The sequence below is a fragment of the Pseudonaja textilis genome, chromosome 2 (assembly GCF_049901715.1).
Source record: "Pseudonaja textilis isolate UNSWEBS1 chromosome 2, rPseTex1.2, whole genome shotgun sequence".
NCBI lineage: Eukaryota > Metazoa > Chordata > Lepidosauria > Squamata > Elapidae > Pseudonaja > Pseudonaja textilis.
The window spans coordinates 169,120,133-169,192,221 of NC_141991.1; the positions used below are offsets into that span (position 1 = coordinate 169,120,133).

The 72,089-nt window shown below is 40.2% G+C and overlaps 2 protein-coding genes across 7 annotated transcripts; one reads left to right on the forward strand and one right to left on the reverse strand.

Moving 5' to 3' along the window:
• Positions 1-9,496: 9,496 nt before the first annotated feature.
• CHRNA6 (cholinergic receptor nicotinic alpha 6 subunit) lies at positions 9,497-23,167 on the forward strand. Its single transcript, XM_026712707.2, has 7 exons — positions 9,497-9,600; positions 9,945-10,414; positions 14,294-14,433; positions 16,803-16,847; positions 18,174-18,283; positions 18,378-19,365; positions 22,120-23,167. Exons 2-7 carry the CDS (start codon positions 10,336-10,338, stop codon positions 22,240-22,242), a joined length of 1,485 nt encoding a protein of 494 aa, XP_026568492.2. The 5' UTR covers positions 9,497-9,600; positions 9,945-10,335; the 3' UTR covers positions 22,243-23,167.
• An 8,216-nt stretch (positions 23,168-31,383) lies between these two features.
• On the reverse strand, positions 31,384-58,818 carry CHRNB3 (cholinergic receptor nicotinic beta 3 subunit). Of its 6 annotated transcripts, XR_015742116.1 has the most exons (7): positions 58,604-58,818; positions 53,336-53,487; positions 49,268-49,312; positions 38,277-38,386; positions 36,208-37,078; positions 34,002-34,204; positions 31,384-32,271 (listed from the first exon to the last, which is right to left on the reverse strand). XR_015742116.1 is itself a non-coding variant. In XM_026712667.2 (6 exons), exons 1-6 carry the CDS (start codon positions 58,656-58,658, stop codon positions 34,070-34,072), a joined length of 1,368 nt encoding a protein of 455 aa, XP_026568452.2. In that variant the 5' UTR covers positions 58,659-58,818; the 3' UTR covers positions 31,384-34,069. The 6 variants fall into 6 exon arrangements, 5 of the variants coding, with proteins under 5 accessions (XP_026568452.2, XP_087782530.1, XP_087782531.1 ...); XM_026712667.2 differs by having other exon boundaries at positions 31,384-34,204; XM_087926404.1 differs by lacking the exon at positions 49,268-49,312 and having other exon boundaries at positions 31,384-34,204.
• Positions 58,819-72,089: the final 13,271 nt, after the last annotated feature.

Below are 72,089 nucleotides of genomic sequence, written 5' to 3' on the forward strand. Positions count from 1 at the left end.
TCTTTGAAAAAAAATCCCATTTGGCATATTTGTTTTGATCTTAATGATAATTTTAACTTATTAATTACTTCAAATTATTACCCAAAGTATTTTGGTTCAAAACTCTATGGCCAATAATTTACTTTAAAAAATACTCAAAACTAAAGTTGTTAAAAGCTAAAGCTGTGTCAAGGATAGCTGCACAACATGAAAAAAAAAAAACCAAATGGATCAAAAGTGTCTTCAAAGAAAATGAAAACCAAAACCCACCTACTTGAAGCCCACAAGACTGCAGAAGGTATATGACAATAAAAACAGGAATATCCTGGTGCCCATTTTGGACACCAACATCTTTTTGACAGCATTTCAGACATCTTAACACAACCTAGTGATGTTAACGAACCGAATTGAAGACGACTTGTTTCTCTACAGCTCTACCAATTCCTCCACTTCAAATTCAAAAAGGATTTTCAGGGTGTTCAGGAATGCAAGTGTAGCATTCTCTGGAACTCTTCAGGATCAGCCATGGTTTCCCCTCCCCCCTTCAGGGGCATATATCAGCTGAGAATCACATGTGCTCTTAATTTTTGGAATTAAATCCAAAATATTGCATGCTATAGTCTGCCAGACCAATTTAAAGTCTCTCTAGATCTTCGATAGCCCAACACTCTGAGCTAAAATGAAGATAGATTTTTCAGATAAATATTTGTTTTTTAGAGGGGGGGGGCTAACTACCACATCTCTAGTGCCTAACAGACTATTCAGCAAAGGTTTATTCCTATGAATTTAAGCTGATGTCCTTAATACAGGTAGCCCTCAATTTATGACCACAATTGAGCCCAAACATTATGTTGCTCAGTGAGAAATTTCTTAAGTGAGTTTTGCCTCATTTTACGACTTTTCTTGCCACATTTGTTTTTTTTTTAATAAAGTTTTATTGAGTTTTAACAAAACAAATAAAACATCTTATTTGAGTACAGCATCGTTCCAGGTTATCACCTTTCCGTACAGACACAATTTCCTATGCATATTCATCTTATGTATTCAACTTCATATCTTATTACTCTTTTTCCAACTTCTCACTATTTCTCCCTTTACTTCTCTTAATTTTCTTTTTACAGTTATCTCATTTCCTTCTTATTCAATTGTATTTCTTTTACCTAAATTTCTATATCTTTTTATTCACTGTACTTATACTTTCGTCTGTCTTGTTTACAATTTCATATGTTCTCTTCCAACATTCTTAAGAAGCAAAATTCCCTCTATGACTGCCAATCGGAGTGCAACACCTTTAAATCTTATTGTTATTATCATATGAAATCTCATTAAACATTGAATTTGTGCATTCTAAAATTATAACATTCAAATTTCTAATATCTATTTTATATCATGTAAATCTTATCATTCAGACTCTGCTTGGTACTTCCCCTTGAAAATGTAAAAAGAAAAATTCTAAAAACACAGCAATATATATATATATATAAACATTAGTAAACAAAATAGTTATTCAAGTTCATTCTAGTACTGGTATGAACCTTGTAAATCTTTCAGATTTCTTTTCAATATCTATCAATCTTTGAGAACAATTGAAGTGTTTCCCTCCCTCCTTCATTATTACTTAACTGTGAATAAGCATACCATTGGATAGTCACACAGTTTTATCTTATAAATTATTTACTATTAATAAGCAAAATAATTATTCAAATTCATTCTAATAACTGATATAAATTTCCTTATAAATCTTTCACATTTCTTTTCAACATTTTATCAATCTTTAGAAACAATTGCAATGTTTCCCTCTTTCTTTATTATTGCATTAATTATAAAGAAACATACCATTACATAACAATACAATTTTATCTCATAGATTATTTACTTATTTCATTTCTACCCCATTACAGTATTCTACTGTCACAACACTATCTTTTGTTCCTTTGCAGAATCCTCACTTTTAACTAAATTTAACCATTGTCTCTGTGTTTTCTAGCTGAGCAAATACCTTTAATCCTAGTACGTTTCCCCTTTTTCTTTATCTCCTGCTTTTGTCCCTCATAAGTTCTTTCCCTTTCTACCTACCCCCCTTTTTCTCATCCCTTTTTTAATATCCTTCTCTCTCTAATTTTCCCTTCTGTAGTTTTCTGCTTCTCCTTGCTGTTATACTTCTTTTTCGGACTATTTTTCTTTTTGGCTGTTCTCTTTGATCTCAAACTTTTAACTCCTTTCCCCCTTTTCCCCCTTATTACCACACTTTGCATTATTTGATCATTGAAAATGGCTTCTTTTTTGTCCCGCCCTTCTTCTTGATCTTCAAGCTTTTCCTTTTGCTTTTCATAGTTCAGGATCTCCATTTCAAAAAATTCAAATACGAAGCCAAAGGATCTTCCTCCCCTTTCTGCATCTTCTTTCTGTTTTTTAAGACTCATCTACAATTCCTCCAGGAGTGATGGCATTTTAAACACTTTTGAACAACCACCCAATTGACTTTAAGTAAAAACAGGAAAAAAAAAACAAAGCCAAAAACTTTTTTTTATAATCACCAAAAGATCCCAGACTGTTCCTTCTTGTTTCTTTCCTTTACTTTTCCTTTCCATGGGTTACTGTATCTTTTAATAAGATTTCAGTTACAATGTATCCTTGGGAGTCTTTTCAAAGTTTCACTATTAATCCTCTTTATTTTTCCAGGTGGCACTCCATTTTTTCATTATTCCAAGTTCCACCCTTTTGCCTCCACTCTTCTCCTTTTTAGGGCTTTAAAATGACCAAAAAGAAATCTTTATTCACCCTTTGACACTCAGATTTCAGCTTAAAGTTGCCTATTAGTGTCAAAATAGATTAATATAAATTTCTTTCCATACCATTTGTAATTGTCAATATAAACGTTTAAAAAAGGGAGTTTTAACCCCCTTTCCTCTCTCCTTCGCCGCTTAGAAATCTTCTTTCAGAAGTATCCCTCTAAGTACTTTTAGATTCAGGGTACCTTGCTTAGATGTTCTCTGTTGTTTAGCCCAGTCTGTCCTTCTTTCCTCTTTGTCTTCCTCTTGCACAATCTTATCCAATCCGGTTCTTCTTTGAGGTGGCCATTTCTGACCACCACTGCAACCGCCTTCAGGGAAGGGAGTTTAGACCAGCCAAGTAGGAAAGATGCGGCTCCCCTCCACTCGGCTAGCAATCTCCCCCCTCTTCACCACCTCTACGGAGTGGCTTCAGCCCCGAATGGAAAGGATCAGGGCACTCCAGGGGCAAGCACAGATCGAAACCGCGCATGATCGCAGATTTCAGTCTGTTGCTGAAGAAACCCACATTTGTTAAGTGAGTCACTGCAATTCCTATGTTAGTAACCCGGTTGTTAAGCGAATTTGGCTTCCCCATTGATTTTTCTTGTCAGAAGGTTGCAAAAGCTGATCATACGACCCAAAGACACTGTAACTGTTATAAATGTGAGTCAGTTGTCAAACTACATGACCATAGGGATGCTGCAATGGTCATAAGTGTGAAAAATGTTCATAAGTCACTTTATTCAGTGCTGTTGTAACTTTCAATGGTCACTAAGTGAACTGTTATAAGTCAAGGACTACCTGTAGAGAGGAAGGACTGTATGGCAGAATGTGGCATTTTACACATGAAAACCATCAGTGAGCTTCTGCACTTGGAAAGCCATCGGGAAGCCCGTGAATTCGCATGTTGTCTGATCTCATGTATATTTATTCAGAAGTAGATTCCTTGGGGTAACAAGTTAAATTTCTGGGTGACGTATTTTAACTCCTAAATTTTTATTAGCAGTATCTTGTATTTATTCAAGTTAACAACTTGAATCTGCCGCTATTTTCTAGTTCAAAATTTTAAAAGGTGGTATATCTTGAATGCTGCTGACAATCCATGTTTTTATTGCAAAGTGTCTTCAATTTGCTACCGGACTCTATGTTCTGAAATGATGATCAGATTATCTGCTACCTTCTGTTGCTCAGCAGCGGTTGGCCAAAACTGCATGGCTTTCTCAGCTTCTTTCTTCCTTCATCACCAGACTTTGGCAAATAATGTGACCTTAATTAACTCAGGATCAATTCTTCTGACTTCCCCCAATTTGGGGTCCATTTAGCCTCTTTCGCTCATCCTGAGCTAAACCACTGTAAAGTAACAGAAAAACTTACAAACAGCATTTTCTGTAGATGTAGTCAAGCATGTTATTATTGCTAATGGATAGAAAAATAAAAGGACAGCAAATGGTTCTTAAAATTACCTCTGCCTCGAACTGTTCCTGTAGTGCCTAGTAAATAATGGTATAAGTAACAGCAGAATTTGTTTCTGTCAGAAAGGTCTCTGACCTGCATTTTAGCAGATTTCTCTTATTACAGAAGATTGTTCTGCTCTCTAAAATTGTTTGGCTTCCATCCATCTACTTCTCTATCAATATTATCCCTTGCATTGTTGCTTGGCTTTCTCTCCAGATATTGTTTTAGACAGCAAACCTCTTGTCTCAAATATACTAGACATTTTCAGAGTACCATTAAAATATTTATTTACCTAGTACTGTCAAAAACATGTCAAAGGACTAAATTATACTAAAATATTCATCTGTTTTTTCTTTCTTCTTTTGCATTGCATGCCAAAGATTCACTGAGCCACGTGCATTACCCAAGTACAAAATCACTTAGAGAAATGGTAGAGACCATCTACTACTCTCAAGAATGCCTGGACTTCATTGAGACCTTAGTAGGAATGGTACAAATAAACAATTAACGGGACTCTCCTGGATATTGATTTGGGAGCAGGGCATCAAATGGTGACCCAAGCACAGCACTTCCCTGCTGTTCATTAAAGCATCCTGACTTTTAAAGCTTGAAAAAAGTCGCTACTCCTTCAAGAAATTAACTTATTAATATTTAGGTGGCATTCAAAGCACCGCTGTCTATATTCAGACAGGTGAAGATGCCTAAAAAATTAGCAGCTTTCATGAAGAACAGGTAAATGCTATTAAAAGCCAAAAGAGTCCCCTATGAAAACTTCCTACATACCTGTCATGCCCATGGTGGAGATTGATTCTGAGGGAGAGAAAGAACAGCTGACAGGGAGTGGAGATCTAGCTCTGGAAGATTGTGGAGGAGGCTGGGGAAGGGCAGAGGCCAGCTGGGTAATCAGAGGAGGACCTAGGCCCATCCCCTCTCCATCCTAGGGCACGCAGGGAGGAGAGGATAAGGGAAAGACATGAATGGCGTGCTCTGCGGGGAGTAAAGGGCCTAGATCAGGGCTCTCCAACCTTGGTAACTTTAAGCCTGGAGGACTTCAACTCCAAGAATTCCCCAGCCAGCTGGGGAATTCTGGGAGTTGAAGTCCTCCAGGCTTAATGTTACCAAGGTTGGAGAGTCCTGGCCTAGATCCTCTTCATGGGCTGCAGCTGTGACAACTGGATAAGAGGACAGACACACGTACGGGCGAGTGCTGGAAACAAAGCATGGAAATATCTCTAGTTTACTGTTCCTCTCTGGGTTTGGCATCCTTCCCAGTGTATGTTCTGATATCTGTGGGTATTTTCAAGCCCTTATCTTGCCTGGTTTGTGTTATTTTTTACTCTTTATAATTTAAATGGCATTTCCTCCTTCTTGTAACTGCTTGTGTGGGATTTTTTTGTCTCCAGTCAAGGATATTTAGAGCTTGGAAGCAAAGGGAAGGAATAAAAGGGACTTCACCTGTTTTTTGTGACTATGCTTATTTTGTATCCCACCCGGGGTCATCACTATACCCATCATGCTAGTAGGAATATTCGTTTTGCTCCTTGATCATCATGAAATAACACTAGATGATTAAAAATTGACAGCTTTCCCAGTATGAACAGTCTAACTTGCAAAGTCTGGAAAAATAACTCACATTTTAAATGGCTAACAAACTATAGGATCACAATGCCACTAAAATATAAAGATTAAGACTGTAGAAACAATGGTGTAATGTACCACAGCATAAAACTGTGTCACATTTATAACACTTTGGAAAAAGTAGCTAAAGATCAGAATCAGTAACACAAAGATAGGAAATTTACTCTATAGCCACTTGTCTGGAATGACTTATCTAAAAAGACAGCCACATCTGAAATGATATAGGCTGGGTGGGCTCACTGTGTGAGCAGTGGGTTGGACTAGAAGACCTTCAAGATCCCTTCCAGCTGTGTTATTCTGTTCTATCCACATTTAAAATAATCCACATGCACAGGACCCCCATTAACTGTGTGGCAGCCTACATGTGGCTTCCCCACTTCTTATGAAGACTAACTCCATGGGACAGTTCCAAGGCTGAGAAGTCAGGCAATGATTTTATAATACAGCCTCCTGAAAGTTTCTTCATTATCAGTAAAAGGACCTATTACCATCAGCTTTAGTCAAATACTGAGAATGGGACAGTCTGCAGAATGAGACACTTCTTGGAGAAAACGCATGAAGCAAATAAAATTGGGGTTGCACCCTTTTCTTCCCTGTCTTTTAAACTCAGTCCTTTCAGACCCAAAGTTGACCTTCCCTGACCCCAGATAAAAACCTCTTCAATCCCATCTTAACCAAGGATGAGAAACCTTGCTTACCTGCCCACAGTATAACTCAGGGGCAGCCTTAACCAGGGAACTGTGCAACAGAGAAAAATCTAACATTCCATCCTGAATGTGGGAGACACTTAACATTCTATCTTAACATGGACTTCTCCAGCCCCAGTGCCACTCCTGAAAGGGCAGTTTTGCCTAGCAATAGATATGACTTCAGATACACGAAGAAGGGATATATTTAGGATATATTACATCATTTCCCTTGGTGTTGCAGTTGAGTTTGAAGCATGAGCCCCTGATGGACATTAGATCATCCGTGTAGAAATTCCGATATACTCTTGTGCGGGCTCCATCTTCAGTTATTAAATTCATTTATTGATTTATCCATCCATCTGTATGTCACCTCAATCACTGAGTTAACCCTTACAATACATGCTAAGATCACAAAACCATCATAACATTAATTAAAATGACAAAAATCAGATAACAAAACATAACCATGCATTGAGGAAGATAACCTGAAACATTTCTGCCCAATTTCTATCAGTACAGGTAATTTCTATTAGTACACTCTTCTCAGTCTTCTCAAACCATAAGCAAAACTCTCCTTTTGGATACAGATTGGCCTTTAGGTCATCTCATTATACAGTGTTTTGATTTATTTACTTTTTGACTAACTTAACGGGCTTGAACTCTCTAGTTCAAGAAGACTCTGAGCGGTTTGCATTCCCTTCTTGCAACCAAAGGGATGAAATGCAAGAGCAATGTCATAAAATAACAGAACTGCAGTAAGATACAAAAAGAACAAGTTACTAAAAATGGGAATAAAGGCACAGGAAGAAGAAACATCTCAGCCCAGCCCAGTGTGTGGAATATTCACTTTGGATTAGTTTCTGGATTCTGGGCTGAATAGCCTTGAGCCTCTCTGCATGTCTTTATACAGGATAAGGTAACCTATATGATTTTATTCACTTGCAAAATGGATAAGGCCATGGAGGGCTTTTTATCCTCACCAGAGCTGCTATTCTTGAACTTATATTTTAGGCTGTGAAGATGGGAGAAACAAGCTTTCATTATGAAGCATTATATTCCTTAGGGCCAGTTGTGGGATTCAATGTTTTTTTACTAACGGTTCTGTGGGCGTGGCTTGGTGGGTGTGGCAGGGGAAAGATACTGTAAAATCTCCAGTCACAGGTGGTATTTGCCGGTTGTCCGAACTACTCAAAATTTCCGCTCTCGGTTCTCCAGAACTGGTCAGAACCTGCTGAAGACCACCTCTGCTTGGGACCAACCTTGTTTACATATGCTGGTGTTGGGAGGGCTGATTCTAAGGAAAGGCTGGCAGATGCCAGGAGCCACAGAAGCTAGAGGGTGTTGGAGAAAAGAGGTAGGTGTTTGGGTGTTACCCAGCTGATTCAGTGTGGCTCCTGGACATTGGTTGTTATTTGTTTCCCCCTAAGGTCTAAGGAGAAGAGAACAATGACTGGTTATCTTTCATGGTTTTGAGGAGGAACCTGCTTTCAGTCTGCCTGCAAAGGAAAATGTCCTTCTTGGCTCAGTCAAGATGTGGAGGACAATGCTTATAGAAGAGTGATAGGCTAGTTGTGCATTCCAGAAGTGCTGGGAACTGAGGTAGGGTGCTACCCCCACCACCGGGAGAGCCCAACAGGAGAAGGGTAAACTCTGCTCCCAAGGGAAGCCTTTTTTGAGCATGTGGGTCCAAATAACCCACCCTCCTGTTACTTGTTTATCCCAACTCTTACTTGCTCTGGGGCTGGTTATTATCTCCGTAGATACTATCTCGTTAGATAATTAGGGGGGGGGGCTGTCTTATGCCCTGCTTTGCATCCTCTAGTGTTGTCTATTTCTTCAGATAAAATGAAGAGTGGCTGAAGGGTTGTAGAGACCATGATCTAAAACTTGGGGGAAGACCCAAGCAGCCAAATATCTTGATGTGTTCCTGGGTCAGATTTAAACATTATGTTGGTTTCTGTGTTTCTACTTCAACTTAGAATAAGAGATTATTTTACTATATATTCGTATCTGAACTAAAGAATGTTGGGATTTTTTTTCCCCTTGTTACTTTGTGACTTTTTTTTCCTTTCTCCCGATTTTTCCTTTTCTGTTACTTTATATTTTATCTCTCTTTGAAGTGTAATAGAGCTGATCAATGGGAATAGTCAAGGATTATGGTAGATGTAAGTTGGATAGCCCTCATCCTGGCATTTTCTCCCTGGCACTGAGGAGAGGATGTTAGTTGAGCCCAGTATGTATTTTTTAATTATGTGTCAATGCAAATATTATTTTAGGGCTTGGTTGCACCGTATTGTATTGCATTTATTTTGATGTTGCTCTTTTTGTGTGTGTCTTTATGTACTGTTAGGCACCCAGAGTCACCAGGCTGAGATCGGCAATAAAATGATTGACAGCTATGAAAAACAACTGATGGTGAAAGTGGGAGTGGGTGTTGTTATTTTTCTTTTTCCACCCTTTTTTTCTTTCCTTACCCAAGGGGAGGGAGCAGATCATTCTTGTTAAAAATCTGCATCAGTCGTTTGCAGGAGAATATTCTGAAATTAAGTAAGAGAGTTCCTTGCAGCTCAAAGAACCATAGTTTGTTTGAGTCCATTGCGAATGAAGGTAAACATACATGTCCCAGGATAATGTTGCAGGATCCAATCTGAATCAGTTACTGAGACCAAAGGTTTATTCTTCCACACTTTTGGACCCCACCATCAGGGAACTTGTCTCTCTCCAGAATATGTGCACTGGGCTGGTCTACACTTTGTATTAATGTGGTTCCTGCTTGTGTGTAGCTTTAAGTTGTTCAGTGTGTAGCTTGAAGTTTGTCCATTACTGGGTATCAGCCAAGCAGCCTGGGAGGCTGAATTTGACTCTTCCCCTTGGCATGAAAGCCAGTTGAGTGACTTGGAGCCATTTTATCTCAGCCTGACTCATTTTGGAGAGTTGCTGTGGATAAAATAGGAGCCGGGAGCATATGGTATGCTGCCTTGAATTTTACAAATCAAAGGTGGGATATAAATCTAATACTTTTTAAAAAAAAAAAAGTGAAGTGGATATTCCATGGTGAAGATAAGGTGAGGACATCAGTGTAACATGTTGTGTACATAGTTGTTACTTTTCTTAATAGGAAGTGAGACTTCTTAAGGAAGTGAGACTTACCAACACACCTTGAAGTTCTTGCTCAGGTAAGTTTCACTCTTGCTTTGATTCCAGCCTGTCATGCATCTGAGCCAAGACAAGCAGGAACATAAACAAGAGAGTTGGAAGGGACCTTGGAGATCATCTAGTCCAACCCCCTGCTTGAGCAGGAGAGTCTATCCAAATATTAGAGACAACCTGCTTACAGTTCCAAAGATTTCTGTACACAGCATGGGGGAAAAAAAAAAGAAAGATCTTCAAAGCTACGTTTCTCTTTCAGATCCACACTGCAGCACAGCCTGAGAGACAGGACAGTACCTGGGAGATGCACCTTACACTACACTGCACAGTGTCTCTCCACTGCACAGATCTTTCTCCAGTGCGTAGCCCTTCAAACATACCACATAGATTTGAGGAGTCATCAGTCAATTTTGCCTTCAAGTCAGTGAAACTCTCCCATCACTGGAAGATTTTCTCTCTCCTCTGAAGGATGTTGCATTATTGAAAGCCACTGTTCTGGGTTGGGCTGCAGCACCAGATGCAAAATTGAAATAGTCACTGCAGTGCTGAAGATCTGAGGGTCTTATTCCCTTCCTGGCCCCTTTGCTTCTATCCTCAAAGCCCATTTCTTTTGTTCTCTCAAGAGAAACCATCCACTTACTCTTTCGACAATGTTTCTGCAGAAATGGTCGGCACTTCTTTATTTCACTTTCTATTTAAGGGGACCTGTGAGCTTTTTCCTTCTCCAAGGTAAGTTCTTTTTATTTTATTTTTCTCCGTCTTTCCGGCAGTCTTCCCTCCCCACCCATCCACTCACCCTTTTCTGGTGACACTTTTGTAATTTAGTTTCAGCCCTTTTAACCCCATTGCATCTTGGAAAGAAACCATTTCTATGTGTTTTTCTATCTGAAACCTTGTTAAGTAGGACGACCCACATATTGTTAAGGCTCTTTTGTTACCAAGGGGGTTAAAAATACTTGAATTTCATCCTGGAAAAAGCGTACGTGGGCTTTCCTAGCTCTGCTGAAATTCAAATGAAGAAAGCATTATGTTTACTGTAATAAAGTATAAATTATGAACTATTTCAGGATAAGTCGTATTATACTGGGAGGCAGTGTTAGTCTGCTGGCTTCTATTTCTACCCTGCATGTCGACTTGAAGAATGATCTGTTTGGACAGTGGCTGACTCGGGAATAAATCCAATGGAATTCAGTGCAATTTACTTCTGAGTCAGCTAGTGAAACATCTGGCTGAAAATGCCACTTTGTGAATGATTACAATGAGTGGAGAAAGTTAAGCATGAGGATTAAGCGACATGCACACCAAAATGTTTCAGTTTGATCCCGAAGCCTTGGCAGTCTTGATAAGCAAAACACGACAGCTGTCCATTTCTTTTTCTTTTCTTTAGATCTAAAGAAAAATTCACAGCCCCTTCTCTCAACTACGGTAGCCAACATTTTACTTGCCCGTGTCTTTAAAAAGTCAGTCCACAATATTCTAAGCAGGAAAGGTTTCTGTTTTGGGGGTGGTAATTGATGGAGAGGTTGTGGGGGGATGCCTGTCAAATTAGGCAACTTTTTAAAATGTGTGTGCAAGCTGGATGTAAGCAATATGGCAACACTGCTTATGCTCATGCTTCAGTCAGTCACTTGTCCAGCTGTTGGTCCAGAACTTTTGGTTTTAGTACTTCTTGTCAAGAATGGTCGGTGGAGAGATAGAGGAAAATTCTTCCCTGTCTTTGTATTTTTAACAAGAAAGTAAAATACAGAAGTGATCAGATGAAGTGCTTAATGGGACAACTGTTGCTTGTTGTACCCTGTGGATCAAGAGTACAACAAGTATCACTGTCATGAGAGTGCTAAGCAAGTTCCTTGCCTCCCTTTAATGCAGAAGTCTCCAAACTTGGCAACTTTAAGACTTGTGGACTTCAACTCGAGTTGAAGTCCACAAAGCTTAAAGTTGTCAAGCTTGGGAACCCCTGCTTTAATGCAAACATGGAACTGAGAGCAATCTCCCTAAACTGGGGAGAGTTTGCGCAGCTATACCTGATGCTGCTGTGTCTCAGCAGGTAGGCCAGAGTTCCTTTCCCTTGGGAACTTTAAGACTTCCACTCCCAGAATTCCTTCGCCAGCTAACTTTTCCAAACGTAACCCAGGGAATTCCCTTGTGTGACATGGCCAAAGTAAGCGAGATGCAGTTTTGTGATTTTTGTCTTCTAGTGACATGATTGATGTTAACGCTCCGCTCCAGTACTTGTTTGTTGGTCCAAGGCAGGGCTGTCAAACTCACGCCCCACTGGCTGGATGCATCCTGCTCTGGCCACGCCCATGCCCTGTTTAGTGAAGGGGGGAAAGTCACGATACGTCATGTGACCACACAAGTTTGACACCCCTGATCCAAGGAATGTGCAGGTGTCTATTCTAACACCAAAGCTCAAATGAGTTGATTTTCTTCCTGTCTTACTTTTTTAAGGTCCAACTTTCACAACCATAGGCTACACTAATAGACTCTTACAAATCTGGTAGTATGTTTCTCCCCAGATTGCCTTCTTTCTCGAAACCTAAGAAACAAAGGAAGGTCCCTTCTGAGTTGTTTCCATACCTATATTCCTTTTGTGGGCTACACTGCCTCCTATCCCTGATTGTGACTCTCCCATTATCTCCCAAGGTCATTCCCAGATACCAAGACATCTTGTTAAATCAATACCTATCTGCCTTCATATTCTACTTATAAGATAGGCAGCACCCAGCTACCAATCAAGGTTCTGTAAGATGCCCAGAAACAAACCAGGTCAGTCATTTCAAGAGCCTGTCAGACCAGAAGTGAAACTGTAAGTGCTGAAGTATTCCAGGATTCAGCAGTGCCCTCCTAGCCTCACACCAAAAACGGCATACAAATAGATCCTGATTTCTCTGCGTAGGCATGACCTCAGTGAATATATCTGATGATTTTCTTAGCTACCATTTTTAGATTGGAAAGGAGTAAGTCAATTTGGCTAAAGCAGAAGATAATGACATGCTGGGATTTCCAGCTTATGTTGTCCTACTTTTTCAAGCACTGCCTTAGCGCATGTATTTCTAAGAAAGCCAATTTAGTGGGGAAGGAAAATGAGCAGCGAACATGCCATCTATCTAAAGCAATATGCAATGAGTAACTAGTGTAGTTACAGTGTATAGTTATAATGTAATAGTTATAGTTCTTACAAGATCGTTCCCCTGCAATATCCCCATTTGGAATCATCCATACTTTCTTCTAGCATGCTTCATTCCGTTCCCCTTGGCTGATGCTTTCTCCCAAAAGTCACTCAAAGCCGTCTCCTCCCCAGTAGACCACATCTCTCCCTGATCCTCTCCTCCCTGCATGCCTTACGGTGGATAGGGGATGGGCCTGGGTCCTCCTCTGTCTGCTCAGCCAGCCTCTGCCCTTCCCCAGCCTCCTCCACGACCTCTGGAGCCACACTTCCACTCTCTGTCAGCTGTTCCTCCTCTTCCTCATAGTCAGTCTCCACCAGGGGCATGACAAGATGCTCTCCAGAGACTTTTTACTCCCCTCAGCAGTCACTAATGGCAATGGATTTGGGGAGTATAGATGGGTGCAACATGCCAAATGGATTGGACACTAACTCTCTGAATAGACAGTCACTTATTTGCAGATGCTTGTCATTGGTGTATGTTTGTGTTTTTCATTTAGCCAACATGTAAGTCTTTGTCATGCTGTTTTTTTCAATCTGCAATCCATATTTGTGATATGAATCCATGATGAATTTTATTCCCATTTCTTTAGCATGGGAATTGCCTGATGTATACTGTATTGTTGTTGTAGTAGTAGTTGTAGTAGTACCCTGTTTCTCCAACAATACGGCCTCCCCCAATAGGAAGTCCCAGCATGTTTTATAGGCATGAAATGAAATTAAGCCCCTCCCCCCCAAATTAAGGCCTATATTAAAACATGCGAAATGGGGGGGGGGGAATGGTGAGGGGGGGCTTGCCATTAGGAAGTACTTTTGTTGCACACCCAGATATGGTGCTGCCTGCGTTGACCCTGATACAAAGTGCCCCACCAATGCCGAGGTCAACATCCAAGCCGTCGTTGCCTGCCCGCCTAGAGATGCAATGGGGTGGGAATTAAGTCACCCCTGAAAAGACAGCCTAGCCATTTTTTCGGGGCTCAAAAAAAATAAGACCCGGCCTTATTATATGAGAAACATGGTAGTTCATCGTATAGTAAACTGGATGTTTAGATTGGTCTTGGCATTTTTATCTACCTATGGAGTCCTTTCCAAGGATCTGAGATAGGCAGATGTTCTTGTTTGATGATGTAAAGAAGTTGTCTCAGGATATACTCAACTTCCAAGTAAATTGATGGGGACTTTGTCAATGCCAGTTATTATTTGCTTCAAATTAAGTTGTTGATCCAACGGGCATTAATTTAGTAAACCGCATGCAATAGTATCGTACACTCACAAACAGCTGAACAATGGGGATTTCTGTAATCTAAATCAACTTTCTCCATTCTATGTCCTTCAGGTATTTTGGACCAAATTCCATTATCCCAGCCAGCGTATCCACAGCTAGCGTCCTTACCTCACTTTGAAGGACCTTATTATTCTTATTTCCTTTTCCTACACAGGATGCTTGGCAAGTAAATCAGAAGAAAGGCTTTTTCGCAAACTGTTCTCCCGTTACAACCAGTACATCAGACCTGTAGAAAATGTGTCCAGTCCCGTGAAGGTGCATTTCGAAGTGGCAATTACCCAGCTTGCAAATGTGGTATGTTTGCAGGGTTTGCACAATCTTGCATTTCAGTCATTGACAAAGAGACCTTTCATCTGGTGGCCCTGATGTAGGCATGGGCCCTTCAGGGGGTAATGATAGTATTTGTAGATTTCTGCCATGAGGCTGGAGGTGCTGTTTCATGTGTGTCATTGAGAGATTCCTATGAAAATAGAGAAAATAGGAATGCTGTGTGAGTATGGAACTCTGCATTTGGACATTTAAAGCACCTTTGCTGAGAAAGGTTGTGTCAGGCTTGTCCCGACTTGAGCATTTAGGAGAGAAAGACCCTCGACTCCATGATTGAAGTGAAAGTTCAGTTTTACTAAGTTCAAGTGGTTACATCATAAGCAAAACTGGATCTGAATATTCCCGCGCAAAGTCTGCATTTTTCCCTCTCCCCCGACCCTCCCTCCTTAACCAATGACATTTGAAGTAGATGTTTTGGGAACGCCTTTAAGGTTTGGCATCTCTTTGGTGGAGTTTCGCATTCCGTTCTCACAGCTCCATCCTTGATCAACGAGTCTGTTCCGGATTGACACCTCTGGATTCCATCACCCTATCATGCCCCCTCCTACCTCCCCAATCTCTCCCTCCTCACTGTATGGCAGGATGGCAGTGAAGATGGCAGACCTGACAGGCTGCCTTCCCTCCCTGAAATAAAGAGGCTTTGTCATTTTATATAAAGCCCATGATAGGCTGTTGCTATAAATAATGTGTATCAGGAAAAGTAAGAAATATTCCTTGCAAATGATTAAAGATCATTCATCACCAGGGACTAAAGGAGAGAAAGCATCTCTAATGTGTCTCCAAGGTACTTTTCCCAAAAGCAAATGGACTTTGGTGTGTTATTTTTTCAGTTCATTTGTCTTTTGTAAAAGAACCTTTAGATCTCTTGTTGGAAAGCTTACTAAGGATTCCTTTATGCAGGTTCTTCTCCCTCTCAGCAGATCAGTCAGGATGTCCTCTGCAGTAAGACTTCCCCCTAGCAGCTCCCAGGTTATTATTTCCACCACAATTTGTTATAGGTAAAGTTCTTTCAGCAAAACACTCTGCAAATAATATGTTTTCTTGGCATTTCTCTGACTAGCAAGCCAGCCGCTAACCAGGGGCTTAAAGTACTGTGTATCAAGACAGCAGGACGGAACTGAGTTCAACTTCCTTCTCTGGTTATTGCTAAATCACAGTACTCAGAGGCGCAATATATTTATCAAGTCAGGTTCTTAATATTTTAATTTCTCTGGAGGCTTTTCATTCATCAGAAGCTGCTCTCGTTAACAAAATAATTAGAAAAGCCGCTATATTCTGAGCTCCTGTGGAGAGCTGGAGATTATGATGAGCTTGGAATTCTGCTTGAATGAGCAGCATTGATATTAGAGCTTCATTGTATGTGGGTATTAGAGGGCATTTAAAACTGCCCCTTTTGTACCCGCTAACATTGGTTCCCCCCATCAAGCTTCTTTGAAAATCAACCTCCTGGCCAAAATCCTGGATTTATTTGTTCAGACCGTCCATCATTTGCATGACATCTATTCTCAAAGTTCTAGATCTCTTACAATTGTAAAAACAGAAGGTAATAATTAGTTGAAGCCACACTTCAAATCCCATCGCTACTCTCTGCTGCTTTGGGATGCTCCTGAAGAAGACTACTATTTGTCCAGTGTTCCTAAGTGTTAACAAGAAGGTACTCATCTTAATTTTCTACAAATTCCCCATGGACAACTTCAGATGAATTCATTTGGGAGGTAAAGAGTAGAAAAGTGCACGATTGGGGTACAAGCAGAATTATGCTGAATACAAATATTTTGTGACTGATTGCCAGGAAAGCAGTGGAACAGCAGGAAAAAGATGGGAAGAGGACATGCGACTCAGGGGCTGCACCCATTCAACCAAAGCTCTACCCCTTATTTACATGTGTTATACTGATTACCAATTTTTGGGGACAGACCTTCACAGATGCTCCTACTGGGATCCCATGGAGTTCTCCTGGATCCTGCTTAATCCTCTCTTCTAGAGATCTCATGTATAGAACATGCAACCGGTCTTCTTTATGTGACTGTGTTTTTCAATAAACATTAATAAGTCTGTAATTTTTGAATATGTATTGCCAATAACTATCTGGGTCTACCTTAACAAATACTTTTTCAGCATCTTGTTTTCAATAATTGTAAGTAAAGTATTCACAAGCCTCCACAGACGTGACCTGAAGGCAACAGGTTTTTCTACCAAGATTTCTGTTCGCTGTTCCATAAAATGTCCCCAGGATCCTTTCAAAGTTATTTAGGCTAACTGGAATGAGGTTTTACCCTTTGTTAACCAGATAGCCTGCCTGTAGAAATAAAGTGTTTGCTTTCTTCTGCCTGTAGGATGAAGTCAATCAGATCATGGAGACAAATCTCTGGCTACGACATGTAAGCAAATTTGTGTGCATCAGTCTGTCAGTGTATGTGCGTGTTTATTGCCATGCTGGTTTTAGAGATGAGATCACAGTGGGTACTGGGATTCAGAAGAGATTTGGATAGGAAAAAAATCAGGTAGCTGTTTAGAGATATTCCAGGGCTCCGTGTATTTATAGCAAAAGCACATATATAGTACTTGAAAAATTCATACATTTCTCCTTCAATATATTAAAACCCTTGATTTAATGGACGAAAAAGAGAAATGGGTATTCCTTAAAGCAAAAGGCTTGATGAATAAGATGAGAACAGAAAAAAAAGGGAGGGCAGGAACTAAAGTCACAGCCAGGGAAAAAGAGGCAACACAAGCAATGGATGTTTGAGGGCCAGCACCATGATTAAAAGTATTCCAGTAACCATAAATGCAACCATAAATGAATTGTAGGCAAGAAACTCCCCAGAGATTGGTTATCAGATCTTGAGAGAATTTAGGTCAGAACCATCACCTTAACTTACAAACCCAATTCAGCAAACAGCAAGAATAGTTTTCAGAGGCAGCAAAGACATTCGTGAAGGAAACAAACCTTCTTATCCAAGAGACTTGATCTATCAACTCCTAAGTCTGCTAAACCAAAGTAAACCAAATGGTGTCTTCACTATATTTTTAGTGGACTATTACAAAAGAAGAAGAGGGGGAAAAAAAGAGAAGGGGAGTTATTAACTTGAAAATCATTCCCAATCTTATGAGTCCAAAAGAATGACTGAGGAAACTTAGGTATGCTTAATCGAACGAAGAGAAGGACTAGGGTTGATACGATAGCAGTCCTACTGTACTTGAGGATCTGTAACAGGGAAGAGGAAGTCCATTTATTTTCCAAAGCACCTGAAATCAGGACAAGAAGCGTGGAAGATCATTAAAGAGAAATCCAAGCTAGAACTAAGGAGCAATTTCTAGGCAGTGAGAACAAATTAATCGGTGGAATGGGTTGCTTTCAGAGGTGGTGGGTCCAAACACTGGAGGTTTTTCAAGAAAAAATTGGACAGCCATTTGTCTAGAATGGTATTGGATCTCCTGCCATGAGCAGGAGGTTGGACTAAAAGACCTCCAAATCTCTTCCAACCCTATTGTTCTATGTCCTATTGTTCTTATAATCCAGGGGTAGAGAAATTGTAGCAATCCTGAGGGTGTTAAAACTTGTCTCTCAATATCCATTACCAAAGGTCATGATGACTGCGCCGTTGCAATACCTTGAGGGCAACTTCAGTAATATTCTTCATGTGAGAATCACTTTACGGGTGCAGTATATCATAGGACTGAATGCTTATTATTTTTCTCTTTAGATTTGGAATGATTATAAATTGAAATGGAATCCAGTGGAATTCGGTGGAATTGAATTTATCCACGTGCCATCGGACAAAATTTGGAAACCTGATATTGTGCTATACAATAAGTATGAACATTCATCACCATATTTAGCCCTATTAACATGTTCATTTTGAGCTAGAAGTGTACAACTTAAGATTCTCTTGTGCTTGCATTTGCAGTGCTGTCGGAGATTTCCAGGTTGAAGGACGGACCAAGGCTCTGCTCAGATACGATGGCACCATCACCTGGATGCCACCTGCCATTTTTAAAAGCTCCTGCCCCATGGATATTACCTTCTTCCCCTTTGATCACCAGAACTGCTCCTTAAAATTTGGATCATGGACATATGACAAAGCCAAGATAGATCTTTTGATTATTGGTTCCAAAGTAGACATGAAAGACCTTTGGGAGAACAATGAATGGGAAATAGTTGATGCTTCTGGCTATAAACATGACATAAAGTACAACTGCTGTGAGGAAATCTATACGGATATAACCTATTCTTTTTATATCCGAAGGCTCCCCATGTTTTACACCATCAATCTGATTTTACCTTGCCTGTTCATTTCATTCCTGACTGTATTAGTATTTTACCTTCCATCTGACTGTGGAGAGAAAGTAACTCTTTGCATCTCTGTCCTCCTTTCATTGACTGTTTTCTTGCTGGTAATCACAGAGACAATTCCCTCAACTTCTTTGGTCATCCCACTAGTGGGAGAATACTTGCTGTTCACCATGATATTTGTGACACTCTCTATTGTGGTGACAGTGTTTGTGCTGAATATCCATTACCGGACTCCAACTATGCATACAATGCCCAACTGGGTCAAAACTGTCTTCCTTGGTCTTCTGCCCAAGCTTCTGATGATGAAGAGACCCATACAGAAACATGTTGACTCCCAACCTCCCCAACCTCTGAAAGGAAGTGCCACTAAACCCGACAAGCCCAAGGCTGGGGAGCTTGCAGAAGTGAAAGTCCTCAGTGAGCACTGCTCCTGCCACTGTGACAACTCCAAGGACACAGCAGTGAGGAAGCAAAGGAGACAGAGTTGCCAATCTGCCAAATGGGAAGCTGAATCAGTCAAGTATTCCCCAGAGGTTAAAGAAGTCATTAACAGTGTTCAGTTCATCGCAGAAAACATGAGGTGTCAGAATGAAACGAAAGAGGTAAGAGCTCTGAAGAACAAGGTGGAATGGTTTCTATCTCCAAAGGCTTCAGTCATTTGGGGGCATTTCTCTAATTGCAGTAGAAAACTAAAACCATGTTGGTTGAAAATAACTGCACCTAAGAGCTAGAGAGTTGCAACGATGGAAGGCTATTTAAGCAGCATCAGAATTGTTAAGTCCTGCTAGAAATTGGGTGTCAAACTTGTTTGTGTCACATGATGTATCATGACGTATCATGACATTTTTTGCCTTTGCGGAGTCAGGGTTGGGCATGACCTACACAAAATGCATCCGGTCCAAAGGGCCACCAGTTTGATAACCCTGTGCTAGAAGAAATTGGTTAGAACATTCTGCTCTGGTTTTCAGTTTCCTCTAGCAACAGAAAGAACTACAGACAGGACAACAGGGACCTCATGCTAGCTGTGCCTCAATTACCAGAGGCACAATTTCAGGGATTGCCAACATGTTTTATAGGCATGAAATGAAATTAAGCCCCTCCCCCCAAATTAAGGCCTATATTAAAACATGTGAAATGCGGGGGAATGGTGGGGGGGCTTGCTGTTACGAAGTACTTTTGTTGCACACCCGGATATTGTGCTGCCTGCGTTGACCCCAATACGAAGTGCCTCACCAACACCAAGGTCAACATCCAAGCCGTCACCGCCCGCTCGAAGATGCAAGGGGGGGGGGGAATTAAGTCACCCCCGAAAAGACAGCCTAGCCATTTTTTCGGGGCTCAAAAAAAAATAAGACCCAGCCTTATTATATGAGAAACACGGTATCTCTTGCATTGCTTAGCACTGATCATCTAACCATTGGTGGCAGAGTAAATTCAACTGTAGAAAAGGGAGACCGACTGATTCTACATTCCAGTTGTATGAAGGGGGTTTAAAACCATAGCTGTGATCTAACTATGCAGACTGACATAGGATAGTGCTAGCCTAATACAATTAACACAAGGAAAAGGAAAACTAACTGCATATAGAGCAGGGGTCTCTAACCTTGGCAACTTTAAGACTTGTGGACTTCAACTCCCAGAGTTGAACAGAGAGGTTGGAGAGCCCTGATATAGAGCACCCAGGGAAGAATTTGAGAGCCCCTTTGCAAAATATTGAGTGCTTGTATCGCCTTGCCAGGCTATTCACTGCCTACTTACTCCATACTTGTCTTTCTGGGATGCCAAAGCATAATAAAGGCTCTGTGAAGGTTTTTGCTCCTTCTTCCTTTCATTGTTCATTCCCTTCAAGGAGACAGATAAACAGGCAATAATGCAAGAAGGAGAAAGAAGGAGTAGTTGGTTCCAGAGTTGGCATTAGCCTCTACTGAGTTGTAAGAAAAGAGTCAGACAGGAAGTCCTTCCTGGCCCAAAACCAAGGGTCACCTGGTAGAACAGTGGTTTGTTTGGCACTCATCATGTTTGGTACTCATCACACCTCCTGGAACCAATTAACTCTGAGAGTTGAGGTACTACTGTATATCCTTTGCTGGGCCTTTTACTATACTTTTGACACTATGTTCACATTAGCTGCAAAAGGGTACGATGGCTTTTAAAATGAACTTCAGTGGTTGTGCTAATGGCTTTGGTTACTTAAACGTATAAATATTTCATGTTGGGAGGCTCTCTGACTTTGGCAATAAGGCTCTAAATAGACATGTAGAAGCTCTAAGGCAGGCCCTGATCCCAAGATGGCATTTGATCAATGAAGTTCTATTGAATTCTACGGGCTGTGCTGATATGCAGAAACATAGAAGATATTTTGAAAAATAGCCAAGCACGTATACAGAATCCAAGCTGCAGTGTTATAGCTAAGCCTGGGTTAACTGTGGCAATCGGAGGTTCAGAGAATAGGCTCCAGCAAATATAAATCTTGGTGGAAAACTTCTTTGTGCAGAAAGGAAAGCATCTGTCCTCAGCTCTCTAAAAGAAGAGATGTTTGACTGTACTATATTTTTATTGAATAAAAGGTCAGAGGCATGATAGGAACTAAGAAGGATTTTCTCCATTTTAGTTTTGGAAAGGAATACGATTTGGACTTGCTAGTTGAATTTGGACATCAAAATATATCTCACTTTTATGGTTCTCCAATATTTTTGTCAAGATCTATCACCAACAAAAATAACTGGTGTGTGTGTGTGTGTGTGTGTAATGATTTATGTACCAGAGAGACAATTGTAATAGGAGTTATATACTATAACACCTAAAGGATGTACAGTCTTGTTTAGAACTCTTAACTATACTCACATGCAGAGAAGCAGGAACTGTTGATCTTTTTGTTGTTGTTGAATTACAGTACCAAACAGATCTTGTCACAACATGATCCAAAATGAGAGATAGTGGGACTGGTAGCTAGCAATTAGGGAAGACACTGTACTTCTTATCAAGAAAACATTTGTAGGTAGAAATAACATAATACTTATATAAAAGAAATTAAATGTTCTGTAATTTATTGAGAAATTGGAACAACGTGGATTGCATCCAATATGACAGCAGAAAGTGTGCCAAGTTCTTCTTTACAAATAATACTAAAATATTATAATAATTATATAACAAATATATATGATGATTCTATCTTGTGACCTGTGGTTACACCAACAAATGTTCTATATATGAATCTATATGGAGATTCTAAATGTATCTTGTTTGGAGGTGGGGAAGGAATTGAGAAATCTCAGAAAGCACAGAGTCATTTTAATAGTGTCAATTAAATATTATGAATTCAATTGAATATATATGTATTTTCTTATGTGTTGCAGGTAGAAGATGACTGGAAATATGTCGCCATGGTAATCGATAGAGTATTTCTGTGGGTGTTCATAATTCTCTGTGTATTTGGAACAGCGGGATTATTTCTACAACCATTGATAGCAGATGTATAATATATGGGTGGTGATTCACGTTTTGCATGATCTTTTTTAATAGGATAGTCAAACCACACATTAGCAACAGTTTAGAGAATATCAGTTTTCATCCCAAGCCATAAGAAAAGTATTCTCATCACTTTACAATGTATTAAGCCAGCCTTTCAGATGGGTAGACTAACTCCCATTATCCACAGCCAGCAAAACCTATGGAGTTCCACCTCAACCTTTTTGGAAGATAGTAGATTGGGGAAATCTATGTTACTATAGTGGCTTTCAAATGTCCCTCGGATAATCCTTTCCATAATCATTTTTCTGCTAAGAATTTCTTGGTTACAGTGTCTGCTATTATGCGTATCTCTAAGATCAACAGAAGATTAATAGTCATACTGGCTCAGATTCCTAGTCCATTGTGTAGAATAGGTTTTTTTTTGCTTCATTTATAGAAGGAATAAAATAGGCCAAAATGAATCAGAAGAGAATCATCAGTTCAAACTCTCACAACCATTTGTCAACATTCCTAAACCTTTTGTAAAGAAAAATCCTTTATACATAAGCCATTAGTTTTGCAAGTAATAAATGAATAGATTGCTGAGTGGTGAGGTAGCTGAGAGGCGAAGATGCTCGGCTCCCACTCAGAAGGTCGAGAGTTAATCCTAGGCAATGACAGATGTTTCTCTATCAGAGCGCAAAGAGAAAATAGCTGCTGTGAATTTTGCATAGGCATCAGGAAGGGCATCCGGCCTGTAAATGCTCAGCTCTACTCAGTCTCCCTGACCCTACCCAAAACAAGGGATTACAGGGTAATAAAAAGAGGAAAAAATGAATAGATTGCTGATCAGACTACTGAAGTAATCCATATTAACTGTTTACTTCTGTAAGGTTATCTATCAACTAAAATCACCCTATCTTCTTCAACGAGATAAACTCCAAATATGCTTGATTGTTAACCCATCATCTCTAATTGTAATACTGATAGGGGGAAATGAAATTTAAACACTGCTGGAAGGCATCAAGTTGATGATTGCACTCTGAAAGGCAACAGAGAAGGAGAGTAACCAGAGGTTTCTCTGATAGTGTATGATGACCACTCATAGAATAACTCCTAACCAGCAACAGAAAGTTCACTAAACATTATTTGCTATATTTCACATGAATTAAATATTTCTGTTGGAAGCATAGCTGTGCTGCTATTTTGTTTTTGGTAAACCATGTGTAAAAGACAATTAAATATATTTCTTTGGATACCTATTTGAGACTGTCCAAGCTATTGTAACAAAAAAATTGGATGGCTTATCCCTTTTCTGAAAGAAACAGGAAATCATAGTACTGTAGGGTGTTTTTTCCTAATTGTCATCCTTTCTTTGAATCCTGCCATACCATAAATCTGTTTGATTTACAAATGATTCCAAATACATTGTAAACCCAGCTGATTTTTCTCTTGTTCTTCCTCACCATTTAGAATAGGGCACCACACGGAATGAGTACCCAGGTAGAATAGAATAGAATAGAATAGAATAGAATAGAATAGAATTCTTTTATTGGCCAAGCGTGATTGGACACACAAGGAATTTGTCTTGGTGCACATGCTCTCATTGTACATAAAAGAAAAAAAACATTCATCAAGATTCAAGAATCATAAGGTGCAACACTGATAGTCATAGGGTACAAAGGTAGTCCTGTATACTCACCACAAGTGAGACAGTTCTTAAGTGAGTTTTGCTCATTATACAACTTTTCTTGCCACGGCTTTTAAGTGAATTACTGCCAGTGTTGTTAGCAATGCATTTGTTATGCAAATCTGCTTTCTTCATTGACTTTGTTGGTCAGAAGGTTACAAAAGGAGATCCCATGACCCCAGGACACTGCAATTGTCATAACAATAAGGCCAAGTTTCCGAATTTTGATCAGGTGAGCACAGAGATGTTGCAATGGTCCTAAGTGTGAAAAAAATGGCCATGTCATTCTTTCCAGTGCTGTTGTAACTTTGAATGGTCACTAAATGAATAGTTGTAAGTTGAGGACCACGTCTATTTGTTTTTCCTGAACATCAGTGTTTTCCCAACCTAGTGTCCTCAAGACATGCTAAGCCTAGAATTCTCCCTGTGGCTTTTGATAGTTGCACAGTGTTGAGTGTTGTAGCCCCAAAATATCTGGAGCAATATTTCTCGACCTGAACAATTTTAAGATATGTTGACTTCAACTCCCAGAAAAGTTACCCAGGTTGATCTGAAGACACTGTGATGGGAAAAATGGATTTCAAAATCTGGTGGCCTCCAGATTCTAAATGATTCCATCATTTCACAGGCTGTTTCAGAGGTGGAATTCAGCAGGTTCTGACCAGTTCTGGACAACAGATAGTGGAAATTTTGAGTAGTTCAGAGAACCGGCAAATACCACCTCTGACTGGAGATTTTATAGTATCCTTTCCTTGCCATGCCCACCAAGCCACGCCCATAGAACCGGTAGTAAAAAAAATTGAATCCCACAACTGGGCTGTTTGGTTAAGTTAAATTTACTACAGTATAGTGGGATGAAATAAATTTCAAAAATACGTAGTACCATTACCATTCTTGCATCCCAACAGCCACCATCATGTTCCTTCAATTTTATTCAATTTTATTCATCATCTTAAGCCATTATGTTACACTCTATTCTAGCTGGAGGATGTTAAGGGATTAGTAAACTCATGGTAGGTAGATCCAATAAAAATAGCTGGTCCTGTGGCTCTTTTAGGTGATTAATGTGGAGTGTAGGTAACGGGTATAAATAAGAACAAATATTTTGGATGGCATTCTCTCCTGTTTATTTTAGGATTTTAGATGTATTTTGGAAATGCCCCTATGAAATATGCAAAGAATGCCCTGAGTGTTTAATTTTACTTATATACAAAATTCTCAGCCCTACCCTGAGATGTCCAAAATCCCCTAAAATGTTATGGACACAAGAGTACTTAGCAATAGGGCTGATTATTTGGCTCCATGTATTTTTAAAAAGCATTTATATAATTTATATGGCCTCCCATTTCACAATGACTGACTCTCAGCAGGTCACCTAGATTAAAAACCCAATAGTTAAAAATATCTGTCCACAAAGCCCAAGGCAAATGATACATTTCAATCATAAAATCACATCAACAGAACTTGACTGACTTCCTGGCCTGAAAACTAGCCTGAAAAGGATGTTTTGGTTTTACTTTTGATTGAAAACGACATTGATCAGAAAGTTTGGATGGTACTGAAATAAGAAGTCTACTCTATAGCCAGGATTCCAAAACCTTATGGAGGCTAAAAGGACCAGAACCTTCTGCATTTCCACAGGGATGCTGTTCTACAAAGCAAACACTGCCAGAGAAGGCATGATTCCTGCATCCAACAAGTTAACACCGTTTAATGGAAGGGACCCAGAGCACGTCAACCTTGATAAATCTGGTGAGGAAAGCCGAAACAGTGGGAGAACAGGGGATTTCATCATCACTTTACACTCTTTTATTGGATTGTTTGGAATGTGTTTGTATATTTTACAATGTAATACACTTTTAGAAATGTGAAGTTCATAAAAAAAAAATTTTTTAACGATAGCGTGACTAGTATTCCTTGTTTATTTATTACATTTATTTGCTGCCCATCTCTTTTTGAAGCAACTCTGGGTGGATATTTACAGTACAACAGTCGTGTCCAGTGGTGGAATTCAAAATTTTGTACTACCGGCTCTGTGGGCATGGCTTGGTAGGTGTGGTGTGGCGTGGCTTGGTGGGCATGGCAGGGAAGGATACTATAAAATCTCCATTCCCTCCCCACTCCTGGAGGAAAGTTACTGCAAAATCCCCATTCCCTCCCCACCCCACTAACCTGCTTTCCAGCTCCATTTTCCTGTGCAGGGCAACAAAAGAAGACCGATCCAATCCGCTGGGATTCAGTAGGCAGAGAATAGATGGGGGCAGAGCCAGTCACAGATGGTATTTGCAGTTCTCCGAACTACTCAGAATTTCCACTACCAGTTCTCCAGAACTGGTCAGAACCTGCTGAATACCACCTCCAGTTGTGTCTGTTTTACACAACAAAGTGGATGCCCAATGAGCAGAAGCACTGATGTACACAAATGCTATTGTCTATTGCAGGGGAAACACAATCCTTGAGCGTGTCTGCTACTAGGTTCCATTTTTGGAGGAGGATATTGAAGACTTCAAGGAAAAGCTTGAATGTCATTTAAGTCTGTCTTTTTCAACCTTAGCTATTTTAAGATGCATAGATTTGAAGTTCAGAATTCCCCAACTAGTACAACAAAATCACACTCTCGTATTGACCATATATTGGATAACAAGCCAATATTTTACAGATCCAACAAGTACAGCCATGTAACATTGGAGTATATAGTTAGAATGGGTGACAGTTTTCCAGTCACTTTTCTTCTTTTTTTCTTTTTTCTTTTTAAAAGTCCTCCAATAGTTAAGAACTTGGTGTATCATTTGGCATTTTCTGTGAAAACTCTAGACAACTTATTACTAAATTTTAAAAATGATATCAGGCTGTTAAGAGTCAATTTATAGTCACATTATTTCTTCCTCAACTCCTAGGAATAATACAGTGGTTTGATGTATGGACAAGAATTGTCTTACTTGCAGAAATGTGATAACTGACTCTTTTGTCCAGAAGCATTCTATTTTTGGGAAACATTGAAGAACAAATTTAATGGTGAAAATGTACTGATAATTTCCACTTCCCTAAAGTAAGACTATATACTATGAACAGTAGTTACTTTGACTGCTTCACTGAAGACAGTGTGATGGCTAACTTATTTACTGCCATTGGGGAAGTATGGAAATATGGCCCTCCAAATCTTGCTGAGCTGCACCTTTCCATCTACTGTGACTGATGTTGAGGGACACTGGCATAATTCAGAAACATCTGGAAGGCTACAGGTCCCACCCCATCACCTACAAATTGTCATCCTATCACTAGTCATAATGCAGATTCACTATATTATCTTGAAAGAAGCATTAGATAATAACAATATATAAGATATATGAATGAATAAAAAAATATAAAACCGTAGGAAGAGGAAAAACATCAAAAGATTCAACATTAAGAATGAAAACATTAATATTAACCAAGAAATTGATAAGAATGACCACTATGCAACACGATTAATAAATAGTGGAATAGTAGAATATAAATAGTGGAATCTTCCATTAAAGACCGTATCACTGTCCTGGGACTCTGGGTGACTTTCAACTTCCCCAAAACACAAAATAAAACAACAAGAACAGTAAAAACATCAAAAGAGTCAACATAAAGAATTATAACATTAAAATTAACCAAGAACTGGATAAAAGGGACCAATATGCAAAGGGGGTTTACAGGGCTGCTGATCTGAGGCCCTTCCTTCCTACATTGGTTCCTCAGTGTGCACACAATGGCAAAAGACAGGAGGGCGACCATCCTTTCCCTTCCTCTCTTATTCTCACAATGGCATCAGCCCTTTTACCTCAGAGGTAAGGAAAGTTTTGCAACATTGCTGCTCAGGAGGTCATGCCTAAAGTCTGAATGGGGATGGGAGAAAATCTCTCCTGAAGAGCCTGACTAGCCTGGCCACCTCAAAAAGAAGACTCTGTTAGATACCCGGAAAGACCTTTATGGCTTGCAGAAGAAGGTGACCACATTTGCTGAGCCTTTCCAAGTAATTCTCGCTTCCATTGGTGTAAGTGTCCCTGGGGTTGCAATTAAGGGGTTGCACTTCTCAACCTCCTCTTCATGCTTCAGACTTCTCCTGGGTTGAGTGGGCATTCTGTGTAAAGAGTTTGGGACCCCTTAAACACAAATCTTTAGATAATTCTATATACCCTCTTAACTTTGAGGCTTCAAATGCACTCTTCCTGTTGGTAGTAGGGCTGAATGCACCCCAGACTTTAGCCATCCCGTTGGCATGTACAGATCTTTGGATATTTGCCTTGGAAAGAATGGCTCTCATTGGCAGGGACCTCCATAACCCACAGTCTGATTGGTGTAGGATCTATTGCTGACTAGACAGATGTGAACTCCGTTCAACAATTGTGGAATCCATTACTGATCAATCTGGTAGACATGGAGTCCAATCATCATTTAGTAAGGGAAATTCTTTTAAGGGAGGGATTCTGAAGCCCCACTTTACACATTTTATTTACACTTTTTATACATGAATAAATTACTCATTTATTCAGAAAGCCTAAAAATTAATGGCATTAAAATGTAGTGTGAGGCTGTAGCATAAAATTAAATTATTAGCTTATTGATCTAACCTTTTAATTAAATTACTGTTGACAGCTGATATTTTTTTAAAAAAAATCATACAAAACATTTGACATGCTAGGCAAGAATTTCATTGTTGCTTACTGTTTTGTTGTTGTTCTAAGACTCTAAGTTAACTCTTCCTTGCTGGAGTATCTACTTGTGACTAGCTCCTTTTTCATTGGAATTCTCTGAATCTGTCTACATTAGGAAAGCTTTATTATAGGAATTCAGACTTCTCCTTGACTATGGCTTCATACAGCTTCCTTCCAGCTGTTCTGATTGGTAAGTATTAATGAAGTAAATAAATCAACAGCAAACTTCTACCAACCAAGGAAACTGATCAAGGAGAGATTTAACCCAGAAATAAGGAGAAATTTTCTGACAGTGAGAACAATCAACTAATGGAATTGCTTGCCTTCAGAAGTTGTGGGAGCTTCATCGCTGGAAGCTTTCAAGGAGAGACTGGACTACCATCTATTAGAAATGGTATAGATCTCCTGCTTGAGCCGTGGGTTGGACTATATGACCTACAATGTCCCTTCCAACTCTGTTATTCTCTTCTATTCTACATATCTTTGTCTCAAGAAGCATGCTGTAAAATCTTGAAAGTTTCATGACATAAAATAAATTTCAGCTGGCTATATTTCAATAATGTCAGACACACACACACACATCAGGTAGTAGTTAAACACATTTCTGTATTGCCTTTCAAAACTGTGATAAACTTTTAGAAAAGCATATTAAAATATTGTTGCTCTAAGCAGAATCAGTGGACAAGGGGCCATTCAAAACATGCAAAAGATTGGCCTCTCACTGTCCCAATTCTCTGTCTTTCATAGGGTCTCACTCTACCACCTCTGAAAACTGGCCTTGGATTATACAATTGAAAGGCTGCATAGCTTGATCTTGTCTACGAAATAAAGAATCATTGGGAAATTATTTCCCTCCTTCCTGAAATAACATAATGAAACTGACTAATATGGCCACTTAGATCACCCGGAAAAAGAATAGTGATAGGAATCTTGCTTTGCCCTCAATCACCAGCCGGAATATAAAATTGTTCTGGGACTGGAGACTGGAGAGTATCATTCTGACAGCATCCATTGGTCTTGACACTTCTAGCTTTTTCTTTTAGCCAGGAAGAAATAAGAGCCACAAACTTGCTATTCAAGTTTAGAGTTTCAAGAAGGGAAGATCAGACCAACCAAAACAGCAGATATGTACCATTGTCCAATGTTTTTAGTTGAACAATTGGTCTCTTCTTTCCCTGCTCTTCTCATGTGTACCTTATTAAAGTATGAGCTTGAAAATATAACTTAAGCTTGAAAAATGATTTAATAATTCCCAGAAAATCAGGGGGGAAATGCAATCAAGGTTAGGGGAAAAAAATCAGCCCCATTTATCAAACCTTTGTATGATTTGCTCACTTAGCCTATTGCCCACACGCATTCTGCATTGCAGACACATTTTTTCTATCGGCCTATATACCCATTTATTAAATAATTTTTAGCTATGTGTGTAATTATTCTAATGAGCAATAAATATGAAAGCTATTTTATACTATCAAACCAATCTATTCCATAATGCCTGCAGAGCCTACCCCATTTTTGGTTTAATCGTGATTTGTCAAGTAAATTGGCTGGTTCCTACAGCCACAATGTTGTAAAAATCATACTTGCTGAGTTCCTACAATACATTAAGCTAAGCTAAACATAAAATAAACTCATAATTATAGCACACAAGATGTGCAAACCTTTTCATTGAATTGCAACAACCTTTTCAGATTAGTCTTTTTGTACATGGGTCTTTTCTAGTCCTACCAAAAATTAAAGTTGAATGAAAATGCTGCGCTTTTATTTTCACTGTAATGTGCAAAAACTATGCAATTTTGTTTAATTGACCTTACCAAAATGATCTTCCTATATTACAGGATCATTGGAATTGAATACTGAGCAATCCACCAACATCTCAAAAATCTTTCCTGGTATTGGTCAGCTAAGCTCTTTCCGAAACTCATCCATTTATATTATAAGAATGTTGTAATTTTTAGCTGACATATCACATGCTCCTAGAGACCCTAGTTTAACGATTATTTCCTTCTTGGCAAGTCAGCGTCTCCCTACTAGTTCTGAATTTCAAATTTACAGCTGACTGTCTCTCTACATATAATTCCTTTATGACCTTTCTCTGACCCATTTTTCTGCCTCCTGCAGATTTTCCACTTATTTTTCCATCCATGCGCCCAAAATGCTTACATTGCAATGTTCTAATCAATGGATATAAATATTACAATAATGATAAATGACGATTTAGGATTATAGAAAGTAAACCAAACCTCCAACAGAAATTTGAGTTAATGTTGGAGGGATGATTCCCCCCACACTTAACTCCTGAGTTATGTGTACTTCTGATTGACGGTAATTTTTGACCCAGACTAATTGCCAGGTTTTATTCTACTGCTATTCTTTTCTAAATTTTCAAGCAGATCATAATTAATTAAAGCTAATAATTACTTTTAAAGAGGGTTTATATGCTGTATATTTGTAGCTTCAAAACAGAGGGGCTAGAAAATATTCCTTTAATTTCCTAATAGGTTGCTTGGCTGTCTTCCTGGTCTGTAAAATTTGAAGTGTTGTGTGAAACTGCTTGTTATCGAAAAGAGAAGACAAACATGGCATGGAAGCTAATACAGAGAGGCTGGGGGAAACCATTCCTACTTACACTGCTACTTTACAATAGAGAGCAAAAATATTGATATCATTGGTAGCATATATCTGTTTAAACCACCTCTGCCTTTATTTATGCTCTGCAGTATTTCCTCCTATAGTGGAAGGCTATTCCATTTTTCCCATTTGTTTTTGTTTTGTTTTTGTTTAATACACAAACAACATTCTCAGTCTTCAGATTATTTATTTGTTATTGCTTTCTTTAATAACATATACAATCATGAGTAGCTCTTGTGAGTGATGACATGCCACTACTGGCTGACAACATTCAAAGCAGTGTTATGCTCACATATAAGACATAGATGCATTGTAGTCATTGCACTAAATATTTTTACTTCCCATGCTAGGAGAGATGGAATGAATGGAGAACACAATTATTTTCCATAGTACCACTTACTGATTGCACATAGGTGGACTTTATGAGCTGAACCGAAGGAGAGAGAGCTTCAGGCTTGTAAGCACATCGCATCACTTATGAACTAATCCATAGGAATAGCTTACCATCCTGAAACCTAAGTGGTATAAGTAAAAATGTGAACATTGTCTTGCAACCCAGCAAGCAAAGAACTGCAATTGTGGTTAATGTATGGTAGAAGCCTAGAACTGAAGTTTGTAGGTGTAACATCAACACTCCAGGGAGAATATAATACAATAAGGCAAAGCTGAGTTTAACTAAAGTTGGTTGTGTCCCAACCCTGCTAGTATTTGAATTATGACAATACATGATTTGGGCCCTTGCTTTTGGACAAAATCAGCTCTTACTTAAAGAAGAACAGTGGAATAAACTTCTTATGTGAACCTCTTCAAGACTGGTATAAAGTTTTGGAGGAGACATTATTAGTATCCAACGGGGATCTTTTCGTATACATGAGCAAATGAAAACATACAACCCCCTGACAGGAAGGAAAGTTGGTCTGCAAAAAATATGCTACAAGACCTTTGAAAATCTACAGGTAGATAGAAGCTGTTTTGACTTGGATAAATTGTCTCATTTTGAAGACATCACAATAATGTTCCTGATTTTCTTTCCACTGGCTTTCAATATAGATTATCTGGACAATAATTATTTTACAATTAAAAAGCATCCATCTTAGGTCTTCTCACGAACCATTATGAGGATTCAAATCATAGTTCATGTGCAAGTATATATTTTTAGAGACTGAAAAAAGGCTAAATCCCTCTGAAACATTGTAGATCTTCAACAAATATTCAGCTTTTTTTGAAAATAAAAATCTCCAACCTTAACTCTAGCAAGATATAAGTACCTTTAAGAATAAAGTAGTAGAGGTAACCCTTTTCTCATTCTGGAGCCCATCTTCAGGGAACTTATCTCTCACCCAAATGAGAGAGAGAGAGAAAGAGAGATTCTGAAGAGAGGTGAGTGCCCTAAGGATGGGCTGCAGAACAAGTCCGAAAGCTTGGAAGACTAAACTTCTTGTCTTGGTGACTGACTCAGATTGGATCCTGCAGTACCAATAATCTGTAACAGTGCTTCTCAATTTCAACACCTTTAAGAAGTGTAGACTTCAACATCCAGAAATCCCTGGCCAGTCATACTGGCTGGGAAATTTTGGGAGTTCAATCCACACAGCTTAAAATGGTTGATACAGAGGAACACCAGTCTGTAAGCTTCACCAAATGTATTAGCAGGGTGATCAAAAGCAAAGCCTGCTAATTTAAATAGTATATGTTTTCCCTCCCTGCTTCCCACAGCAAGGAGGTACACAAACGATGCTTTTGAGAAGACGAGAATTGAAGTGATGGAAAAAGATTATGTCCTCAAAGTTCATTTCAAAAACAAATGAATTAGGACATTGCTGCTCATCACATTTATATGCATACATTCAATTTTTATTAATGCTTTATATATCTCTAATGTGTGAAAATATAAAATCTGTGTTTATAACATTTACTTTTTATAAAGCTTATACATAAATATCTTTTCTTAAAAAAATAGTGCAATAAATTGTCATCTTTCCAATGACAGTTGGTGTCAGTATAGTATTGGAAAGTAAATTCAGTGTAATAGTGGAAAGTAAATTCTGAAATTTGACTATAAAATATGGCTAATCCAATGGAAAATCCAGTTACATAAATCTTTCCTCATGATTTCTGTGGGTTTCTTTAACATTGTTTTTTTAAACGGGAGACTTTTTAAAATTAAATGTTAAGTTAAATCCATCTACTGGGAATTTCCCTCCTTCGCACATGTATCAAAATTTTGGAAGCATGAGGGAGGGGGTGGGTCAGAGCATAGTTTGGAAAATTCACAATAAATGAGCAGGAAAAAAACTCATGGAACGTTCTTTGAGGTTCAAAGATTATTTGGGGAAAAACTATTACAGTTTAAACTGAACTATAACTCTGGCCTTGTTGATTTGAGCTGATTAGAACTGAAGTTCAAAAACATGCAACATCTGTCACGTAAACTAAAACAAGAAATAATCTTAAGTTCCTAATGCTGAAATACCAATTTTATTTATTAGATTTTATTTTATCCTGCCTTTATTACTTTATAAGTAACTCAAGGTGATGAACATACAGTACGTAATAGTCTTATATTCTTATATTTATATTCTTATCTGTTTTTCTCTAACATTTTGGTAAACAGATAAATGCCTATAAATACAATAAATATAGATGAAAGTAGTCATTTGTGCAATCCATGCCCACCTCATGAGCTTGGTAGCTAAAAGATTTGATCTAAAACTTGATCTGAATCTATCCAGCATAGTTTGGTGTCAATGACATTCCTGTTGATTCTGTACACATTGATCGTTACCTAACCAGGCATCTTGATCTCCTGTTTTCTTCCTCCAGTTGATTCTTACACAATTGATGGTTTTATTTCTACAAACCACTGTGCAACCACATCTCCAAAGCAGGAGTAAATATAAGAACAGATCCGATCACAGACACCACCAAAAATACCCACAGGAAGATCCGGTCAAGAACCTGAGCTACAAACTTCCAGTCTTGCACGACCTAGGAGAGAGAGGAGGAAAATAAGAGTTGTGAGTTCAACGCTCAGTTTTTATACAAGTGAAGGCATGCTTTAAAAAATACTTGGGACTTAAGTCATCAACTCTCACCCTTCAAAGTAGGCAAGGTCCGGAAACAGAGATTGTAGGAATGATCTTTATCTTTTTAGGATTTTCTTTTTGTGAATCTGTTAGAATACTATAGTAGAATACTACCATACTTTATACAGTACAAAAAAAAACCCCAATCAGATGGAGTTACTCTGGCTTTTCATCTTGTGCTTTCGTCTTTCCTAGAATTGAGTGATCTTTTTTGAACCTCTCCCATCCTTAATGGTCCATTCAACTCTTCTCTATTCCGAATTTATGTTCCATCATATCAATTTATGCTTGATAACTCTGTGAAGCACAGCGGATCACTAAGGATACATGGCATTAGGTAGAAGGTTGCCTTCAGTAGTGGGTCAGATGTGGTGTAAGTCTGTTGTTCCACAAACATTGATATTATCTTTCGGGGATATTGAATATTGGGCATGACTCATAAAATTTATATAAAGTATTTTTTTTTCCCAATGCAGCTGATCAAGCAGAGCTGGCATGAACCACAAGTTCCTGCTTGTCTCCTTCACTCATATATAGAGATAGGATTGCAACTTGGACAAACCAAAATCAAAATCAAATCTGCTTATAGCCTTTTCATGTTCTGTAAAGTAGAGCTTTAAAAAAAATCCTTTAGCAAAACAAGATGACAAGATAGCAAAACAAGATAGTTTTGGGAGTGCTACATAACCGAAATTATTCATCAGATAGGTAAGTTAATTACCGTATTTTTTGCATTATAAGATGCACCTGGCCATAAGATGCACCTAGATTTAGAGGAGGGACAAAATATATATCAGGCAGAACCTGAGAGGACTATATCATGTGCCAGCTCTGCCTATTGACTCCTGCACTGTGGAAAAGAGAAAGAAGAAGCAGGCAATGACAAAGACAGAAGAGGCGGGGTTCAGCACTATAAAAGGACCCTGCCATCGCGGTCCACCTGCAAAGGACTGACACAGACATTTCCACCCACTTTGGGGGAAAGTAAGTGCGTCTTATGGAGCAAAAAATATGGTACTTAATTCTATTTCCCAGATTAATAGTAATAAGCAGTATTCTCCTTTGGAGCAGAAAAATATATTCAGAAACACGGTCGGTATTTATGTTGGAAGCTAACAATTTATAACCGGTACATAATGCATCAGATTACAGTTAAGTCTAATATTAACCATTTTCTGACCTTAACTTCATTCTCTTTTAAAATGCCAAGCACAATCATTTCTTTTAATTTTACACAAGGGTGACCATAGGGTAAAGCATGTTCCTTTGATAGACATTTGTCAATTTTTACTGGATTATCTAGGATAAGGAAGTTGATGTTTTCTCGAAACGTTGAGGTCTGCAACTTCACAAGCCCCAACCATCATTGCCAATGGCCAGGGATTACTTTTCTTTGCTTTAAAACTTGGCCAATGCTGGATTAGAAGAATCCTGGCCCAATTTCGCAACATATTCTAAATTTACAAATTACATTCGAGATTACTTTGTTCAGTTTGCTGTGACCTGATGATTTGTTTAAAAATGCAGGTTTAAGTTCTTCTCTGATTTCAGAACTAGAATATAATACAATTCTTTATTGGCCAAGTGTGATTGGACACACAAGGAATTTGTCTCTGGTGCATAAGCTCTCAGTGTACATACAAACAACAAAGTGATAGATTATAGAACAAAAATAAAGAGTTACAATAACTAATCCTAAGATACAAGCAACAAATGATAAATCATAAGGAGAAGGTAGTAGGAAAGATGAAAAATTAAAAGATGAAAAATTCTAAGATGACAAAGATGAGAAGGATAATAGCAATACAGCTATTTAGTCTTTAGGACTAAAACACTGCTGTGGGAATTGGGAAATATGAGGTAAATGTAAAACTGACATCAGGCCACTCTTGATTCCTAACTTACCTGCCTAATGAAGTGCTCCTTTTTGACATGTGTAGAAATATATCTAATGGAATCAGCAGCTTTTTCCAAGAATGCAACCACCACCTTTTCTCCATCTTTCAACTGTTTGTTTTTATGCTTCCTCAGCTTTGGTTTTAGAGTTCCTTCCGGATCCGCGAAGGCACAGCGATCCACGTATCCTTTCATGAAGAGCAGCCTAGGCAGTTTCTGAAGGAAAAGTCTTTTCACCCAGGGAGCCATGGGATGGTAGGTGGCCGAGGAACGATGGTGCACGTTAATTACAAAAACGGTCACAATGATTGAAAGCGTGACAAAAATCATGATGAACAACAAGTACTCGCCAATCAGGGGTATGACTTTGGAGGAAGAGGGGATGATTTCTTCAATAACCAGGAGAAAAACGGTAAGGGAAACTAAAACAGAGGTCGAGAGTGATAGTTTCTCTCCCTCATCTGAGGGCAAGTAAAAAACGAGCACCGTTAAAAAAGATAGTCCTAGACATGGGATTATTAAGAAAAGTGTGTAGAACAGTGGGAGGCGTCTTAAAACAAAAGAGTAGGTGATGAATGGGTAGGAATATAATCCGTCTTTTCGGTTTCCTTTCATTCCTTTGGCTTTTAGAATTTCCCATTCCCCATTATCAAAAAAGTCTGTCCTATCCACATTTTCGTCTACTAGGATCAGGTCAACCATTCTACCATCATAGGTCCATGATCCAAATTTCATGGAGCAATTCTGCCTGTCAAATGGGAAGAAGGTCACATCCATTGTGCAGGAACTTTTGTAACTGGCTGGAGGCCTCCATACTACTATCCCGTTGTACTTAATTATTGCTTTTGTCATCAATGAACCTTCAAAACGCCCATCAGCACTAGAAAGGATAGAGGAGAAAACTGTTCTTCAATTGCATATCATGCTGCTTGTTCCAATAATTTTTTTCCTATTGCTTCCTATTGCAGTTAATAGGGGTAGCCCAATTCCCCATTCTTTCCCCTTGTTTTCAAAGGATACTATTTCTTGTGAGTTCATGTTTGTGGAAGTTACTGCCTGTCTGCAAATCAGACCTCAGAAATAAAATTTAAAAAGATTTAGGAGAGTTGTTCCTTGTGGCAAAAACCTATCCTCAAATACGAGTTTTCTTAGAACACTTTCTTGACTTACTAGCCTGGGAGAAGTCCCACAATCAGATTTCCTTAGACTAAATTGTCAGTCAGCATGCTTGACACTATGCCTATAATATTTAATCAATTAATTCTAGCAGGTAGCAATCCTAAGTGGGATGAGGAAGAAAAGGAGATGTGGATGAAAAACAACCTTTATCTTAGCTGTGCCCTGTTTGTGCCACTATCCTCACATCTTAAGCATGGTTTTCAATTTGTTTTGATTGCTTCAATAGTAAGAAAATGACATTCACTATTTCCCCCCAATTTCTGGAGATCCAAGGTATTCCTAATATGCCCATAGAATATATTTTTGCTTTTATCAGCTACCTTGCTCTGGGCTCAGAGAAGAAAGGACCAGCTGGCTCTAAGACACCCGAAAAGCATGTTGAAGGATCAGAACTTTCTCTCTAAGTTTGGACCACTTTCTTCACCTTTGGACTGTAAAGCATCTACAGCATTAAATGTTACTTGAAAATACCCCCACAGTGAACAAAATATGTGGTCTAATTCATTGCTTTTGATCAAATTAAATTATTCTTTATATTAATTAGGAAGTATATTTAAATATTTCAAGAAAGTACTGATACAGCAGGAATTGAATGAATGTTTTTGAAGTGAGGCTGAAGCCTATGGACTCCCTCTATAGAGTTTGAGAAAACTTGCTTAGGTACGTTTCAATTAGGCCAAAGAAATCCAGGTACAAATGGCAAACCACTACAAACAATAACAAACACTTCACAGATTTGCACTTGAGTTGCTATGCCAGTCCTAATGGTTAATGAGTATTGTCAGTTTCAGCCAAGACATTAACTGGATAGCCCTTCAGATCTCTCTAAAACAGAGGATTATCTTTGAGAAACTAGGACAGCTGGCCACCCCTCCCTGCATTAGGATCCCTATACTCACTTTTCAAATAAAACAATATCAGGGAGCCAGAGAGATTCAGATGGAACCCGAATTGCAGTGATCCCACCATAATCTTCAGGATTCCAGCACAATTTATGGTCGATCCATTCCTGCAGTAAACAGCAAAAAGGACCAGATTTCCATTTCAGTTTCTCAAGTAATCATTCCTAGCTGAGAATAACGTTGGAGAATCTTATCAATCTTTAAGTGACTTTCCAAATATTGCTGAACTACAATTTGTATAATTTCTTACTCTTTGAAAGGCTGGATGATGCTGTTGAAAGTTGTAAGGAACATCTAGACAGCCTTATAGTCATTTTCAGGTCAATATATAATTGCTAGCCTGCTGAATCAATGCTTAATGTAACGTTTTCTTCTGGATATGGATATAATGTCAGGATTAATACCTAAAAATCAACTATAATGTATTTAATTTAGTTTGGCTTAACGTATTGAATAAAAAAGGCTTGTTCAACAAATTGGACTTTAAACAAATGGAAATACACCTTTCCAATAATACCAATAAAGATTTTCAGTCATCCAGATAGAGGTGTCTGGAAATTGAATCATAGCAACTGACTTCTGAAAGTTTCTGAAGAAGCTACCTCGACAAACAGCAAAACCAAAAAGAAAAGTTCAGCTGACGTTGCCTGACTCAACTGCCAGACTTTTCCAAGAATGTACCATTGACTTGGGACATCCTCCTCAAAGTCAAATATCCTTACCATGCAACTTGATTTTCCCAGGTTTTTAAAACTTTTTAAAACTTAAACCTAGGGATTACCATGATTTCTTAGCCAAGTTTGTAATTTATTATTCTTTTCCAGGATATGTTTAGTTATTCGCAGTTAATTGCCTGCCATTAGCTCACTCAATAAGTATTACATAATTGCAATGTTTTACACTAATTTGCTTTCATTTCCTAGTTGTTTAACTTGCTGTTGCTTCAGTTGCAGTAAGGACATTGCAATTTTTAACCTGTATTTGTATTCTGTACATTGTCCAGATAAGTCTTCTTGTTGAGCAATTGATGAATTGAAATGATTAATAAGGACATATTTTTCATAATTAGCTTTCTCCTTCATACAATCTGGTCTAGAATTTGCATGGAATATATTTTAGTCCTGAACAGCAGGCTTTTCTCACCAGAGCTAACATAGCACTGCTGCCTTCAACACGGTTATGATCTAGGATTTTACCCTTTATAAACGTATGATAGAATAGAAGAACAGAATTGGAAGGGACCTTGGAGGTCATCTAGTCCAACCTCCTGCTTAGGCAAGAAACCCTATACTATTTCAGACAAATGGTTATTCAATCTCTTCTTAAAAACTTCCTGTGTTGCAGCATTTACAACTTCTGGAGGCAAGTTGTTCCACTGATTAATTGTTCTAATTGTCAGGAGATTTCTCCATCTGATGGTGTGCAGCAGCAGCCAAAAAAACCTAATGCAATCCTAGGTTGCATTAACAGAGGGATACAATCAAGATCAAGGGAGGTACTAATACCACTCTATAAAACCTTAGTAAGACCACACCTAGAGTACTGTATCCAGTTTTGATCTCCATACTATAAAAAAGATGTTGAGACTCTAGAAAAAATACAGAGAAGAGCAACCAGGATGATTAGGGGACTGGAGACTAAAACATATGAAGAACGGTTACAGGAACTGGGCTTGGCTAATCTAGAGAAGGACCAGAGGAGACATGATAGCAGTCTTCCAATATTTGAGGGGCCGCCACAGAGAGGAAGGGGTCAGGCTATTTTCTAAAGCACCTGTAAGCCAGACAAGGAATAATGGATGAAAATTGAACAAGGAGACAATCAACCTGGAAATAAGGAGAAACTTTTTGACTGTGAGAACAATCAACCAATGGAACAGAAGTTGCCCTCGGAAGTTGTGGGAGCACCATCACTTGAGACCTTCAAGAAGAGATTGGACTGCCATTTGTCAGACATGGTGTAGGGTCTCCCGCGTGGGCAGGGGGTTGGACTAGATGACATATAAGGTCCCTTCCAACTCTGATTATCTATTATCTGATGTCAGAATAATGTATAAAAGTATGATTTTTGTCCGTCATCTCAGGAACAGCTAAAATAGTGTGTGTCTTCCAGGGTTCTGGGTGAAGAGCATAAAGACACATGTATGAGCGACAAAACACTTGGAGACTTGAACATTTTCAATTTTAAAAGGAGATAAACCCTACCAAATCATCATTTCCCAGTGAATATTATAACAGTTCTCTCTTTCCCACCTCTACCTCAACATTTCTGACTGGGATACAGCCATGTTGGCCAGCCACCAAATTGTTTCAGTCTGAGGCAATGTAGTCACAAGACTATTAAAAAAATGCCAGAGTTGCTGTAGGTCAAGACATCATACAGCTATATACCTGATGGCTGTTTCTTTGTTTTTTAATGGGAATGCAAGGAGCAGCCTAGGGAAATATTGAGGCAGCACAATTGTGACCTTTGAAAAAGTAACAGCATCAATCTTAGCAGTCTTAGCAATATAAGACTTCATCAAGGGGAAGAAAGTTCTGAATAATCTTTGGGGCAAAGGATGGGCGGGTAGAAAATATGTAAGTCAATATAACGTATCAGAATTGTCATTTTAACAAAAGCAAAATGAAACCCAGGTTTCTTCTATTTAGCCTCTTAAAATTACTTGGTCTTGAGACATTGGTTGGCATCTATTCTTTTTATGCCATGCAAAACCTCCCACACTGATTTTTACAGACTAAGATATTGAAAAAAAAACCACATCATTCCCCCCCACCCTTGCCTTGTCCTACTTCTGTTGACTTTACACACTGCACTGCGTAATTGCTGCATCTCAGCACGGAGTCATTCTTACAGTAATAATAAAAAAAATCTCTCCACTTTTATTTATTATTTATAAAGAGGTTTCTTTATTGCCTTGTTGGTAATGCAAAAAGCCAGAAGAGTGAGAGTGCTGACTAAAATCAATATTAGCAATGAAAGCTTCTTCTTGCAGAGAATTTAGACAGAGAGTTCTTAGAAGATGGGATTCCTCCAAACTCTCCCAATTCCGTATATTATGTTTTATTTTTTCAAATAACCTGCCCGTTAGCTTCATTTATACTTTATCCATATGCATGCCTTACACCAGAGGAAAAATTGTGGTCTGTGGCAGGGGTGGGATTCATTTTTTTTAACAACCGGTTCTGTGGGCGTGGCTTAGTTGGTGGGTATGGCTTGGTAGTCATGTGACTGGCTGGGCGTGGCCAACTCAATATCACTCATGTCGAGGCACCCATCTCCTCGCCTGGCCTTTCGTGACTGTAGAGATGCTGCAACAGTCGTAAGTGTGAAAAATTGTCATAAGTCACTTTTTTCAGTGCCATTGTAACTTTCAATGGTCACTCCACACAAGCAAAGTACCAGCAAAGGAGGAAAAAAAAAAACTCCAGAGACGTTCCTGAGACAGGAAGTCTAGCCCTGCCAAGAATGTAATAAGGGTTAATGGAGAAGCAGTTTCTGTAAGCAACACCAGAATGTTTCCTTCCTGCCTTCCTTACAGGATTAGGCCAGTAATTTCTTCTAACAACCGGTTCTCCGAACTGCTTAGACTATTAACAACTGGTTCTAGTGAATAGGTGCGAACTGGTAAAATCCCACCCCTGATTTTCCTCTATGGCAGGGGGCCCCATGACCCACTACTGGAAGGTGGCCTATTTGAACCAGAACCACATGAGTGGCAGGCAGAGATGGTATTCAGCAGGTTCTGACCAGTTCTGGAGAACCGGTAGCGGAAATTTTGAGCAGTTCAGAGAATCAGTAAATACCATCTCTGACTGGAGATTTTGCAGTCTCCTTTCCCTGCCATGCCCACAGAACCGGTAGTAAAAAAAATTTGAATTCCACCACTGGTGGCAGGCCAGCACACGCAGGTGTGCATAGCCCCACTCATGAGAGCAGTGGGCCCTCCCTCCCCTCTCAGAAAACCACCCCCTCTTTTCCCCCACTCCCTGCTCCAGGCCTCCAACCTAGTAAGATTGGGGAATGATGCTCTATGACTTCTCCGTCTTCTCTTTCTACTTTTCTCCTGTAACCTTCCTCCAACCTTCAAAACTCATCTCTCCATATATTACTCTACTGCTCACACTCTCTCCCTGTGCAATCTGTTTTTCTCCCATCAGTGCTAAAAGGTTTTTTTTTTTTAATGGTGCTATTACAATCCAAATAGCATAAGCAACTAAACAACACACACCAAAAAAATAGAAAATAGATTATGCAATAAAATAGAAAAGGGTTTACTTTGAAGGGGGGGGGGTGTGAACTCTTGACTTGCCATGCAAAACACCATCTGGTCCTCAAGCCAATAGAAGTGATGCACTTCTGACCTACATAATGTATTTTGGTATTAGATACTAAATGTTCACAGCACTCTTGGATGCATTCCCTAGAAAATAATGGGCATGTTCCAGGCTTCCCAAGGAGCAAGGAGAGATATTTCAAATTAAATATGCACAGAATTGGACTGTCCCAAGGTGTTTAACATACACTGCAATTTCTCCCGCTGCTTAATTTTTGACCAAGTCATCTGTTGAGATGGGCCACCATGGGAAAATTTGGGATGATTAAATAGTAAATGAGGTAAGCATCACTCCTTCCCTGCTCAAAAGGGTGCTTCCAGGTGGTGTTATTTTAAGCGATCATCAGGTCTCTGCAATGCTTAGTACATTAACTCAATCTCTTTATTTCATCCTATTTTCTCTAATTAAGTGGTGTAATGTGCTGAGAAATTATTCACCCTCTTTGAAGCTTATGTGCGCCCGATATTAATAATCAATTATATACGGGAAGTAAATGATGCAGATTTAATTTTTCTCATTACTTGCTGACGTCTCCAAAACTGTTTCTTTCCTTATGTGACTTAAGCAAGGTTATCCACATTTTTATCAAATACTGGGTTGTGAAACTTGGGTCTTTAGAGTCATATGCACCTATTGGTTTATTCCATGCTTGTTTCTAATGTTTTTTGTGATTAATCAGTGCAAATCTGTGGGAAACAGTGGTGCTATTCTACTGGTTCGGCCTGGTTCTGGTGTACTGGTAACACTGAAGATTGGCTGAGAGCGAACCAGTTCTCTTTGATGAACTGCAGTTGGGCCCACCCACCTGCCCAGGCTCCCATATCGACCTTTGTTCCCTGCTTTTGAAGCATAGCTGCTTTGCACAGCACAGCAGATTGCCGTGCGTCAGCTGTTGAAGCTACAGGGATTGCAGGAGGTGAGAAGGAAAGCCTCGGCACGTGTGTTTGGACAAAGTGTGTGCATGCACGCAAAGCACGCCCATCAAGCCACACCCACTGAACCGGTGGTAAACCACTTTGAAACTCACCACTGATAGAAAAGACTACTTGTCACCTACCAGGGAGGAAGGGAGGGAGGGAGGGAGGGAGGGAGGGAGGGAGGGAGGAAGGAAGGAAGGAAGGAAGGAAGGAAGGAAGGAAGGAAGGAAGGAAGGAAGGAAGGAAGGAAGTTACCTCATCCACTTTTTGCTCTGGCCCACCATTGATGAGATGTGATCGCCAAAGATTTATTTTTGGGTGGACAATGACCCTCATCAGAAAAATGTTTAGCACTATGACTGTCAAGAACAACTATCCAGGTAAAAGAATCAGGTATTGCCAAGATGAGTTTATCTACTGGTAGTTCCTCACAATGTATGAGTTAGGATTAGACATCATCTCTTCAACTGCATGTGTAATCACATGCAGAGGTAACCCACTTTTCAGCATACCAAATCCCATGGAAAGGGTCATCCATATTTTTAGATGCTGTTGGGATTAGATAGCAAAAATGTCCAAGGGAGACACAGAACAGTAGGTAGCAATCTTTGTAGTATAATTATTGGAGCTGTAGTCTCACATTTGGGATTCAGCTTGAGGAAAGCTGAATTGTAGTAGTATATCTCAATATATCAACTGGAATCTGCACCCAAAGTTGTCTTTTTACAATGACTGAAAGTTCAACTTTAATCCAGAGTTATTGTTAGACATCCAAGTGCTTTGGCAAGGAAGACATAATAATCTCCAAGGGCTGCTTGGGATTTCTTTGCCAAAATAATGAACAATGGGTATTTTTATATGCCCTTTCTTGCAATACAAATGAAGCTTTTCAGGACTGCAGACAGGTATATCAGGAAATAAAGAAGCAATTCAGAAAAATCTTGTTTTCAGATCCTCAGCTCCACAAACCTATAGCCAGAAAGTTGGACAGGGATCATTCTACACTAAAAAAAACCCACATTCATACAACCTCAGATTCTTGATGGTTTAAACCAGTGGTCGCCAACTGATGATCCATGGCCCACTGGTGAGCCGAAAGAAAATTTTGGTGGTCCGCAGAGAAATGTCACCCCCAGAGTACCCCACAAAGTAATTAATCCAGATTGTGCAGGAACACAAGGTTGCACCGCCCACGTGGCCCAAGGACCCACACACTTCTTACCTGGAAAACTTGCCTGCTAAGTTGCTATTTTTTTCCCCCAACCATCAGGTATTCTACTGTGCCGGGAGATTTAGATTAGCTGGAAAGCAGGAAATCATTGGATTTCTTGCTTTCTAGTTAATCTTTAGATCTTCGGCTCTGCTTTTAAGTAGAGCTGAACCTTCCTTAGGACTGAAGCTACTATTTGTCAGTGCAGGCTCTGGTAGCCAATGGCAGATAGATAGATCTCTGAGTGAATCTGTGATTCTGTGAGCAACTCAATCTGCCTGCCTGCTTTGCCTGATTTTGGGTAAAAGTTGCTCTTTTTTATAAAAAAAATCAATAGTTACATAAATATTTATAATATTTACATACAAGCCATGCCCAGCCAGTCACATGACCACAAAGCCACACCCACAAATTAGGCCATTGCCCACAGAACCAGTGGTTAAGAAATTTGAATCCCACTCCTACCTCTGTGTGTGTGTGTGTGTGTGTGTGTGTGTGAGAGAGAGAGAGAGAGAGAGAGAGAGAGAGAGGTTAGATAAAATCTCTCTCTCTCTCTCTCTCTCTCCCTCTCTCTTTCTCTCTCTCCCACCAACATCAGCAAGCCACTGTCAGTCAAAATTCATATTAGTGGTCCCTGGGATTTAAAATTATGAGTTTGGTGGTCCCTGAGGTCCAAAAAGTTGGCAACCCCTGACAAGACTAGACAGGTTTGTAGTAAACTATTGGAGAGAAAAACATTGCTAAAATACAGGTAGTCTTTGACTTATGACCAAAATTGAGCCCAACATGTCTGTTGCTAAGCAAAATAGTTGTTAAGTGAGGCTTGCCCCATTTTACAACCTTTCTTGGCACAACTGTTAAGTGAATCACTGCAGTTACTAAGTTAGTAACATGGTTCTTAACTGAATTTGGCTTCACCATTGACTTTGCTTGCCAAAAGTCGCAACAGGTGATCACATGACCCCAGGGCACTGCAAACTTAATAAAAATGAGCCAATTGCCAAGCATCTGAATTTGATCATGTGATCATGGGGATGGTACAACGGTTGTGTGAAAAATGATCATAAGTCACAGTTTTTCAGTGCTGTTGTTAGCTTTGAATGGTTACTAAAGGAACTGTTGTAAGTGAAGGACCAACTGTGCTGATTTTTCCTTCCAACTTCTTCTAAAGAACAGCTGCTACAGTTTTAGAAACAGGGCAGTTCTATAGCGAAAAAAAGTTACAATCCTATTGGTCTTCAACTTTCCCAATTCCCAATGCTCCAACCTTTTCTCTTATTGCAATAGCACTTAGACTTATATACTGCTTTACATTGTTTTTTACAGCCCTCTCTAAGTGTTTACAGAGTCAGCCTATTGCCCCCAACAATATGGCTCCTCATTTTACCCACCTCAGAAGCATGGAAGGCTGAGTCAACCTTGAACCTGGTGAGATTCAATCTGACAAATTGCAGGCAGCCAGCAGTCAGCAGAAGCAGCCTGCATTCTAACCACTGTGCTACTATGGCTCTTATGCTAGTAGAGGGCACTAGCAGTTCAGAAAACAGAATCAGTTGGTTGACTGTTGGAGGTTCTGACCCCATTTTGGTTGCAATGTCAGCAGAAGCCAGCATTACAATTATAGCTAATTCCCCACTGAGGTTTTTTGTTTTTGTTTTTGTTTAAAAAAAAACAACTAACATTCCATTGATATATTAACTATGCAATGTCCCCATTATGGTGCTCAAACTACATAAACTAAGAGAAGAGCAATAAGGCTGATGTGGATTTATATTTAATGAAACTCTCTAATTCCCTTTCCTGAATATCACATGTGCCAGCCACATATCCTATACTGTAACTATTGAATAACTTAAATAAAATGCGCAAATGCAACTCATAAGGGAGAGTCCAGAGAGACCATCTTATATATGAGATAGCAGTGCTGATCATACTGAGCTAGAAGGAGAGTTGAAGGACTCATTTCTTCTTATAACCCTAGAGGGCTCATATATCTCATGTAATTATCTTGAAGCTGTATACAAACAACACAATTAAATGACTAAATGCATTAATAATCTTACAGTGAATTTATATTAAAAAAAACCACATATGTATTAAAAAGAGATAGAAAGAACAGGGAAGCAATACTAGAACAGGAAAGAACAAAATAATGCCACAGCATCAGTGCTGGGATTTAAAAAAAAATTACTACCAGTTCTGTGGGCGTCACTTGGTGGGTTTGGTGTGGCTTGGTGGGCGTGGCTTGGTGGGCATGGCTTGGTTGGTGTGGCATGGGAAGGATATTGTAAAATGTCCATTCCCACCCCACTCCAGGGGAAGTTTACTGCAAAATCCAATTCCCTCCCCACCCCACTAACCTGCTTTCCAGCTCCATTCTCCTGTGCAGGGCAACAAAAGAAGACCCAGACGATCAGCTGGGACTCCAGAGGCAGAGAATAGATGGGGGTGGGGCCAGTCAGAAGTGGTATTTGCCGGTTCTCTGAACTACTCAAAATTTCCGCTACCGGTTCTCCAGAACTGGTCAGAACCTGCTGAATACCACCTCTGCACAGCATTGTGTTGCAATGACCAGAGATTGTATGCTTCAGTCAGGTTTATCATAGCAAAGGCTACTTAGACCCCCTGTATCAAAACATGAGGCAGGGAATGCTGCAGGTCCCATCCCTGAGGGATATACATCTGGTAGGACCCAGAAGAAAGGCCTTCTCTGTGGTGGCTCCCTCTCTCAGGAGCATTATTCCCCCAGAGATTAGAACGGCCCCCACTCTAACTCTCTTCCGGAAGGCGCTGAAGACCTGGTTCTGCCAGTGGGCCTGGGGAACCCAGAGTGGGATGGAGCCCATTAAATGGCTCGTGTGATTTGCTGTCCCTGGGGTGGGAGGTTGGAGGGTTGGGGGTGATTTTCTTATATTAATTTATTTGATTCTTCTTATTAGTTTTACTGTTTTAAATGTGGTTTTATATTCTTTAAGATGCCTCGAGTCGTCATTGGCAAATAGGCGGCAATATAAATCAAATAAATAAATATAAATCAAATAAATATCATTCAATAAATAAATAAAACTGGAAGCCCGAATTTGGCTCAGGGCCTATTAGCATGACATGGTGTACAGGAAAATGCCCCACTCAACCACTTCATGGCCACATTCTGATCCAGCAGAAGCCTCTGGATCAATTGCCAGGGCAGCCCCACCATAAAATGCAGTCTAAATAAAATGTAGTCTAAATGAAAAGCACCTACATAAATCACTACTATGCTATCCCTATTCAGGAAAGGGATATCTATTCAGGAAAGACCATAGCAGATATGGTCCACTGAAGGGGGCTGACTAATTAAAACATAATTACACATCCCCCACCCCACCTCCCAGGTCTGTCCGGCTCCCTCCTTTGCCATCTTGTGTTAATGAATTTTTTTACCTGCAGTGTTATTTTATAATTGATGGTTTTAATACCTTTGTGTGTAAGCCACCCAAAGTCATTGGATATGAGATGGGAGGCAAATAAATTTCACAGTAAATAAAAATAAAATAAAGAGATGTTAACTGAAGGTGGTAATTAGTGCTCTTGGCAATATGACATTGGAATTGAATGTTTGTAAGCCACCTATTGTCACTTTGGAAAGATGAGAGGCAAATAGGTTTGGTAAATAAAAAAATAACATTTAGGGTCCTGCTGCAAGTGTTCAAAATACAATGTGAACATTGCTGTTCAAATACAGATAATCCTCAACTTACAACGGTTCACTTAGTGACAGTTCAAAGTTACAAAGGCACTGAAAATAGTGACCTATGACCATTTTTCACACTTACAGCATCCCCATAGATCATGTGATTTACATTCCGATGCTTGAGAATTGGCTCACGCTTATGACAATTGCAGCGTTCCAGGGTCATGTGATCGTCTTTTATGAGAAACAGCGTTAATGGAGAAACCAGATTCACTTAACAATTGTGTTACTAATGTAATAACTGCAGTAGTTCACTTAACAAATGTGGCAAGAAAAGTCATAAAATGGGACAAAATTCACTTAACAAATTCCTCACTTAGCAACATAAATTTTTGGCTCAATTTTGGTTGTAAGTTGAGGACTACCTGTACATTGGTTAAAACAAAAGCCATTTCTGCTAGCACTGATCATGTTACAAAGTTGGGTAATAAAATACCTGCAAGAAAACCACCAAACTCAAAGAGCATCGCGGACCCCATAGTTCAACCCTGAGCTGCAAATATTCTCTTCTATTAGTAAAGCCATTTATATGTTGCATTGGATGGCATTAGATTTGACATTTTTATAAAACATTAATTGGAAATATCCTTAAATATTAATTAATTAACCAAAGTATCTGTGACATTAGCCAATTTATACCCATTAAGGGGAGGCTAGATTTATAGATTCATAGAACCAGATTGGAACATCTGTCTCACAAGCTGAAAAATATTTACAGGGATATTAAAACTCACTGATTACTAACAATTCAAGCAATTAAATATTTTACAATAATACCGTTCTATTTTTACCTGTTTCAGCCATACATTAGTTGTCATTAACTGGTTCTTTTCATCCTGTTGGAGAAGAAAGGGGTGGGGGGAGAGCAGGTCATTTATTTTTATTTTTTAAAAATATCCCCTATACCCCCAGGGAGTCAGCTACATTTTCTGAGGATATTTTGCTTCCTAGGAAGAGCCCTATGTAAAATAATGAAACTTGAATGCTTTAAGATTGCTTTACAAGTGTTTGCATAATTATTTGATTCAGAAGTAGGGTTTCCAGAGAACGTCTGCAAGAAGAGAATATAGCCTCCTTGTCTCTTCTGGCCAGCAGGCATAGTCAAATATTGTTGGCCTTTTTGAATATCAAACAAGTTTTCTTTTCCTGAGGAGTTTTTTTTTCCATCACATAATCAATTCCTTAATCAGTTAAATATAACTTAAGAAGCTCAGCTCTAATTAGCAGATTAATTAGTTGATTACCACCTTCTCCCTCCTGCCTGAAAGTCACAAAACCTTAATCAACTGTACCCTTGAAGGCCTTTGCCTCCTGAACAGCTCTAGTGCATTCCTAAGACTTGTTGGAAGAAAAAAGGCACTGGAGACAAAATGGAGTCTGGAGGCTGATTGAAAAGAAGATCCATTTATTGATGAAGCAGAAGCTCATGGGTGGTTCTGGGCAGCTGACCCACTGAGTTTGTGGGCGAGTTTTCCCGGACCTTGGCTATTTGGAACAAGGATTTTAAAGGGGTTTTGAGTTTTGAGCTCAAAGGCTGCTTGGAACTGAACCAGATGGATATTTCTACCAACAAACTGAAAAACCAGTATTTCTTGTGCTGGAAAAGTAATTGCATATACACATAAGTTTACCTACTTTCCTTTTCAGTTTTCCACTCTGATTTTTGTTGCAGGTGACAAGAAAGTCAAATGCTTCAAAACTGTTGAAAATTAAACTGTTAGCATGCCTTCCTTTTTTTCCTTTCTCTTGTCTATGTCCACTTTTGTCTCTTTAGATATCTGGTAATATCAGATATCTCTGTGCTACCCTATATAGCAATAGCACTTAGACTTATATACCACTTTATAGTGCTTTACAGCCTTCTCTAAGTGGCTTACAGAGTCAGCATATTGTCCCCCAACAATTTGGGTCCTCATTTTACCCACCTTGGAAGGAGGGAGAGCTGAGTCAACCTTGAGCCTGGTGAGATTTGAACTGCCAAATTGCAGGCAGCTGGCAGTCAGCAGAAGTAGCCTACGGTACTGCACACTGTGCCACTGTGGCTCACATGTCATATGAGTCAACTAAGTCATATCTTCCCTGAAGTAAAACACCTGATCTTGAAAGTTGCTCTGGACCCTTTTATAGCCATGCGACCAGAATAAATGCAACTGTTTTGGCTTTGCCCTTCCCTGTGACAAGCAGGGACTCCAGACTAGCAATTGGAAATCTTGCAGCCCAAGGCTGGGATATAACCAAGGCAGATTCCAAGTCTTTAATCATAGAACAAAATATAAGTTGCTACAGCATTTGGCAAACCATTCCCTCTGGATTGAGCTGGCCTAGAGTCTTGATCTAAACTGGGCCTGATCAACAGTCTTTAGGCTCCAGTTCTGGAAAAATATAGCTTCTGATTAGCTGCAACTCTGGCAAGAATCTGCTCCATGACAGGTCATCATATAAGCAGAAGCTCAAGAACATTTTCATCTCCCAAGCAATAATACCAAAACTGATTGGTAGCTATAGGGACTAGTCGCTTTGATAATCTTTATCTCTGTGGTGTCTTTCCAAGTCAGTCTTTACTCCTGCTGAAAATTCAGAGGAGTCCATTAAGTTTCTTGGCAACATTTTCAGAAGGGAGTTGCTATTGCCTTCCTCCTAGGACTGAGAAAGAATGACACCACCAAATGGGTCTCATTAATAAACTTATCCTCCATTAATTTGTCTAATCTCCTTTTAAACCTACATAAAGTGATATATAATCAAATTCCATAGTTTAATTACATGCTCTCTTTTTTTCTGTCATCCACTTTTTGCCACTCAGCAAATCAGAAAACTCCAATTCTTCTAATAAGGCATGGAAAGGTAATTTCCCTGACCAATTTCTGTATTACTTAGCATTAACATTGGATCCTTCCATAATATGTAGCATTTCAGGCAGCAATTTCTGCATAAATGCATAATTTTATGTTTGATTTGGGATTTATTTTTTCTTCAAGCTTAAAGTCCTCAACGTCATAAGATTTTCTAATAAACGAGTTCTTTTACTGACTTCAGTGTTATAAAGCTGCTTACTTGGTATTTTTTTCAAGTTCATAAATGCATTTAAGATTCGGTGGCTAAGACAATATATAGTATTTGCCTAAATACAGCATTTGCTCCAAAACATTATAATTACAATTTTATTTTAAATTTGTTCCCCAATGTGAAATTTGTATTATCAGAGCAATTGCACATTGGATCTATGTTTCCATCAAAATGTTTAACGCTACCCAAAATGGTTTTTAATTCAATTATTTTTAACTTAAACATTATGAACCTATATAAGAACATTATATGAGAGTTAAATGGGAATTTCTGGCTTCTATCTTTTTATAGATACTTACATTGTTTTAACTATTCTAAATGAACAGCAACTGTGAGCAAAGTTGAACATTTAATTTATGAACAATTCATGCAGGAAGATCACACAAACTGATGATAATGACAACACAGTCATCAAAATGATCAGCACAAGTCATGTAAAAATGATTTATATTGTATGTCAGTTGGGAAAATTGGTGGGAATATAGAGTTGAAAGGAGCTAGTTAAAACATGGGAAATTCAATAAAAATGGATAGATTTGGCTCATAACGGGCCAAATTTAACTGTGGCTGTAAAGTGTGGATAACTGATGTGATAATACCAGGGGATAGTAGAATGGAAGTCAAAGAATGGCAGAAGTTGACAAAGTATCAAGATCTGAAAATCGAAACTGAAAGATTATGACACCAACCAGTCTTAGTGGTCCCAGTGGTTATCAGCAGATGAGTGCCAAACCCAAAATATTTTGGACAGCATTTATAAAATCTATGTATTGATAATTAGAAAAGGCTATGCTGTTTGGATTTACACATGTAATATACTATGCCAATATATCATCAAATAACCACTTCTGCCTATCCCAGGTCCTGGGGAGGACTCAACAGGTGCAAAAAAAAAATGCCAAATCCAATCTGAACACCTGGTTGGTTGTGTGATGAACCATAAAAGTACATACCTTCATAAAATCTTTGCAAAAGTAAACTGTGTAATCTTTTTGTAGGGCTGCAAGTATAATCACATTTTTTTTAAAAAAAAATGCATTTGTAGGCTTAATAACAAAGGATCTCTATTGCCTGTAAGATCTGGAGGATGTGTCTCTATGCCCTTTGCAAGCGGGTATACACATACAAGCACATGCATGTACAAAGAGTGAACCTTGAAGGTTACTCTGGCAAAGAACAATTGGAAGAAATTATCAAAGGGTAGAATAGCAGGGCTCAAGGTATTTTATTATATTTTGACCAGTACTACACCATCTGTGTTTACAGCCTATATATACCAGCCCGAAGCTTTATGCATGCACATAGCAACAAATAGAAAAAAATGGAAAAAATTGCATGCCTTAAGCATGAGCTATGCTTCCTATAGTCACGTACCTTTCAGATACTGTATCTGTATTCTTGAACTGCCATTCTTAAGACCCACTAAAGCAGGGGTCTCCCAACATGCTAGTTGAGGAATTCTGGGAGTTGAAGTCCACAAGTCTTAAAGTTGGCCAGTTTGAAAACTGATGCCCTAAAGCAATAACGGTATATATTTTGCTCTCTTTCAGCTTGGATTTGAGCTCCCATAATCTCTAACCAGCATGGCTGATGGTTATTTGAAAGAATAGCCAGTCCAATCATATCCTGCTAATTAAATAAAGGGGAGGAAAACAATTTCATTGTTATTAAATATTAATAAAAAGTCATTAACAAGATTGAGGGAGACAAACAGGAGCATCCCTTATCAAAGGAAATAATGTGACCGCTCCTAACAATGAATGTTAGAAAAAATTAGTTTAAAGATTACCTACCACATCTACAAGCTGAGAGATCTTCAGTCCAAAATATACCTTTATAGTATCATTAGCATGTTTTACTGGCCTGATCCATTTCTGATATCCATGAAACAAGTGTCGCAAAAGAGCATCTTCATTCTCAGCAAATGAACTGAATACAGTAAAAGCTAAAAGACAGAAAAAAAGAAGGGGGGAAGGCAGAAATAACTAACTAGAGCTATCATATAAAACATTGCTATGGCCTAATACAATCAAATTAAAATCATAGACATGTCATATAATGTTGTTCTAGATGCAAAGAGAATGTTTTTTTTATTAAAAAGAAAACAGCCAATGGCATAAACATTTCTGTTATGACTAACTCAAGTGGGAACTTTTAAACTATTAATAATTTAAATAGCTGTGGAAGGGACAATTTAAATGTATGCCATATAATTATTACTAAAGTGAGCATGACAGTCAGGACAATGTAGAATGCAAAATGGCAGCTTGGACAGAATTAAAAGTCTATGGCAATATATAAATTTTAGCAGATGGACTATATATAAAAGGAAACAATCTGGACCTATTTCCAAATGAAAGCAATTTTAGGGGGAAAAAAAACCTTCTTAGAATCAGTGCCTCCCACCTCTAGTTTTGAAATACTGTTCAGGATGACAGGACTCTTGTACTTTTAACAGTTGCCTAGGAGTCTTATTTTTAGTTTTTAGCAAACTGTCATATTGTACAGAAGTGGGAAAAGCCATAAATAACAGTATTCCTCCCTAAGCACCTATAGTACCTTATTCATAGTAGAGGACTCCAATGTTTATGCTACATTTCAAGGAATACTTTTTATTAACTATCCCTTATTAAGCAGGTTTACATCACTGGTGGGATTCAAAACATTTTAATACCGGTTCTGTGGGTGTGGCTTGGTGGGCGTGGCTTGGTGAGCATGGCAGGGGAAGGGTACTGTAAAATCTCCATTCCCGCCCCACCCCACTCCCCACCCACAGCTCCGTTCTCCTGTGCAGGGCAACAAAAGAAGATCCAGCCAATCAGCTGGGACTTGGGAGACAGAGAATAGATAGGGGGCGGGGCCAGTCAGAGTGGATATTTGCCGGTTCTCCGAACTACTCAAATTTTTCGCTACTGTTTCTCCAGAACTGGTCAGAACCTGATGAATACCACCTCTGGTTTATGTGGTTTGCCTAAACATCGTCTCCTAACCACCTCCTTGCTGTGGTCCAAGCTAGGTCAGAAACTGTGGTTTGTAAATTCTGGTTTGCAAATCCCAGTGGCTAAGTGGCTACAGTATAAAATAGCTGTTCTTGTTGTGTGCAAATCCAGTCATTAAATTTAGGGTTCAGGCCAGGGATGATATCCAGTGACTGAAAAGTTGAGTGGACTGCATTGTGTAACAAACTGTGAAAATAACCTTGGGAGACAGGAGGAAGAGCTGCAGCCAGGGCAAATGTCAGACAAGAGATAACTCATCTCAGAAGGGACCCTCCCTAGTTCTCTGGAAAATAAAAAGAAGGGAAAGTCTTGAAAAATAAGTCTTTCAGATTTACAAGATTCTGTTACTGTAACCTTACAATAAAGGGAATGTTAGTACTCATGGAATTGGTTTTATGGGGCTGACTTGTAATTTATTGGGTGTGCTGATCATTCCATCATACAAACAAATGTTTAAATAACAGTAGAGTGACAAGTATAGAAAGAAAGAAAGAAAGAAAGAAAGAAAGAAAAGAAAGAGAGAGAGAGAGAGAGAGAGAAGAAAGAAAGAAAGAAAGAAAGAAAGAAAGAAAGAAAGAAAGAAAGAAAGAAAGAAAGAAAGAAAGAAAGAAAGAAAGAAAGAAAGATGAAGTAAGGAAGAGAGAAAGAAAGAAAGAAAAAGAAAAAGAATGAAAGAAAGATGAAGTAAGGAAGAGAGAAAGAAAGAAAAAGAAAGAAAGACGAAGGAAGGAAGAGAGAAAGAAAAAGAAAGATGAAAGAAGGAAGGAAGAGAGAAAGAAAAAGAAAGAAAGAAAATCATATATGGGGATAGCTTATTTCATAAGTTTACAAAATGAGATAATTTGTTGAAGATTGTCTGTCTGCCTATCTATCTATCTATCTATCTATCTATCTATCTATCTATCTATCTATCTATCTATCTATCTATCTAACAAAACTCTACCACAGTAGGCTTCCATATTGGAAAGGCAAATATGCTGTAAATAATTCAGCTATTTTTTTCACTTTACTGGAGTGACAAACATGAGAAGAGATCTGTTGGATCTGGCCAAAGGGCTATCTAGGACATCATTTAGTACTTTCAATGCTTGCCCAAGCTACTGAAGACTGACACATATTCATGATCTTGAGATTGTGATACTCTGCCGTAGTGATACTTAAAGGAACTAATATTTCTCTATCATCATTCTGCTATCACTATCCGGGATTAGAGAGATAATGCATATTAATACTCAAGAAAGGCTATATGCCAACCTTTAATATTGTAAGTTGGCTAGATTAGGTTAAGCTCAAGAGCACAATACTATAGATAAGTACTCAAAAGTAAGTCTTACTAAGCTTAATGGGACTTTTCCTAAGGTCAGTTTGTCCTGAGCATCACAGTTGCACAGAAGACTGGATTCTCACTCTCTGCTTTATTCCACTGCCTGCAACATAGCTTGCTTGATTTGTAGCTTCCTCTCTGCACACATTCCTACAATTTCATTTAAAAATTGTATGTCTAATTACCATGTAGCAAAGCAAATACAATTAAGAGTATGGTTTTTAAAATATATCTTTATCAATACTCTAAACAAGTCAAAAGTCAAATACTTGACTAAACTATTTTTAGGGATTTCTTTTTCCTTTCTTCTTCCCCCTTTTCTCCCCTTTTAAGTATTTGTAAATAACAATACAGTGGAGATTTTGGTCCTAAGCTCAAAGATTTATAGTCTTCTTGAAATAACTTAATACAATTCTTTCTGTTATGATCAATCTTCCATGAATGTTATAATGAGAATTAATTGTATAACGTTAGTGATTTTCATTGTCCCCTTATTGATATCTTCTAAATTTATATCTTTGTTTTAAAGAAATAAAAGAAAAAAGAATAATTATTTGTAAAATTCAAATGAGTTATTTTAGATCTATTTGAAAGGATGCATACTGTTAACGGTTAATGATAACAGTTAAATTGGAATCCATAAGGAAAATGAGATTGTTTATGAAAACAGTCTGAGCCAATAAATTCTGCATATACTGAAGAAAAAATAAGTCTCAGTTGGGGAAAAACTTACTTCCAAGTAAAGTTGCAGTGAACTATACTTCAGGATTTTCTCCTCACAGAAAAAAGAGAATCTCTCAATTGTTGTGGAGACTTGCTGGCTATTTTTCTTTTTCCTTTATTTCCTTTATTAGTAAGTAGGTCACCTATTCTTGAAGCAGGATAGGAAGAGGTTCACTTTTAAAATTTTAAACCTTTCAACTTTGGTATTGGATAAGATTCTTGAGAATACTTCATCTTCAACCACAACAATACAAGAGCACACAATAAATACAAACTCAAGGCAAACTGCACCAAACTTGATTGCAGGAAATATGACTTCAGCCACAAAGTGGACAAGGTCTGGAATATTCTACCTGACTCTGTGGTTTCTTCCCTAAACCCCAAAAACTTTTACCTTAGACTGTCTACTATTGACCTCGCCCCTTTCCTAAGAGGTTCTGTAGGGGGCCTGCATAAGCACACCAATGTGCCTATTGTCCCTGTCCTAGTTTTTTTTTCTTATTCATATCCATTTCATGCATTCATAACCATGTTTATACTTACACCTGTTATCTAATAATCGCTTGACAAAATAAAATAAATAAATAAATGAAATAAAGAATGTGGTGGACAGTCAAGGAACAAACTGATGGATCATCTTATGGATCAATCCAGAAATCTCACCAGGGGCACAAATGACCAGGCTTGTGTTATCCTGTTTCAGACACATTATGTGATGAATGAACTCTCTGGAGAAAGCTCTAATACTGGCAAAAGTGGAAGGAAAGAGGAGGCAAGGATGACTAGCAGTAAGGTAGGTGGCCTCAGAAATAGTCATATTGAGTACCCTGTTGGAAGACCTAAAAGACCAGGTGATGGATGCATTGTCATGGAGACAAGGGAACTGAAAACAATTTGATGCCACATAATTAACCAATGAATCAATCCTGAAGGCTTTGAGCTGCTAACAGTCAAAAACATCTTCAAAAGAAGCTCTCCAATGATAAATTATCTGCCCAAAGCAGTGATTTTTTTTTTTAAAATCCCAACAGCCTTGTAAAGGACAAAGCTGGAGGAAGAACCCTGGAGGGAAAGGCAGCCACTGCCATCTCATTTAAGACTTTTGATAAAGAACTACCATTGATTTTCTTCCCTCTTTGAAACCAGCTAGTGTTATCTGCAAGTTAGATACGATGGCCTTAGTAAAGAACCGAAAAAGCTCTTTGACGATGGAAGCAAGAAAAGAAAGAATAGCAAATGGGTAGATTGGAACAAGGTTGTGGGGGTTGAAGTATTGTATAAACATTCCTGGAAGCAAAATCCATAAATGGGGCTCATTATTTTCCTGGAAGCAAAATCCATAAAAGGGGCTCATTATTTTCTTATTCCAACTCTAAATGAGCTACTTTGCATAAATCTCCTTCCCTTCCCATCCTCGACAGATTTTTCTTCCTTTCTCAATAATTCATAGTTGTACATGAAAATGTCACGAGAGCTTCTTGCACGTATCTCTTATTGCCTTCTGGTTTTCCTCCGTAGCCTTATTTGCCCTCTCACATAGAGCCTTATTTGCCCTCCAAGTTCAGTGTGGGACACGACGAAAGGAAACATTTGCTTCAGAACAGACAGGACTGCAGTGTCAGAGAATAGCTTCTATCAAGTAAAGAGACCCCGTTTAGGACAGTGGCACTTTTCTTGCATATATGATGATTGAGCTACATACATGGGTAGCTTTGGGGAAGAAAGGGTGGGGGGAGGTGACCTGATCAAAAGCCTTTGCAGAATGTCACTAAAGTATTAAAACTCCAACGAACAAGCTTGTTCATGAGAAAAATGAACCGAAATACGATACTTGCTGCCTTCTGTAGCTTACTATTTTTTTTTCCTACTTCCCTTCTTTTAAAGACAAACAAAAGTTAATTCCAACATGCTTGAAGAAGACTGGATTGATATTAGCCCAGAAAAATAAAATCTCTGTGTTGCTGCAAATGACCCAAGAGGAAACTAATTGCTGAACTTTGTTAAATTGCACTTACCTGAACCATGGGCACACAAAAGGAGGGGCAGTTTAATGACATCTAAGAACCTCATCACCACAGCCAGTGCTGCTGCTGGATGTTTCGGATGTTTATAGATCACCTACTTCCATCGAAAACACAAAAATAATTCTAAACCATAACAGCTGGCAGGCTAGTTCCAGGGAGAAGAGATTTAAGCCTTCTCTTGTACCACTGTGAAGGTTTTTAGAATACGCTTCATTGATTTTCAGTCAGCTGTCAGAAGCTGCACTCAAGAATCCTACAAAAGGAAACAACCGCCTGGGTCCTAAATTCTGCCTTCTTGTTTGAGCAATAGCTGGGATTCTTTTGAAAGGCAAAGTTAAGCGAATTCAAAGAAGAACCTTAGGCGACAACAATCCAATGCATGCTTGGTTTGACTTATCCTCTGTATGCTATAAAATAAAGTGTGAAAAATCTAGATGGCCTGTAGATAGTGGGAGGGAGAGGGAGAGGGGGGGTTGTATACAGGGGTGGGATTCAATTTTTTTAACAACCAGTTCTGTGGGTGTGGCTTAGTTGGTGAGTGTGGCTTGCTGGTCATGTGACTGGCTCGGAGGGGCCAACTCAACATCACTCACATCGAGGCACGCATCTCCTCGTCTGGCCTCTTGTGACTGTGGGGATGCTGCAGTAGTCGTAAGTGTGAAAAATGGTCATAAGTCACTTTTTCCAGTGCCATTGTCACTTTGAATGTTCACTCCACACAAGCAAAGTACCAGCAAAGGAGGGGAAAATAACTCCAGAGAAGTTCCTGAGACAGGAAATCTAGTCCTGCCAAGAATGTAATAAGGGTTAATGGAGAGGCAGTTTCTGTGAGCAACACCAGAATGTTTCCTTCCTGCCTTCCTTATAGGATTAGGCCAATAATTTCTTCTAACAACCGGTTCTCTGAACTGCTTAGAATATTAACAACCAGTTCTAGAGAATAGGTGTAAACGTGTAGAATCCCACCCTGGTTGTATACCCGCTGACATCTAATGATCATCCAGATTTTTGCAGTCCATTTATGGAAGCCACAGAGCAGCAGTTCCCCACCTGTTCAGCTTATTGACCTCTTGAAAAAGTTTCAGATTGTTCATCAACTCCCAAACATTTATTTATATGAATATAATTTAATAAATACCACTTTAACTAATAGTACTATAAATAAAAGTAATAATAATAAGTATTATGAATATATAATAATAATAATAATATGATACAGCAGCAACCCATATCAACTATCAATGCCAGTCAATGATATTTGTGATACATTTTTAAATGTTCAGTTGACTGAGTTTCATGTTTAATGAGTAAAAAGAGATAATGTGTAATAAGAACACCTCAGACTTAACAATTGTTGGCAAGAAAGACAAATAAGCCTAGATAGTAGATGTGGCTGTACTGGAGCAGAAGAGAAGAAAAAGAACTGGAGAAGATAACAAAATACAAAGACCTGCAAATAGAAATAGAATGATTGTGACAAAAGAAAGCAAAGGTATTACCAATAGTCCTACCTAGGTGCTTTGGATGCACCACTTGAATACCATCGGCATCGATAAATTTACCATCAGTCAATTGCAAAAGGCAGCTTTATTCAGGATAGCTTACATCCTGCGATACCTCTAACACCATCAAACATCAACATCTGCCTATCCCAGATCTTTGGGATGGATTTGATAGATGGATAAAAAATGCCAAATCCAATTGGAACATCTGGCTGATTGTGCAGTGAATCAAAATAATAATCTGACTATCCCAGGTCGCTGGGAAGAACTTAATAGGCAGATAAAAATGCCAAAACCAGTCTAAACATCTGGCTTACTGTGCATAATAATGTCAACTCAAGGTCACACTCACTGCAATGACCAACCAACCCTGTCTTACAACTATGGCTATCTTATGGCTATCTACCTTCAGGAATAGGGACTGGTGTGGAGCTCTTCAGAGACCCTAAAAGATTAAATTACCTCAAACCACCTTCCATCATTTATTGATCATCGATTGACACCCCACCAGCCATTTATTGACCCCCCCCCTTTTTGACACCCAGCCATTTATTGGCTCATTAAATAGTCCCATCAACTATTGAGGGTTGATATTAACCACTTTGGGGGATCCTGCCATAGAAGGACATAAACACTTGGAGCTATCTGCATTTGATGGCGTTGAATAACATCTCATGAGATCTTGAGGGGATCTCCTCAGAGAAAAAACAACAACCCTGAAGGTTGGCATAATATAAATCTTCCAAAAGAGCTGAATTGCCAGACCCTTAAGAGGATGTTTACAAGGAAGTCCTCAGAAGGATCTATAGAATGCTCCTCTCTAGCATTGACAACTTCTTGGTTTATTATTTATTTATTGAACGTATTTGCCGCCTACTATCAAAGGGACTCTGGGTGGATCATAGCACTAAAATATTAAAATCCTAGCAGATAAATATTTTAAAAATGATTTCAAAAAATAGAAATCACAGTCAACATAAAATTATAGCTAAAGATGGGGAGGGAGGGAACAGGGACCCTGGGGAGAGGGGAGAAGTGAGAATGCCTCTTAATTCATCAACCACCTCCAGTCTGATGTTCTCCCACTGCGGCCCCAAACCATCTGGCAGAATCAGGTCTTCAGGTTCTTGTGGAAGGTCAGAAGGATGGAAGCCAATTTCACCTTGGTTTCTAAATATGCCAGGTATATATATCAGAGCATCGTTGCCAGAATCAACGGGGAAACCTATGAACTGGTTCCTGAAATTCAAATCAATTTCTTGTTTCGTTTTATTGTAAATGTTATCAGGTCATCTTGACTTACAACCATGCAAAGTTACAACACTGAAAAACAATACCTACAACCAATTCCCACACTTACAACCAACACAACATCCCCACAATCATGTGATCCAAATTTAGTTGCTTGGCATCTAATGTATATTTACAATAGTTGCATTATGAGCCACAGTGCAGGCTACTTCTGTTGACCGCCCGCTGCCTGCAATTTGGCAGTTCAAGTCTCACCAGGCTCAAGGTTGACTCAGCCTTCCATCCTTCCGAGATGGGTAAAATGAGGACCCAAATTGTTGGGGGCAATAGGCTGACTCTGTAAACCACTTAGAGAGGGCTGTAAAGCACTGTAAAGTGGTATATAAGTCTAAGCACTATTGCTATTGTCCTAGGGTCATGTGATCGCCATTTATGACTTTCCCAGCCCACTTCTGACAAGCCAAGTCAATGGGGGAAGCCGGATTCACTTAAAGACCTCATGATTCACTTAACAACTGAACTGATGCTAATAACCATGGCCAAAAAAGCTGTAAAATTGAGTGACTCACTTAATAACCACCTTGCTGAACAACAGAAATGTTGGTCTTAGCTGTGGTCGTAAGTCAAGGACTACCTGTAGATCTTAATATATTGTATTATTTCAATGCAGATTTCATTATAAATATATTTTTTAAATTAACTTTATAGGCTGCCCATTTCAGTGTTGCAGTGGCTTTGGGTGGCTTATGAAATGATATATATATTTATGTAATGTGCTTATAAATTATGAACCTTTGATTATTTAGCAGCATATACTAGTGAAATAAGAAGGAAAAATAAAAATATATCAATATTAATTGTATATTAAGATACCACAAGCATAAAATTAATGAACTTTACAGTCAAAATTCAGTATAATATTTTTTTAAAAGGACAACTGCTTGTCATATTATATTAGTAGTTATGTGACAATTGTTTTGGTCAGAAATGAATTAGTTACTATTGAGATCTCTGTTCTGTTATTACTTAGGATATATATTTAATTATACACCAATTTTTAACATCTCTCAGATGAAAACAGGGATATAATTGTAACCTGTATATAAGTATCACTCTCAATCCAATATATGAGCCCCTGTGTTATACATCAGCTGTATTTGTGTATTTTACAATGCCTAAAGAGTACGTATGTTTATTTGATTTTTGAAGAAAAAAAACTGTCCTGTATAACTGAACATACTATGTTTCTCACAAACATTTTTTTTTGATCCGCCCCAAAATGGCTAGGCTGTCTTTTCGGGGGTGACTTAATTCCCCCCCTTGCATCCTCAGATGGGTGGGCAGCGACAGTTTGGATGTTGACCTCGGCATTGGTGGGGCACTTTGTATCGGGAGACCTTCCGCCACTGTTGCTTTCCCTTCTTCCTTGCTGCCACGGCATTTAGAGCCACAGCATTTGGCACAGCCACAGGAGGCCAGCCAGGGCTCCTCCCTGCAACGGGAGCTCAGCGGAGACACTCGGCTTCAGGCGCTCCTGTTGCCACTTTCCCTTTGCCTTCGAAGGTAAAGCCAATTATTTTAAAAATGATGCCCTACTACAACAAAGACTCCCCTGCCAGAAAGGGCAGCCCAACCCCATGTGAGGAGGCAAATCTCCTCCTGGGGCTGCAGCACAGGATCGGCCCACCTCGGGAGAAGCGCCCAGCCACCATCACTGGGCAGAGCATGAAGAGCTTTGCCTGGGGCGCCCAGCACAGCTGACAGGTGGGCCCTCCTGCCCAGCAGCAGAGCTCTCAGCAAGGCAGCAAGCGCTTCCCCACCGGACCCTCCGCTTATCCCGCCAGGGCTGCGCCAGAGTCCTGTGGGCTAGGCAGAGCCAGGAAAATGAGCCACGGGTGCGCGCCCGCCTGCCAAGCAAAAGAGCCAGGCCGACCTGAGCTTGGCTTCCTTCCCAAGTCCCTCCAGTGCGAACCTGAAGGGGCCACTGGGACAGGCTGCCCGAGGCAGTGATAGCGCCCACCCACCCACGGACAGGGAGGTGAGGTGATGGCAGTGCTGCTTCCCTGGCTGGCGGAGAGAGCCCAAAGCCGCCCATCCTTTCCAACCCTTGCCCAGCCCATCCCCATCCCCACGCATCTCCAAATGAGCCGGCAGCTCCAAACGCTGCAGTGGAACGGGCATCAGGTAGAGGCACTGACTCAGCGGGGCTCAGCTTGGAGAAGGACACGGCACAGGCCATCGCCTTGCCTCCCTGTCCACGGATGGGTGGGCGCTATCACTGCCTCAGGTGGCCTCTCCCGGTGGCCCCTTCGGGTTCGGGCTGGAGGGACTTGGGAAGGAAGCCAAGCTTGGGTCAGCCTGGCTCTTTCGCTTGGCAGGCGGGTGCGCACCCACAGCTCGCATTCCCAGCTCTGCCCAGCCCACACAGCTCTGGTGCAGCCCTGACGGGATGAGCAGAGGGTCCAGCGGGGAGGCGCTCACTGCCTTGGTAAGAGCTCCGCCGGGCATGAGGGCCCTCCTGTCAACTGTTCTGGGCGCCCCAGGTGAAGCTCTTTGCACTCTGCCTGGTGCCAGGCAGGGATGGTGGCTGGGTGCTTCTCCCAGGGTGGGCCAATCCTGTGCTGCAGCCCCAGGAGATTTGCCTCCCCACGTGGAGTTGGGCTGCCCTCTTGGGCAGGGGAGGCTTTGACGTACTGGTAGTAGGGTGTCATTTTTAAAAGAATTGGCTTTGCCTTTGAAGGCGAAGGGAAGGTGATGACAGGAGCGCCTGAAGCCAAGTGTCTCCACCGGGCTCCGGTTGCAGGGAGGAGCCCTGGCTGGCTGTGCGTGGCTGCACCAAATGCCACGGCATTGCTCTAAACGCTGCAGCAGCAAGGGAGAAAGGAAAGCAACGGAGGCGGAAGGTCTCCTGGTACGAAGTGACCCACCAACGCCAAAGTCAACGCAGGCAGCACCATATCTGGGTGTGCAACAAAAGCACTTCCTAATGGCAAGCCCCCCCCACCATTCCCCCCCATTTCGCATGTTTAATATAGGCCTTAATTTGGGGGTAGGGGCTTAATTTGATTTTATGCCGATAAAACATGCTGGGCCTTCCTATTGGTGGAGGCCATATTGTTGGAGAAACACAGTAGATTTGAACCAAAATATTTGAAGCAATAGTTCAAAATCCACCTCAGCAGCTGCACCCTGTTGAAAAAAGCTATGAAAAATGACATATTTCCTATGTGCGCTTTCACACATGGGCACAGAAAAATAAAGTGTGCATTTATTCAGTTTACTCATTGCAACTTTATATACAGTATAAACTTCTCAGATGTCGACTTCACTGAGTTCAGCCCAATAGGACTTACCCTCAAGCCCAGAGGAATTTAGCTTTAAAAGCCTCTGAGAAAACACTTTGCAAAAAAACCCACAATTTGAACAAACAGCATCCTCAGGAGGCAAAAACAGAATCAGGGACAGGGAAATAAGGACAGCTGGAGAACATGAAATAGCTGTCCAGAGAAACCAGGAACTGTAGTATATCTGCCTATAGCAATGTGAGAAATAGGAGAGAACAGTCTACAAACTAGTAAAAAAAAACAGAGAGGCTGATTGGGATCCATGCAAATATGTGATAATAAAAAAACAAATATACAGTTATGTAGTCAATGGGAGTTAAAAACAAAACAAACACTAGGCACATAAGCAATGAATCACTCATATCACCAAAGATGGTAAAAAAATTTTAAAAAATCAAACAATCACAATTTAGCTCCTTTAATCAAGCAAGGTCCCCTCTTTGGATAAACATCATAAATAGAATCCAATTATAATCTGTTGTTGCTGTAGTTGCATGTTGGTTTGCTAATTAATACTTTATTGTACATATTGTTAAGCAAGTAAGGAAATAAACACACACACTGGGAGAATTTATAAAACCAAATAGAAAAGAGAAGAAAGGGAAAGGAAAAGAGAAAAAGAAGACAGGAAGTTATTCAGGGAACTGTATCCAGGCCAGTAGCCTCACATGCCAATTCAATATATTACAGTTGAGACTGGCAACTCAAGTCATTAAGCAAAGTGGCTGTTAAATGAAACAGCGACCATGTTTATGATCTTATTTCAGCTTTCCTTTGCTTTACAGACCTGCAAAATCTGTAAATGCAAGGATGGGTCATCAAGTTACTTTTTTTTTTAATCACTGTCACAATTGCAAAAGGTTGCTGTTAAGTTTGGGAAAAGAGAGGCTGAACCAGAGCATGAGTGCAACAATACTTTATTATAACAATAAAGGGCTGACCGTGCTTGCCACGCCTGGAACTGGCTCGCAGCGATCAGCAACTGGTTGGACCCCGCAGCCTGCTTTTATAGCTGGCTGCTGGGGAGAACCAACCAATGGGTAAAGGGAGAAACGCCCCGCAAAGTGAATGGACCTGAGTGAGAACTCCTAGAGTCCTCAGGACATAACACCCCTTCCCCCAGATGCGAACACGCATAGTCCTTGAGGTAGGCAGGAGGTTTATGTTGGCGCCGGAACGGCGCAGCTCTGGAGCGCTGACTGTCCGTTCAGAGTCTGTCTGGGAAGGCAGAGCCGGGTAAGTGTCACCAACGTGCCCCTCAGTTCGGGCAGGCCCCGGACTCGTAGGGTTGGTCACTGGGGACGTGCTCCCGTGAGACTGGATCGGGCTGGTCCACCGTCTGGGCGCCGCTGTCCGTGCTCGGGCTTTCTGGAATGACTGTTGGTGTGTACTGGTCGCGGGAAGGATGTGGATGTGAGGTTGATGCTGAGACCTCCCGTTGCTTTGTGATTCTGGGTCCCTGCTCGTGTGGGTGCTGAGGCGCCACGCAGCTGGTCCAGGTGCCTTCTCCAGACCCGCCGTCCTCCAGTCTGACCCGATACGACCTTGGTCCGGTGATGGCCACGATCTCGCCCAGGATCCACAGGGGGTCTCCAGCGAAGTTCCTCGCGAATACTGGCTCCTGTAAGATAAAATGTCTAACCCCCGATGTGGAAGCGAGGGGAGAGTCGGCAGTATTGTGGGTGAAGTCTGTCCAATACAGTCCTCAGACGCCTGCCTGTAATTACGCTCTGTTGCAGAGAGCGTCCTGGAGAAAAAGGCAATGGGAGCCTCGGCGCCATTGGGAAGCCTGTGGCTTAATACTGCCCCAATTCCAAAGGGGGATGCGTCTGCTGCCAGCACTAAAGGAAGGTTGGGGTCGAATTGAATAAGTACCGCCTCTGACGTGAGTAGTGATTTCACGGCGTGAAAAGCATGGTCTTCTTTGTGCCCCCAGTGCCAAGGTGACTTTTTATCCAGTAATCTGTGTAGGGGTTCAGCTACTGATGCTTTATGGGGCAAGAAAGACGCGTAAAAGTTTAATAGCCCCAAGAAGGCCTGTAGTTCAGTTTTGGAGGTTGGAGTGGGTGCCTCGTGAATTGCCTTAACCTTGGACTCCAGGGGGTGAATGCCTGAGGCGTCAATTTTATAACCCAGAAAGTCCACCTGTCTAGTGGCAATGGCGCATTTTTCTTTTTTTCAATTTGAGGCCATGCTGTCTGAACCTCTCTAACACTGCTCGAACTCTCTGGAAGAGTTGGGGTCTGTCCCTGGCCGAGACTAAGATGTCGTCAGTAGGGTACTACTCCAGGAGGCCCTGTAAAATCCGCTCCATGAGGGATTGAAAGATACCTGGGGCAACACTTACGCCAAATTGGAGACACTTGCATCGGAAAGCACCCCTGTGAGTGACAATGGTCTGGAGTTCCGCTGTTTGGTTGTCAACAGGGAACTGTTGATACGCTTGAGACATGTCCAATTTGGCAAAAATGCTGCCAGGTTCAAAAGTGTGTAATAAATGCTGAATGACGGGCACTGGGTAAGCGCTAACTTGTAGAAACTTATTGATTGTGGTCTTGTAGTCCGAGCAAATTCTCAGGCTACCGTCTTTTTTGAGGGGTGTGACAATGGCGTCTCCCATTTGGCGAAATCTGTTGGCTCAATGACCCCTTGTTTTAATAGTTTATCCAATTCAGCATCTAGTTTTGGCCGAATAGCGAATGGGACCCTACGCGGTTTTAGCCTGATTGGGACTGCCTGGGGTCGACTGAGAACGATATTGGGGTACCGTTATAACACCCAGCTCATCGCTGAATACATCTGAGTAATCAGCGAATAAGGAGTCAGTGTCTGAGGTTGAGACAGCATGGACTCCTGTTAACCCTAGGCCGAGATGGGGAAACCAATCGAGCCCCAATAAGGTAGGGAGATTGCCGTTAACTACCACTAGAGGTAGGTGACCTTTAAAAGCTCTAAAATTGACAAGGAACTTGCCTCTGCCGATTACAGGAATGGTCTTCCCCTGGTAGTCCTTCAGGCTAAAATGGCACTTCTGGAGCCGGCTAGTGGTCAGGCTGGGCTGGAGCCTCTTGAGGGTGTTCCACGAGATAATTGAGAGCGCTGACCCTGTGTCAACCTCCATGCGGCACGGTTTACCTTCTAAGGAAACGGAGAGAGAGATTTTACTAACAGTGTGGCAAGTGTGCTTGGCACGGTGGTGCGTGCGACAGTTCAATACTTGCCTCTGCGGCCCGAGTGTGAGAAGGGGGTGCCTTTGTGTTGAGCTTTGAGGGGCTTGGCAGACTCTCGCGATGTGCCCCCTTTATGGCAGTTATTGCAGGTGGCTCCTTTGAACTTGCAGGTGGCCTCAGATGAGATCCACCACAGGCTAGGCACAGGGTGATGTGCTTGGGTGGACCGATGTTTTCTTGTTTGGCTCCTACCTGCAGCCGTCTGTCGTTGGAGAGGCGGTGGACGTCGTTTTCATCACTCAGGGATTCCTCTGCTACCACCTCCTCGGAGTGGACTGGAATTGACGTCAGCTTGGCAGTCGGGCCATGGATTTCTGTGGCTGAGTGCACTGCCAGTTCTGCTGCTAAGGCCTCCTCAACTGCTTGTGCGAGATTGAGGTCTTTTTTCGCGAGGAGGCGCCTTTGAAGGTGTAGGTCCTTGACCCCGCAGACTAGTTGATCGAGGAGCATGTCCTCCAGGTAGGTTCCAAACCCACAATGCAATGCTGCTGTTCTGAGGGCGGCCATATACTGATTAATGGTTTCTTTGTCCGCTTGCTTCCTCATACGGAAGGTGAATCTCCTGGCAATCTGTGAGGGCCTGGGAGAATAGTGGTTAGTGAGGATTTCAAGTAGCTCTGACCAAGGAACGTTTTTCAACTCACGTGGGGCCACGAGGGCTGTGGCAGTATCGAAGGCGATGGCTCCACAGTAGATCAGGAAATACGATTTTTCCGATGCTCTCCAGCATCAGCCAGCCCAATTGCATCGATATAGTGGTTAAAACGGTTCTTGTATGATTCCCACTTCTCCTCATCCGGTTTGAACGCTGGGAAGACTGGATTGGAGTTCATGGTGATGGGGCCGGTAGAACAACCTGTGGACAAAATCTCTCTGGGACAGCAGAAAAATGTTCTAGTGCCTGTGGCAGGCAAGTGATTTCAGCTCTGGAGAGGCTTTTCGCAATCCTCTCTCTCTCTCTGGGTTAGCCACGTTTGGCCGTCAGCCGTTTGCGGCGTTTGAATTCGCGCCTGTGTGGGCGTCAGTGACTTGACTACAGCACCGTGCTGTGCCTTTTAGGTTTGAAATTCAAATGACAGCCGTTTGAATTTCGCGCCTAAACAATGAGCGGCTGCGGCTCGCAGTGCTTCACTTTCCCTGTAGCTGGGCTAACAAGCGGCTACAGACGCTTCTAACTTTCCGTTCTGACCGCTCTCTCTGGCTGCGGATCAGTGTTCGCTTCTATTGCTTGCTGGCCGCTTTCTCTGTCAGCGGACCAGCGTTTGCTCTTTTGTTTGCTCTTTTTGCTTGCTGACCGCTCTCTCTGGCTGCGGATCAGCGTTGCTTTATCGCCGGCCGATCGCTCTCTCTGGCTGCGGATCGGCGGCTAGTGACTCAGCGGTTGCATGGTGCTTCTGGTAGCCATCCCACCCTCGTCGCCAGTGTTAAGTTTGGGAAAAGAGAGGCTGAACCAGAGCATGAGTGCAACAATACTTTATTATAACAATAAAGGGCTGACCGTGCTTGCCACGCCTGGAACTGGCTCGCAGCGATCAGCAACTGGTTGGACCCCGCAGCCTGCTTTTATAGCTGGCTGCTGGGGAGAACCAACCAATGGGTAAAGGGGAGAAACGCCCCCGCAAAGTGAATGGACCTGAGTGAGAACTCCTAGAGTCCTCAGGACATAACAGTTGCCATCCAAAAAAGTGGCTAAATCCGAATTATCCGTAACTTGCAAGCTGTTGTAACTTCTGCAGGGTATCAGCCTGGGCAAAAAGTGATGTCAGGATTTGAAATTACAGCATCAATACGCATAGTTCTCAGAAGCAAACCAGGAAGGAAGTATGTAGGGGATAAAAAAAAACTATAGTGGGGAAAGTCAGTAACTATTTCTAAGCAGCAATCATAGATAATGTATTATAGCACGTTAAACTCCACCATACCATGCTATTAGTTTGATCACTGATAAAACAAATTGTGCTAGAGTTTGGTAATCATCATTTTAACTTTTGGCTGAGTTAGGACATTTTTAGATTACAGAATTGAAAAAGAAATGTTGTGCCCTAGGAATTCGAAGAGAAAAATCAGGTTTGACAGCATTGAAAAATGTTTTAAGTTCAATAGGCCTTGGATTTCCAGCCAAAGCTATAAAATATTCTTGCAATGAAGACACACACAGCCTTTTGTTCTGAGTTTATATTTGGTGGCCTTGTGCAAAACTGTTGAAACCAAATTCTATTGTCTCTCCTTACAGAATGAAATGCTAAGAATATCAGCCCATCTTCCGGGCAAATAAATCTTTTACCTGTCACTGTCTTTAAAGTATACCTTTAAAAGTTATGTCAGAGACACTTTTTCAAGACATCCCAATTTTGCTGGGATAGTCCCAGTTTGGGAGATACACCTTCCCAAACCAGGAACATGTTCAGGCTTCCATGAGTTTGTCTGGTCAGCTAGCCAGCCATAGCCACAGTGTGAGACTACTGGCTGGCTGGCTGGCTGGCTGTAGTGCAGGAAATCACTTCTATGTTTGCATCTCATTGTAACTGTGCAAACGCTTGAATGCAGCTACATATCTGGGCTGCCAATCCACAGGTGGCCACTGGATTGCAGCAAAGAGCAAAAACTCCTAAGATTTCACTGCCATCTGGATTTACCTGGAATTTTTGCAATACAGATACAGTAACCCTAAATCTTTGATATATGAACTAGAGCAGGCAAGTGTCAGTATGGGTAACAAATAGTCATAGAAATGGAAGCAGTTAATCAGGTATATTGGATTTTCATTCATTCTACAAATTTGTAAATATTTTTAAAAGACAGAAATGGAGAAGACCTAATCTGCCATTTGCCAAGCATCCAAATTTTGATCACATGATTATGGGAATGTTGCAACAGCCCTAAGTGTGAAAAACAGTTGTAAGTCACTTTTTTCAATTTTCAACGATCACTAAATGAATGATTGTGAGTCAAGGACGAGCTATAATCCGATTTCACCCTATCTGCTTTTGAAATTGCCAATACTAGGGAATGGGAAAACTCAACTTTAAAAAGCCATGCTGATGCTTACAGTTACTTCTATCTTCGCTGTAACTGAAGTGAGAAGTAAACCACTTATGTTTCCAAGAAGCATTGTATCCCCCAAAGTCTTGTCTTGTCAGCTTCAACCCATCCATACATTATTTTGCTTGGTATCACCTAACTATTGTTATATTGTTTTCTACCAAAGAGACAGTGCATAATAAATTGTACCTACCTATGTTTCCCTAAAAATAAGACTGGGTCTTATATTTTGGGGGCCACCAAAAAAGCACTTTTCAGGGAGGTCCTTTTTCCCCACCATATACCAGGAGGTGGAGAGGCAGGGGTGGGCTGCCCCTCGTGCATCCTTGCCTAATGGTCTTACCAGCAGCTTGGTCCACAGAACAGCTGATCTGTAGGTGCTGCTCCGGCCACTGCCTCCAATAAATGCGGCCACTTTTGCAGCTGATTGTGGGTGCAAAAGCAGGAGACCTGACACTCCTCGTGCCTCCTTCAAGAATGGTCTTACCATACCAGCAATATGGTCAGGGGGCCAAGCGAGGTGCCCCACGCTTCTTGCGCCTCCATGGAACAGCTAATCTGCAGGTGCCACTCCTGCTGCCACCTCCAAGAAGCCAGCCACTCCAGCAAGCCTCCTGTGAAGTAAGCAGCTGGGATCATCTCTCTTCTTAACCGCCCCCCCCGCCATGCCTCTGTCTCCCATTGCTGCCAAAGGCACCATACAAGCCTCCTGCAAGCCTCCCTTGAGCCAGGCAGACATGCATGTTCAGATTGCCGGTCTCTCCTCCCCATGCCTCTGCCTCCATGCTCGGATGTATAGGTAACTGCGCTGCACCAAAGGGCCTGCAGGCCATGCCCATCCCCCAGGGATTATTTTTTGGGTAGGTTTTATATTAGGCCAACCCCGCCCCCCCAAAAAAAATCAGTTTAGGGCTTATTTTCAGGGTAGGTCATATTTTCAGGGAAACATGGTAATGTAAAGATCCGTAGTTGTCATATATGAGAATCCAATTCCTGTTAATAGTACTTCTTTTAATATATGTGTAGTTCTGGACTGCAGGTTCCATAAGTCTGTGTCCTTACAACAACTGCAAGAGTGATCTAACAATCAGCACCAGTCATACCTTCT

What these genes read in the sequence shown, in the direction of transcription:
- CHRNA6 (XM_026712707.2), top strand. Translation starts at nt 10,336, where the DNA reads ATGTTTCTGCAGAAATGGTCGGCACTTCTTTATTTCACTTTCTATTTA. An exon ending in GAGCTTTTTCCTTCTCCAAG is followed by an intron (nt 10,415 to 14,293) that starts GTAAGTTCTTTT and finishes TTTCCTACACAG; the next exon opens with GATGCTTGGCAAGTAAATCA. An exon ending in CAAATCTCTGGCTACGACAT is followed by an intron (nt 16,848 to 18,173) that starts GTAAGCAAATTT and finishes TTTTCTCTTTAG; the next exon opens with ATTTGGAATGATTATAAATT.
- CHRNB3 (XM_026712667.2), bottom strand. Translation starts at nt 58,658, where the DNA reads ATGAGGTTCTTAGATGTCATTAAACTGCCCCTCCTTTTGTGTGCCCAT. An exon ending in CTAATGTATGGCTGAAACAG is followed by an intron (nt 38,387 to 49,267) that starts GTAAAAATAGAA and finishes TGTTTACTGCAG; the next exon opens with GAATGGATCGACCATAAATT. An exon ending in AGGAGCACTTCATTAGGCAG is followed by an intron (nt 34,205 to 36,207) that starts GTAAGTTAGGAA and finishes TCTCTCTCCTAG; the next exon opens with GTCGTGCAAGACTGGAAGTT.